Consider the following 60,948-nt stretch of genomic DNA (forward strand, 5'->3'; position numbering starts at 1 on the left):
ATTAAAATGTAAAAAAAAATATACTTAAATTTTATTTGTAGTACAGTTAAAAAAATCATTATAATATATAATTAAAATAACATAAAAAATATTTATAATAATGATAATTAAAATAATGAATTTTCCAGCAGTAGAATTACATAAGAAGTGTGTGGAACATGGAACACACAGAAGGAATGTGCAAAAAAAATCCAAACTAATTCATATCCGAACTGATTTACATTAAAAAACCTGATCTGTTTTGAAAAAACAAAATCAAATCGATCCACTTTGCAAAATCGGTTTGATTATTCAATTCATTTTCTCAAAGTGAATCGGTTCAATTCAGTTCAGTTTTGTTAAAATATTGATTCATATATGGATATAAAATATATAACCACATTGCACCGAATCAGTACAATTTTAAAATAAATCATTTCATATTTTTAAAAAATTGAATTAATATACTTTATAAAAAATAGATCGATTAATTGATCAACTTTTATGAAATGGATCAGTTTGATTTGATTTTAACTTTTCAAAAATCTGATTTATAAATACCACTAAAACATGCGGATATATGTGAAAACTGACAAGAATATTCATATTTATAGGCTTATAACTGGTGCATGAGTGTACATCAATATACATGACTACACATAAATTGTCCCTCCAATAAAAAATGATTCAATTTTTTTCTATATTTCTTTTAAAATTTATATTTTGATAATATTGAGTAAACTATATTTTAAAAATAATTTTTAATTTTTTAAAAAGTAAGTTTATTGGTCTAATTAACATTAGTAATTTAAAGATTAATAGGTCAGACCAAATTTTAAAAAGGCAAGGCCAACCCTATATGATAGATAATAGATAAGTTTAGACTTTAATTTTGCAGAACAAGTCCAACCTATATATTCAAAAATTGGTTTGCCCTAACCTATTTCTATTCCTAGTTATAATTAATAATTACAAAAATTGTAATGACTTGACAAGTCACTACACTTACTACATCACAACTATTAGACAATGAAAAACATAAACATCATGCAAACTGCACTAAGGCATTCATGTAACACACACACATATATATATAAGAGAGCAAAAAACTTAAAATAGTCCCTACTTAACATCTTAAAACATTAAGTCTCTAAATAGAATTACAACACAATCTTGTACATATATTTACAAGAGTACCAAAAACTTAAAAGTAATAAAAATCCTAAGTTATCAATCAAGTAAAAACTAGGTGTATCAGAACAGCCTCCACCAAACCACGCCATCTCTTGCATGGCCCAACATCAGTTTGCCCCAAACTTAAGTCTGACTTACTCCTATAATGATGTGATCAACGTAGTCCAACAACATGAAAAAGAATGGGTAACCTTTTTTTACAAAGAAAACAACATAATGTAGAAGTCATTAGCTAACTATATAAACAACTTCATCTCAAATACACAAAATAGTCATAAACTCAACTTAACAATACAAAATAACATAGATAATTAATCATATAAGATAAATCAGTTCACATCTCAACATACAACTTAACAAATTAAAAACGCAACATCTTTATGCATCGTCACATAGGAGAATAATTTAAGTGGTTTGACCTTATCGAATCAACAACAAAACAAGAACTTTCATCTCTAGGGCCAGACCTTTCATCTCTAGGTCATACATCACAACTTTTGCATATTAATCCATTTCAATACAATAATGATTTCTTGGATTTTACCACTTAAATTAGGAAAGTCTAGTACCCTTGTCGCGAATAGAATAACTTGGGTATGGGACTACCATGATGTTAGTATGTATCAACTATATGCCTATATGAAATTAACCTGTCGACATGAATGAAAATAGATTGAATCTTAAATATAGACTTATGGCCTGACTTGTTTAAAGTCTGGTCTGATTTGACCTATTTAATAAAAAGTTCAAGTTTAGACTTTTTAAAAAAAACATACTTATTTAAAAAGGTTAGATTTAAGCTTATAAAAAAGTTTGTTAGACATGATAAATCGATCTATTTATCTATATAATATAATGAAAAATAACACACAATAAATTATTAACAATATAAATAAATAAATAAATTTGTAATAAAAAAAATCAAATTATTAATATCTTTGACATTTTTACTAACTTAATTAAATGTTTTGCATTCCCTATTCATACAAATCAAGAAATAGAAAATAAAAAATCTAGTAGTTGCATCTTGGCCTGCTCTTTTCCTTCATCTTTTTGGTTATTTATTTAGAATATTTTTAATGTGATATATAAAATATTTAGAAAGTTTTTTTTATTTATAAATTTTTTTTTCATTACACATGTGCGTAGTATACGAACATGGATGAGTTATCCCTTGTATGTTAATTTTTTTTTAATTTTTATGTTAATATCTATATTTTAATAATAATTTAGTAAACTATTTTTATCACAAAAATTAAAAAAAGGACTTGCATGCATAATTAAAAATAGTTTTTTTTAACTTATTTTATATAAATTTTATTGGTCTATTTAATATTGTTAATGTAAAATAGACTTTTAAATATGTTAATAAGTCAAACTAGACTTTTAAAAAAGTCATGTCAGACCTAGAAAAAGATAAGTTTATGATAGATAATAGGTCAAACTTAAACTTTAATTAGAACATGCTCGACCTTTTATTCAAAACCTGGTCTATTTTAACCTCTACTCATCGACTATCCTTGAAATATTGTGCATCTTTTCAATAGTCAGTTAATGATTTTACTGATCGACTTCATATCTTACTTGATTTGGTCACTTCCAAACCAATATGACATAACCTTGTCGCCTTACGGTATGAACTAAAGACTTAGAAGAGACACAACACTTCACTTTAAGAGCTAGCTATAAAATCCTAAGTTTCTAAAATTATTAAAAGAATATTTTAATTAATTAAATATATTTTATAATTACATTAAAAGCTTCTTAAATAATTATGAGTATTTTATTAATTAAAGAAATAATTTTGAAATTATTTTTTATATTAATTATTAAAAGTATAAATATATTTATTTGTTTTATCGGATCTTGATTATATATTATAGTTTTGATTAATTGAGAGGTTTTAGAGATAAGAATGATTTTAGATAAGGAAAATAAATATTTTAAAATTATTTTATTTGAAGAGATATTATCTTATGTATTAATTTATAATATTTTTAAATAATTAATTAGGCTATTTTATAATTATGAGCATAGTTTTAAAAACTGGACCGGTCATCAAACCGGTTAGGGTACTGGATGAGTGGGTCAAAGGTTGAACCGGTAGGTCATTAATTAAACCGCATGACTCAGTTTTTATTAATTTTTCTAAACAAATATTCATGTTAAATATATTTTATACTTATAAATTTCAATAAATTCATATCCTATCTTAAAATTTAATTTTTTTCTTATTTAAAATTATCTTTATTTTTGTTTTGTATAAAGAAATACATAAAAAAAAATATTTTAAATTTTTTTAGTTGAACAAGTTTGACCCACTAGTTTGACCCACTGATTCACTGATTGAACCGAAAAATTGACCAGTTCACTCCGATTTGAAACGGGTCGAATGCATAACCGATCCAACTCAAGATTCGGACCGGCTGGACCATTGGTTCCTGGTTCAACCGGTCTAACCAGTCGGTCCGATTTGATTTTTAAAACATTGATTATGAGTGTTATTTGTAACATCCCAGTTTTTATTATTATTATATGGTATTTGGTCATAATTTTGTGATTATATTTTACTTCAATTGTAGCTAATTCACATTTCATTTATGCTTAATTGTAGGCTTTAGAAATATATGTATATTGTTGGGCTTAATTAGATAGTTGTAAACTTTCTTTTCAATAAAATCGTTTTCGCTGGGCTGACTGGCAAACCTCGGTGTTTAGGGCATAACTTGGGCTGTGATGGTCCAAATGATGCAAAATTGGTGTCAATGGAAATATAAGAGAAAAACGCACAACTTTTACAGAAATAGCCATTTGCAAAATCGGTCGTTTAGGAGGTCAAAATTGGAATTTGATTGATACAATTGGTTCTCGCTGGACTGATTGGCAAGCCTCGGTTTGTGGGGTATAACTTGGTCGGTGGTTGTTCAAATGATACAAACTTGGTGGCTATGGAAAGATAAGAGAAAATCCTACAACTTTCATGAAGGAAATATTTTCAGATTCGGCTGTCTATAAGGTCCAAATCAGTAGCTAAAGTCGATGAGGAAAAGAACATGGCACCAACTCCATTAATTCATCCCACCAACTTTAATAATTCATCTCACTAATTCATTCCACTTAGTTTTGTCTAAGATTTTTTCATTATTTTCCATTTTTTAATGTGTCTTGAAGGCTATAAATAGCCCTTCACTTCTCCATTGCAAACCATCCCTCAATTCTCATTCTCTCTTCTCTTATACTCTCTTCTTCTCCTCTTCTTCTCTTTGAAGACCTAGAGGAATCCATAGGAGGTGGTTCTATCCTAGTAGAAGGAGCCTAGAGGAGGAAGCTCTTCTTTAGTTTCAGCGCTTGTCATCCAGGTAAGGGGGGAGTGAGAAACCTCGCTCTGGGTGTGGGATTGTATGCTTGGTAGTGGGATTGGCCCCCAATCCTGTGTTTGTTGTATGTCATATTGTTTGTATGTTCTAATTGCTGGGTTAATATGTGTGTATGAATAGAAATTCTGTTGAGATTATGATTGTGAAAGTTATGAATATGATATGATAATGTGAATGTGATGTTTCTAATGATATGATGTGATGATAATGTGATGATAATGTGATATGATGTGATGATGAAATATGATGTGAAATGGCCATGAGATATGATTGACCATGAGATAGATAATGTGATAATGTGACAATGAGATATGAAATGTGATAAAGAGAAATGACCATGGAAAGTGATAAAGTGATATGAGAATGCATAGAGTCTTGTTTGACATGCATCATTTGCATAAAGTGATAAGGGTACGATATGGAATACGCCGCCAGAGAAGGCCCCCTAGTGTAAAAACTGTGGGGATCAGTCCTTGGGGATGGCTCGGTTTGGAAGTCCCAGTCTCGCCCATTGTGTGCATGGGATGTATCTTGCGCGGCTTAGCTATCCTGACGAGACTCTGGTAGTATGTCCTTCTAGTGAGAGTGCGCAGAGGTTGTGTCCCGGCATGTACTCCTAGACTACTCTTTGTGTATTGCTAGCGGCAATATACTACGTGATAAGTGACTGGCGCCACATGCATGATAAAATGTAGTCCGTGTCCATACATGTGTCTTTTGATGTTATATGACAAATGAATATGCCTTGAATGAGTAAGATGTGATATTGTTATTAATCTATGTTATACATGTTTTGTTTGTGCTTGGCTATCTGGTATATATTTCTACACTGTGAGCCGAGTGAGATGTTTTCTCACTCCCTTTTTCTTTGTGTTGTTTTTCTCTGACTGTTATACAGGTGATTATCAGTATGAGGCTGAGAATGTTGGTCGTGAAGCTTAGGCTTCTTTATGGGCTATGCTCTGATAGGACATGTGACATCGGGGCATAGATAAGATTAGATTAGGATGTTAATGTTATTATTTTGGAAACTTGAGATTTATTTCTTTGTAATTTCTGCTGATTGTGTTTGTTAAAAATGTGATACTCTTTAAACATGTTTGATTATTAAATGTTATATTTAAATTTATTGAGTTATGATATGCGGGGTAGAGGGTGTCACATTATTTGATAAGAAGAAATAAATTTTGGTTTAATTATTATATATAATTATTTGAATTTCAAGGGGGAAGTAATCGATAGTGGATTAATGGACTTTTACCAATTGGTTATGCATGAGTTAAGGTTTAGTATTCCTTCTATATATAGACTAGTAAGACTAGGAATGTCTCACAAAGTATATAAACTAGTAAGGTTAGAGTTGTCTAGCAGAGCGCTCTTGTGATCTAAAGAGGAGGGAGCACCAATTTTGTTTGTTTTTATTTGATACATGAGGTGAGTAATCCCAAAATTTGATTGACTATAAATTTATGCTTTTTATGTATTCTCTTATGTTCTGATTGTGATATTATATTATGATTGCATTATGATATGTGAGATTTTCTCTATGTGTGAATCTATAAGTGTCTATGGGTTCCCAAGGAACCCTAAGGATTAATACAACAAATTATAGAACGAAATGTGAATAAGAAGAATTAGAGATTCACTACAAGGAAAATGATAAATTGCGACGGACAAATTGCGACGGTTATCTAGAAATCGTCGTCGCTTTGATATTGTGACCCTTCATACGACAGTTTTTCAAAACCATCGCAAAATTGTTCAACATTGCGATGGTTTATCGTAAACTATCGCAAAATTTATTTAACATTACGACAGTTTATCATAAATCGTCGCAAAATTTGTTTAACATTGCGACGGTTTATCATAAACCGTCGCAAAATTGTTCGACATTACGACGGTTTATCGTAAACTGTCGCAAACTTTGTTTAACATTGCAACAGTTAATCATAAACCGTCGCAAATTTTTTTTAACATTGCGACAGTTAGTCATAAACCGTCGCAAAATTGTCAGCATTGCGACGATTTATAGTAAACCGTCGCAATCTACAAGACAATTTTTTTTATTAGAATTTAAAAGTTTTTTTTTAAGTATTATGTATATTATCTTAATGAACTTATATTTTATTAACAATTTTATATATACTTCCTTTAACATGAGGTACACGATTTTTTTTTCTTTATATAATTTCAAAATCGTGACTAGAATATAAATTTATCTTTCAACAAACTTATGAATTTATCTTGTATGTAAGATGTGTTAGAGTATATAAATAAATATAATTATCTTTATAACTTAATTTTTGAGTTATCAGATCACATATTATTGAATAATTTACAATGTTAAATTTTATTAATTTTATTTTAAATATCCATCTTTTTAACACTATTAAAAATATAAAAATAAAAATGTTAAATTTTATAAAAATCCAGTTTAATTTATTTATGATATAAATATGTTTTTAATATCTAATATATATTTTTAGATGATAATTTATTTTAAAATATATCTTATAATAAAAATTCTAAATGAAACATAAATCTTCTGATTTTTCTTATTTTAATTTTTTAATCAATATATACAATACTATTTTGATTTTTTCAATCAACGTATACAATAAATAAAAAATACAAAAGATAAACATGCATGGTACAAATTTTATTTTATCAAAAAATTATATATTTTAATATATTACATTATATATGTGAATATTAAGACATATATATATATATATATATATACATATATCTATTATAATTAAACTTTTTTAAAAAATTAATTCATTATTAAGAAATTTTTTTTTATCACATGAGAATTAATTTCTTTCAAAAATTTGACAGATATCAAATAAATAATATTTTTTCTGAATCTATATTTTTATTTTATTAGAATATAATTTTTATTTTTAAAATATATTATTTTTTTAGATAAAAAATTATGTATATGTCAAATAGTAGTGGGGGCAAGTGCCCCACTATTCCAAACGTGCATCCGTCCCTATATATATATAATATAGGGGGTTATAATTATACTGGTGTAATTTTTACTAAGTATTATGCCGCTCAATAACTTTATATTAAATGTGAATTTTGTAAATCCAACCGTTAAATTGAAAGTTCATATCACTTTATAAGTGTATATCAAATTTTGTTAAAATTGAACAATAACTGGAAGGTAATCAAAGTGTTTATATTTTAGTGTATTTTGAAATGAATATATTACATCAATTTTGTTTTATAAAAATGAAGTATCAAATCATCTTGGATTAATATATAGTTTTGTATATATAATCTATGAGAGATATGAACTTTTAATCTAACAGTTGGATTTACCAAATTCACATTTAATATAAAGTTATTGAGCGGTGTAATACTTAGTAAAAGTCACATTTAATATATATATATAAGGGGGGGGGTTATAATTACATCGGTGTAAATTTTACTAAGTGTTACACCGCTCAATAACTTTATATTAAATGTGAATTTTGTAAATTCAACCGTTAAATTGAAAATCTTTTACTCTTAAATCATATATACAAAATGTTATATTAATCGAAGATGATTTCTTATAAAAACAAAATTAAATCTGTCGGAAAGTTTATATTTTCGATGAGAAAATTTTTGTACGAAAAGGTATATTATTGATGGAATATTTCAGAAAAATTTATATTTGTCGAAAATGTAAGAACTGGTTTTAAATTTGATATGAAAATATTATGATATAATTAGATAAGATTTTAAGTTAGTATTTTATTAATGGTTGATAATTAAAAAATAAAACAAGGATAAATACATTTTTTGAATTTTATATGTTTGATATAAGATAACTTACAAAATAACTCTTGGTAAAGTTATTCCGCTCAATAACTCATCGTGTGTGTTGAATTTCATCAATCCAATTAATTGTTAATTTAAAAGTTATTAAATTTTACTAATAATTAATATAAAAAAATTAATTAGTTTTGGAATAAATTATTTGCTAATTAACAATATAATTGAAACATTAATTATTTTAAATTATTTAACTAAAATTTTATTGACAATTTACTATATGATCTTAATATTTTTGTATAACTAATATCTGGTTTTAAATTTGATATGAGAATATTATATATAATTAGATAAGATTTTAAATTAGTATTTTATTAATAGTTGATAATTAGAAAATAAAACAAGGATAAATACATTTTTTTTTAATTTTATATGTTTGATTTAAGGTAAATAAATATATTAAATTAATTAATAATTTATTTAAAATATTAAAATTTAATTTATAGGTATGTAATAAATAAATATTTATAATTTTATAAATTATATTATCATTATAAATTATAAAATTAAATAATTTAAATTATAATTTTAAATAGAAATAAGTAGATGTTAATTATAAAAGTAAGTACATATAAATAAAGAATAACTAAATATATTATTATTATTATTATTATTCGTAATATAAAATTATTATATATTATTATTATAGTACAAATATGAGATTGTATATTTGAGGATGACTTAAATGAATTAATTTATACAAGTTATACTGACAACATACATATACATTTCAGTAACTTACTCATCAGAACTTCATAGTTAAGCGTGCTTGACCTGGAGTAGTACAGGGATGGGTGACCTTCTGGGAAGTTTCTTAGAAATTGCACAAGTAAGGATAAAACACGCTAAACAGTGAAATATCGTGAAATAGAACCCTTGAGAGACCAAATATGAGGATTGTTATATTAATAAATTTATTAAAATTAAAAAAAATTATAATTTCTGACGGGTAAAAAAAGGGTCGTAATATTAATTTAGAGGCAGTTGGTGCGACAGTTGATGAAAGGGTCGCAATGTTAATTAATATAGAGGCAGTTGGTGCGATAGTTGATGAAAGGGTCGCAATGCGGCAGTTCTAACCGTTGCAATGTAGGCCATATACCCGTCGCAAAATTGTCATTTTCTTGTAGTGATTAGGACAAATTAATTATATCAATTGATAAGTAGACAAGTAGTCATATTCATAATTTGTATAAATGCCTATAATTCTAAATCTATAAGTGCATTTAGGGTTCCTATATGAACCCCAAGGATAGAGTAAATTGAATTAGTAACAATTAATCTTTGTATGAAATAGTATGTAATTGTTGGTTTAATTGTATATATTTAGGCTTTAATTGTAGATTAGTGCAAGAATAGAGTTTAGAGGTTAAATTCATTCTTTGAAAGAGTTTTGAATGGTTTCAAAACTCTATTCTAATACCATGATCATGCTTAGTGTGAAGCACGCCCATGCTTAAGTAAGTACACCCATGCATGCTGAATTTATGCATAGGCGTGCACCCTGTTAAAGTTCTAACTGGATTTTGTTGTATCCATGAAAGTTCTAGTCCTAGATGTTAACTTTCATATGTCATTGGAATCACTTAAATGAAGGTCTAGAATTCATGTTATGATCAAATTAGTGAGTAGAGGTCAAATTGTCAAATTTAGACTGAAATGTTACGATTTTGTAATTTTTATAAATAGTTGATGACAAAATTAACTCTTGAGTTCAAGATAGAAGTTTTAGATAATTGTCTTATTTTTTTTTTTAAAAAAATTAATGTCAACTTGATAACATGTATATAGCTTTAGATATTGTGTTTAGGCCACATAAAGTCATAGAAGATTAAATTATGAAAAAATAATTTGTGAATAGTGATAGAGAATTGTTTTACCCTTTATGTGTCTGATGTTATATATGAATGACTTTACCCTTTAAGTGTTTGATCCTAATTGAGGTATTTTAGTGGTGTGAGTTAGGATCATGATTTATAATGTAATAGTAATATGAGAATGATTAAATGATGAGTTGAGTGAGTAGGTTAAGATTTGATCTTGAATGTCATGACTTGCTAAATGAGGTATATGTGATGGTCATGTGATGTGCTTGTGTGTGTGATAATAATGTGGTGTGTTGTGTGTGGATCCATGTGATGTGAAATCTAAGACTGACCTAGAAATGTAAAAGTCTTGACGAAATTGCCTAGCCAAGATATGATTTTTGTGACTTGAAAATTATGAATAAGATTGATATGAATACACATCGCGTCTTGTGTGATATGTATCATGTGCATAATGTGTTTTTGTGATGGGTATGATACAAAATACGCGGTAGAGAAGGTCCCCTTTATGTAAAAGCTTGGGAATTCATGACCTTGTAGATAACTAGGTTTAGGAGCCACAATCATACCCTTTGTGTGCATGGGCTGAAACTTGAACAATATAGCTATCCTAATGTGCCATTAGTGTATATCCTCCTAGTGTTGAATGTTGTGATGGCAGTGACCCGATGTGACACCCTTTACCCTACATACCATAACACATAGATAACAAAATTTGAAGAACATAATCTTTCATAATTAAAATATCAAACATGTTAAGATAGAGAGTATCACATCCATGACTTAAACAAATAACATAATCAGTAGAAATTACTAAGAAATAATGCTAAGGTTTCCAAAAAATTTAATAAGAACAACATCCTAATCTAATCCTATTTACGCCCCGATGTCATATGTCCTATCACAGCAAAGCCCAACATTGAAGCCTAAGCTTCATCACCAACATCCTAATCTAATCCTATCTACGTCCCGATGTCATATATCCTATTAGAGCGAAGCCCAACATTGAAGCCTAAGCTTCATCACCAATATCCTAATCTAATCCTATCTACGCCCCAATGTCATATGTTCTATCAGAGAAAAACCCAACATTGAAGCCTAAGCTTCATCACCAACATCCTCAGCCTCATGTTGATGATCACCTGTATAACAATCAAAGGAATGCATAGATAGATTAACAACAATATCACATCCCACTCACCAAAGACATAAAAAAATCAAGTTAATATATAACATTAAAAATTCACATGTAATGGACACAAACTACATATTATCATGCATGTGACACCAGTAACACATCACATGGTGCATTGCCACTAGCAACACACGTAGAGAGTCTAGGAGTACATGTCGGGTCACACCCTCTACGCACACAATGAGCGAGACTGGGACTTATAAACCAAGCTATCCCCAAGGACTAATCCCCAAGCTTTTACACAAGGGGGCCTTCCTTGGCGGTGTATTCCATATCGTACCCTTAAAACATTTATGCAAATGATGCATGTAATTCAAGACTCTATGCATTCTCATCTCACATCATCATGTCTCATTATCACATATCATCATATCTCATGTCTCATATTCACTTTTCATATTATATCATCATATTCACATAGTCTCCACAGAGCACTTTAATTCATATAAAAACTTGTCTATTTTCGAAATTAAACACATATTTACACTCAGCAAACATCAAGGGACACAACAGAAAACTCAAAAGGTAAAACAGAAAACATTCAAAATTTGTCTGTTTCTCATAGGGTCCCACAAGAACCCATAGAGCACTCTAATTCATATCAAAACTTGTTTATTTTCAAAATTAAACACATATTTACACTCAACAAACATCAAGGAACACAACAGAAAACTCAGAAGGTAAAACAGAAAACATTAGAAATTTGTCTGTTTCTCATAGGATTTCTCGTAGGAACCCACAAAAATCTCAAATCATACAATTACAATTCTAAAACTGAAATTAATCATTCATTCAAGCAATTCATACAATTAGTTACATACAAGAAGAACAATAGATGAAACAGACACAATTGGGGAAAACCCCTCATACATGAGCATATAACAAACATAGGATTGGGGGCCAATCCCACTACCCAACATACATTTCCAAACCCAGAGCGAGGTTTCTCACTCCCCCCTTACTTGGATAAGCAGAAGATGAAGCTAGAGCAAAATCTGGTTGATCTCCTTCTCTTAGTTCTCCTTGGTCTTTAGAGAGCGTGTCCAGGAGCAGTGCCTGAGTATGCTATTTATAGACGTCAAAAGTGGCCAAAATGGCCCGTTTTGGATCCAGAACGGCCCGTTTCGAATCCAGAACGGTCCGTTTCGAATCTAGAACGGTCCGTTTCGAATCCAGAACGGCCCTTTCTGGATTCATGTTGTTAAGTCAGACAAAGAAACTCCCAACAATGTTTTGAGTGAGACAAATATAATACATGTTGTTATCTCTAACAAGTGTATTAGTGTTTTTCAGAAAAACATAAGAACAGGTAAGATGAAGAACAAGCATATGCATCAGATGATACAAGACGTCAGACGAAAGGCTAACACAAGCATCCAACAAGCACAACTAGAAAAATTAATATTTGTGACGAATTTTGTGACGGAAAAAACAGCATCGCTAATAGTGACGCATTTTGTGAGGGAATTTTAAGTTTTGTGACGGACAAGAATTTATTGACTTTTGTGACGGATTTTGTGACGGAATATATTCCGTCTCTAAAAATCCGTCACAAATTTCGTCACTGAATCAAAAAAAAAATATTTGTGACGGATTTTGTGACGGAAAAATTTTCGTCTCTAAACATCCGTCACAAATTTCATCACTAAATAAAAAAAAATGTTTGTGACGGATTTTGTGACGGAATGAACTTCGTCTCTAAAAAATCCGTCACAAATGTCGTCACTAAAATGAAAAAATTTAGTGACGGATTTTTCCCTCTCAAAATTCCGTCACAAATAAGTTAAAATATTTTGTGAATAAATTTGTGACAAATTGTTCCCTCTCAAAATATTAAATTTTATTTATGAAACTTTTATATTTAAGAATCATGCATAATTAAAGAAAATATGTTAATTTTTTTTAAAAAAAATAATAAAATTAAAAATATTTTATTTCATTAAAGGACTGAAAAAATTATGAAATTCATTTAATTAAATAAAAAATTGTCAATTTTGAACATAAGAAACTAAGACATTCATTAAAAATATTTAAAAAAAACTTGTGAAAATAAAAAAAAATATTAATTTAATTTTGGCTTAATTACATTTTTGATCCCTCAAGTATTGTAATTGTGCAATTTTGATCCCTAAGATTTTAATTGGATAATTTTAGTCCCTAAAGAATTGTAATTGTGCAATTTTAGTCCTTTAATTTTTAATTGAACAATTTTAGTCTCTCAAAAATCATAATTGTGCAATTTGAATCTCTCCCATTAAAAATTTAATAATTTTAAAATTTTAATATATATATATATATATATAATAATTTAAAATTATACCATTATTTGCTTATTTAAGTTAACATATACTATAATTTTTATTAATGTAACAAATGATATATATTTATTATTACTAAATAAATAAAATTTATATATTATTAATAATTTAATATTGCTAATAAATTAATATCAATAATAATTTTAGTATATTTATAGATAAATTGATAATTTGATAAATATGGCTTAGTATATATTAATATACTTATACAAAAATATAAATATATAGTAGATATATAAGATATGTATATTTATATTTTTGTAAAATTATATTAATATATAATAAGTTATATTTATCAAATTATTAGTTTATGTATAAATATACTAATAATATTATTGATATTAATTTATGAATAATATTATAAAAATATAATATATATATATATATATATTATGTATTTATTAATAATAAATATATATCATTTGTGTGACATCCTCTACCCCACATACCATAACACAAATAACAAAAATTGTATAACATAATCTTTTTCATAATTGAAATACCAAACATGTTTAATTCAAATCAAAACTCATGTATTTGTGGAATTTAATAGATATTCATACATCTCACGCAACAAGGAATACAACAGAACAATCAAAAAGCAAAATATAAACTTGCATAGTTTATTTGTTTCTCTCAGGGTTCTCTTAAGAACCCACAAAGTACTCTAATCCATACAATAAACATCTTACTCATATAATTGTCTCTTACAATTGCATTCCCTTATGGTGTGTTTGGATGAGTAATTTTACAAATTCAAGGAATTTGAAATTCTTGGTATTTGAATTACTTTGATTTCAATTTCTATCATTGTTAAAATATTTTGTTTGGATAAGTCAATTCAATTTTTTTTAAATTTTAAATTGTTAATTTGGATATGATAATTTGATTCTATCATGATAAAAATGCTTTTAAAAATATATTTATATGTTGAGATTTTTAAATAAAATTTTATAAAAAAAATGTTAACCAATTTTTAAATATTTAATAATTTTAAAAATTAATTTAGATAATATTTAATAATTTATAAAGTATTTTTGAATATTCAATAATTAAAAATATGAAGATATAAGATAAAATATATGAGTGAAATAAGGGGAAAAAAATATGAGGAATTTCAAAGTGTTACATTTTTGGGAGAATTTGAAATTCCACTATTTCAAAGAATTTCACAAATGCTCTGGTAATCGATTACAACACTTGGTAATCGATTACATCGATTTAGTTTAAAAATGGTTGAACGTTGTAAGGTTTAAATTCAAATTTTGAAATTTTATCTTATGGTAATCGATTACATGTAATGGTAATCGATTACCAGAACACGTTTTAAGAGTGAATTTGTACATATGAGATTCATCCTTTGGTAATCGATTACATGTAATGGTAATCGATTACCAGTCTCTCAAAAACAATAATTGCCTTATTAAAACTTAAAATATTGAAAACCTTTATTTTCAAAACCTTATTAATATAAATCATATTTGGGTTTTCTTTGAAATTCTTTATTTTAAATGGCCAAGAACTTTATGCAATATTTTTAAAGATTTCTTTTTACATATTAAGCTAGGTTGACAAGACTTATCTAAAATATTTTGAAATTTTTGTTTCTTGGTCACCTTGCTTTAACTTGACCTCTTGTTTTCTTTAACTTCTTTGGCATCATCAAAATCCTTTAGATACGTTCTTCCACATTCTCCCCCTTTTTGATGATGACAACATACTTTAGATGGAAAGAAACATAAAACAGTGTATATCGATCACTCCCCCTTAGTGTCCCCCTTAATAAATCATTGTTTGATGTTAATTTTTATATTGTAAAAAATTGACTTTAAATAGACAGTTGTAATGATCAGATTAAATTGTTCAATTCAAAATATCTAATATTTGATCAGGACCCTTCTTTCCTTTTCTCTCCCCCTTTGGCAACATCAAAAGGAATGAGACAATATATAAAAAAATTGAATAAGATAAACAAACACCATTCAGAAACAAAAGTAAAATATGTCCTATGAGCAAAATAGTCAGAGTCAAGCGGGCAGAATTAATCTAAAACATACTAATCAAAGATCCAGAAATTGACTAAAAAATAGTCCAAAACATAAGATAAACTAAAATAGCAAATAACAGAATCAGAGTCAACTAGCTACTCGGAAGGGCGTCTAAGAGATTTTACTTCGTCCTCAAGACGAGTCATGCGAGTGTCAAGAGAATCAAAACGTTCACCAACATAGAACCGGAGATCTCTAATTTCATTGAGAACATCCGAGAGAAGTGTTGATGAAGGATCTTGAGGAGGTGGTGACGGAGTTCGATCGTCAGTGTCTACTGCTTGAAAATCCCGCTTCCTGACCCAGGTGTTGTCCAGTGTTTTCTTGTACCCAAAGGAAGCAATTGCATTTGCTCCAATCTCAAAGAACCTCTTAACTGGAACCCAGGTTTCATCTTCCAAAGGAACTTTAAAATGTTCCAAAATAGTAGTTACAAAATGTGGGTGTGGAAGAGAAGCATTAACCCGCAAGGCCTTCTTCATTCGACTCCTAATCAGATGAGCCCAGCTAAATTCCCGGCCAGTGATTAGAGCCCATATCAAAATTAAGTCCTCTTCTGAAGCCTGTGAAAGGTTAGTCGTGCGTGGAAGCAGTACCCGAACAATTATGTAATGCATGATTCTATAATCAAATTTCATTGAGCCAGCCAATAATCTTCCAGTCATGTCAACATTATCCACACAAATCATACTTCGGGCATTGGGATGGGAATATTCTGGTTTCCATGTATCCGGAATCGTGCCCTCAAACAGAGTACCTTGATCTTTTAATTTTGATAAATCCCGGAACAGAGACTGATTTATCACTATTGGAATCTTTTTAACCTCGGTGTAAAGAACTCCATTCCTAATTTGTAAATTGCTGTAAAAGACCCTAACTAATTCTGGATAAACAGGGTTTTTCATAGCCATAAAATCTACTAACCCAGAATTCTTAAAAATCGTATAACACTCAAAAGATTCATCCTCAAAAAAATCAATACTGATATATTTGGGATCAACAATATTTCTCTCAGAAAATAACTGGTAGTACTTATCTCGTTGTTCGTCTGTGGAGAACAGAGCGAGAGCACGTCCAGCGTATGGAATGGGAGGGAGGCTGTTGGCGGCGCCTGGCGGTGGTTGAACGAGACGAAGAACCCTTATGACGTTTGGATGATTCTGCCATTTGAGTGTTTGTTTTGAAAAATGCAATCGGTAGAGTTGAAGAGACTTGAAAACGATGAAGAATGGAACAAACGGGGCTCAATTTGGTTAAGATTTGAGGAAGATATGGGGATTTGAAGATCTAAGGGGCGGAGGGTTTTGGGTTTTCTTTCGTGAGGAAGAAGACGAACTGCACTTTTTTAAGTGCAGAGGAGTCGTGTAATCGATTACATGACTATGGTAATCGATTACACCTTTTGAGATTCTTTGCATTTTGGCTCTGGTAATCGATTATATTACATGGTAATCGATTACACTATACCCAGATAAGTGTAATAGCACTGGTAATCGATGACATTACTATGTAATCGATTACATATATCAGAACAAGCAAACATGCATTGGTAATCGATTACATGACCAATAGCTAATACTTTAAAACATTCTATAAAAGTCATTAAAATAACTATAAGAAGATAATGTCCACAAATATAAAATAAATAATAATTAACTAATTTAGTTATTTATTGAAAAATATCTTTCTAATTTTATATACCTGAACAAGAGCTGTCAAAACGGGCCAGCCCGGCCCGTTTGGCCCTGCCCACCTCAACCCACTTTTTAAGTGGGCCAACCCGGCCCGGCCCACCAAGTTTATTATCTAAAATTTTCTAGCCCGGCCCGGTCCACGACGGGTTGGTGGGCTAAACGGGCAGCCCACCAACCCACCTTATTTATTTAAAAAAAATTATAATTTAAAATAAATTTCAATATAAAATAATATTTAATCTAAAGTAAAAATTTTTAAACTAAGTATCATGGGTACAACATTAAAATTAAATTAATAAGTGTGCAACTTTAAAAAATTAAAAAAATTAAAAATAAAAAATCTTTCATGAGAGTGATTATTCATCAATATTAAATTTTATTAGAGGTTTGGATAGATAAATTTATAGTAATGTCATATTATTTAACATTGATTTTATCTTTATCTATAAAAAAAATGATATCTTATTAAAATAATGCATATATAATAATAAATAGTTAAGTGAGTTGTTAGTGGGTTTAGGGGATAGGTTGGTAAGTGGGTGGCCCACCACGGGTTCAACCCGGGTGGGCCGGGTCGAAAGTGGGCCGGGTCACATTTTTTGACCTATCATAAATTTTTTCATTTTTTTGGCCCGGCCCGGCCCGTTTTCAAGGTGGGCCGGGTTGACCCACGGGCTGGAGCCCACTTTGACAGCTCTAACAAGCAGACACATACTGGTAATCGATTACATGACCATGGTAGGCCACTAGGCCAAAAGCTATAGCTGATAGTCAGGGCGCAACTCTTTTTACTTAAGGGCGTAGAAGCCCAAGTTTGAGAACGGCCCATTTTGGGCTACTTAAAAATCAAAATATTACAAAAATTAATTTTCATAAATATTCATTATTAAAATAGTAATAATTATTAAAAACCTTTAAAATATTCTATAAAAGTCATTAAAATAACTATAAGAAGATAATGTCCTCAAATATAAAATAAATAATAATTAACTAATTTAGTTATTTATTGAAAAATATCTTTCTAATTTCATAATTTTTAATTTTAAAATTTAAATTTTTAGTTAAAAATTAAAAATTTCTTATTTTTTGTTAATAAAATAATATCCTTTAATTTCTTAATTTTTATGCTTAAAAGCAAACTTATAAAATAATATAATTTAGATTTATGAAAGAAATAAGCACAACCTAAAAAATGGAAATATTTTATTTTACATGAAAGTTATTAATATGACAGGTATTACTCGATGTTGTGTTTTCAAGTATCCTAATATTGTGAATTTTATATTTAAGTAGTAAATCTGTAAAATATAGGTAATGAGTATAAATATATGAGTATTATATTTAAAAATTCAATGAATCTATATATAAAAATTAGAAATAAGTAGATTGTTAATTATAAAGGTAAGTATATAAATAAAAATTAATTAAATATATATATTATTATTCATAATATAATTAATTATCAAGCGGTGTGTAATATTTAATATATAAAAGTTACACCCGGTATCAGTGTTAGTATAACCTGTTTGTCTATATATATATAAAGAGAGAGACAGAGAGACTGAGATAATGAATGGAAGAAAAATAATTAAATATATAGTTGTTTGATTATCTATATAGGGAAAATATATTACGTCATCTTGTAACTAATTTTTGTCTCCAAAATAATGGATAATATTATAACCCTCAATTCTTAAGAAATAAATAAATAAATTTTAATTATTAATTTTACTTTTTATTAAAAGATTTAAAGACATGAAGTGTATATAATGGTATGTCATAACCTAATTTAATATATGAATAGGGATCCTTTTAATCCAACAGTAAGTTTACATAGACTTACTTCATTCAATAACTTATGTTCAACATTAAATTTTAACGATCAAACTGTTCAATTTAAAATTGTTAATGCATAGATCAAATAATGCATAGATCAAATAATATTATTAGTATATTTTTATAATATTATTGATAAATTAATATCAATAATATTATTAGTATATTTATAGATAAATTGATAATTTGATAAATATAACTTAGTATATATTAATATACTTTTACAAAAATAAAAATATAGTAGATAAGATATGTATATTTATAATTAATATATTTATATTTTTGTAAAAGTATATTAATATATAATAAGTTATATTTATCAAATTATTAGTTTATCTATAAATATACTAATAATATTATTGATATTAATTTATCAATAATATTATAAAAATAATAATATATATATTTTATTTATTTATTAAGAATAACTATATATCATTTGTGTGACACCCTCTCCCCCACATACCATAACACAAATAATAAAAATTGAATAACCTAATTTTTTTCATAATTGAAATATCAAACATGTTTAATTCAAATCAAAACTCATCTATTTGTGGAATTAAATAGATATTCATACATCTCATGCAACAAGAAATACAACAGAACAATCAAAAAGCAAAATATAAACTTGTATAGTTTGTTTGTTTCTCTCATGGTTCTCTTAAGAACCTACAGAGCACTCTAATCCATACAATAAATATCTGACTATTTTAGTAGTTTAGTTTAGAACGGCCCGTTCCACTATGGGAACGGGCCATTCTGTATTTGCGTATTGATCATAAATTTATGTGTTAGAACAGCCTGTTCCGCTTTAGTTTTAATAGGCTATTTTAGTAGTCTAGAACGGCCCGTTGCAGTTTGAGAACGACCCGTTCTGGCTACTTAAAAATCAAAATATTACAAAAATTAATTTTCATAAATATTCATTATTAAAATACTAATAATTATTAAAAAACTTTAAAACATTCTATGAAACTCATTAAAATAACTATAAGAAGATAATGTCCACAAATATAAAATAAATAATAATTAACTAATTTAGTTGTTTATTGAAAAATGTCTTTCTAATTTCATAGCATCAAATAATTCAAATAGTAAGAATTTAAAACTCTTTAAATTTGTAATTATTTTCATCCAAACACACATGATAAGGATTATTTTCCTTATCTTCTTATCTTGTCCAATATATATATATATATATATATATATATATATATATATATATATATATATATATATAAGCAAAACTCAATAAAATTATTGATTAAAAGATAAAGTATACAAATATGTAATTAATATTGGATTTTATTTATTATAAAACATAATAAATAAAATCTAAAATCTAGAGCAATTTCTTTGATACAAATATGTAATTAATTTTAATATATAATAAATTTAATATCAAAATATTTATTATAATTTTAGTTATGATTTATATAATATTTTGATTTAATATTAAATTTCTTTTGATTATAATATTTTAATATATTTTATTTAAAATATCAGTTAACATATTTTATTATATTTTTATTTTAATTTATTATAAAATAATTAGAATATTTAATTTAACATCATTAAAAAAATAATCATTATAAAATTTATTCTTTTTTAATTTAATTATTTATTATAATACTTTTTAGTTACCGTATTTACCAAAAAATTATTTTTAATTAAAATATATTTTAGAATTTTAGTTAATTCATTATCATTCACTCACTTGATTAAAACGTGATAAAATATAATTAAAATTATTTATTATAATACTTTTTAATCACCGTATTGACTAAAAAATTATTTTTTAAAAAAATATATTTCAAAATTTGTTAATTCATAAAAAATAAATTATTGTAAAAACTAAAATTAAATAACTTAGTTAAAAAATGACTATAGTTAATAAATTAATGTATAATTTGTTTAAAAAAGTGTTTTAAAAAAAATCTGAAAATAAATAGGAAAATAATTTCCCTCCCACGCCCCTGAAAAGTCTGAACCACTCTCCCTCCTCCTCTTAAGTTAGGTTTTCATCTCACTTCAATCCCACACTCTTTTTGTTAAGTCATCGTAGACGCACTCTCCCTTCTCCTCTTAAGTTAGGTTTTCATCTCTTTTTCTCCTCTTCGCTTTCAGCTGTTGGCTCCCAGGATAGGCGCGCTACTTGCCTCTGTTGATTTCGCTTTTGAAGCCTCACTTCAGCACCACGCTTCCCCCTGGAGTTACACCATTTGGTTTGAATACAAGGGCCTTCCTCTTAAGTGGTGCGTCTACGATGTTTTTTTCACTCTCGCATGCGTTGCACTCACCAATTTGTTCATGATTCGTGCAGGTATATACCCACTGGTGTTCTTTTTGATCTTCTATGCGTGGAGCCAGAGAGGCCGTGGAATTTGACGGTAAAGATTTTTGTTTTGTTTTCGTTTGCTGCTTACTCACCAATTTTTGTTTTGTTTTCGTTTCTATGAGCTATTTTTTGATTTTGGGAGGGGAAGGGGAGTAGGGCTTAAAATGAAATAGTAAGATTGCTTAAAGAAATTAGGAGGGATTTATTACAACATTTTTATGCTAGCTACAATCATTCTGTATCTTATGATTTGTAGGTACACTTTAGAGGATATCCAAGTAATTTGTTGCTTCCCTGTGAAGGTGAAGACAGCGTGAAGGTGAGTCCTTTACATGGTTTATTGGTGTGGCATATACGATATTAAGGAAACTACAATGTCAAGGGCTAGGTTTATGGTTTTAGATGGATATCAGTAGTGGAACTTGGTTGTTTCAAGGTTTATTGAGCATGTATCAAGGTAATGATGGTTTGCTGGGAAGAAAGGAATGATGCTAATGGAGTAATGGACCAAAATATCTGTGATAATTGGCTGCTATAAAATGTGTTTTAATTATAAAGGTTAATGGATATATGGGTTTTGTGGAAGGACACAACTTAGATGTAGTTCCATAGGTACTTTTGGTGCTGTTGTCTAATAAGAATTGGACTTTTACCTTGGTAATTTGCATGATAAAGGTTTCCATTACATGTCAACGTGGATTATTGAGGTGAAATTTCAATTCTTATTAGAGAACAAAATCAATTGGACCTATGGAATTGCATACAAGTTTTTTCCTTTGTGGACTACCCAAGGAAGAACCTATTACTGCTTTCAAATAAGGAGTTCTCTATGGAATCTATGATGATTTATAGTCTCCAGATCTTGGAATAATTCTGAATTCTGAAACCAGAAAACAAAATATTGAAGAAAACAAAATATTGAATAAAATGAGTTTTGTTGAATTGAAGAGAGCTTGAGCTATTATAGAACTGAAAGAAAGAAACCAGAGCTTAACCTCCCCAGAGAAAACCTCTCTGCCCAGCAAAAGACCTAACAAACTGTGATTTCCAATAACAGATCCCCTATTCTCCAATCAGCTTATTAAATAATCCTTTTCCCACATGATCTCTCTTCCCTCTAGTTTCCACCTAAGATAATTAACTCTCCACTAGGCCCTTATTCCATCTAGAATAAACCCTCCATATTGTAGGCCTTTTCTGACTCTGGCCCAGTATTGGGACCTCTACTTCCTTATCAGCCTTTGTATTGTAGGTTCTATAATAAGGAATGACATCTTTGAAAATCAGTAGTAGGTATACTACCTTCATAAGCTTCCCAAAATGTTTTCTTCCACTTTTCTATATACTTTTTGTACATCTCTCTCAAATAATGATATTACTTCGATGGTAATTAGTATGCCACTAGACCAAATGATTCTCCGAAAAAATTTCTTGCTTGTCTAAAATGATGACTCCCTGCCAAAGTCTGCATGTGTCTAACTACCTAATTCTTCGAAAATTTATAAAGAAGCATATCCTAATCCCTATTAATACAAATTGTTATTGGATTCTTTGACATCTAAACAATTTTGAATGTAACTCTGCTTCTCATAAATTAGTATAATACTCCCTCTAATCCTTTATTTAAGAAACAAATGACTAATTAATCAAGACCAATAAAAGTAGTTAAGGTATTACATGAATAATGTCATAAATTTAATTTTATTATAAAAAAATCCTTTGAATTGAATGGTTTAAATAGTGGTTACATTTAATGACACTACTAATTCAAGAGATAACTTTTTTCTACCAATGACTGTAAATGGTATTGTTAATAGATTAATAAACACATCTACTTGCATTGCATTAGAGGCAAAGAGACTTTGTTGGAATCAACACAGCGCCACTATGGCAGCTCCTGTAGTGGGCAGGGGCTGTTCTGCACCGATAGACTTTCTATAGTGCACTATTTAAAACCTTGATCTTAAGTTAACCATTCTTAAATGAATTTTGATTTTACTGCTGCAGGCTGCATATGTAATAAATGGTAATTGCAAGAATGTCATGAACATGTCGCATCCTGATCAGGTGGAGCTTTGGGGCTCTGTTTTAAATGGTACAGTTGCTAATTACTTGATATTAAATCTGATACTTTGTAATTCTTTTATTCTGTTTCTTTCTAGGATAGGCTACTTGCCTTTGTTGATTTCGCTTTTGAAGCCTCACTTCAGCACCGCGCTTCCCCCTGGAGTTGACACCATTTGATTTGAATACAAGGGCCTTCCTCTTAAGTGGTGCGTAAATGTATCATAATGCTTTTCCATCATTCAATATATATATGAGTTAGGATTTATTGATAATAGTCCACATTATGTATACTTTCTAATTAATTAAATAATTTTCGATACTCTCCCACTAATATATTATGTTTTTCTGAATTCAAGCTCCCAACAGAAGATCAACTAAAAACCGTTCTTGATAAGTGAAAGACTTTTTCGGAGACGCAAAGGAATCTTTTGGGAAGATAACATTACTGGCATTACTGCAACAGAGGATTCAGACGAAGATACAAAAGAAAAAACCAAGTGAGTTTATTATTTTAGTTTTAATTTATTTTAAAAATAGACAAACACTCAAACACATAGTGTCTCTTCTTTCCTGGCATAATTGAATGTAATTGCTACAATAAATTTTACAAAATATTTTTAATCTTTTTAATAATTAATTTAGATGTAACATCTTGCTAACTTACACTTATGCTTGAGTTGTACTAATTTGATGAATTTAAATTTTAAACTCGATGGCTTGTTAATTTTATAAAGTTTAAATTCAAAATTTGAAATTTTCATCTGCTGGTAATCGATTACAACAAATGGGTGATCGATTACCAGAGAACCTTTTAATAAGTAAATTGCGAACATATAATTTTCATTGTCTAGTAATCGATTACAATAAACGGGTAATCGATTACCAGAGAACCTTTTTATAAGTGATTCATTGTATGGTAATCGATTACAAGAATGGGTAATCGATTACCATAGAACCTTTTAATAAGTAATTCATTGTACGGTAATCGATTACAAGATCTGGTAATCGATTACCAGAGAACCTTTTAATAAGTGATTCATTGTATGGTAATCGATTACCATAGAACCTTTTAATAGTAATTCATTGTATGGTAATCGATTACAAGTATGTGTAATCGATTACCAGAAAACCTTTTAATAAGTACTTCATTGTATGGTAATCGATTACAAATAAACGGGTAATCGATTTCCATAGAACCTTTTAATAAGTAATTCATTGTATGGTAATCGATTACAATAAATGGGTAATCGATTACCAGAGAACCTTTTAATAAGTTATTCATTGTCTGGTAATCGATTACACGAAATGTGTAATCGATTACCAGACTCTTAAAACAATAGTTTCCTCATTAAAAATTAAGATACGCAAAACTTATATTTTCAAAACCTTATTTATATATATATATATATACTATGCCTCTATGTAAACGACTAATGTATGTGTTATTATTGAGTGGAGTAACTCCACTAAGTGTTATTGTTGAAGTGAACCCCTCATTGTCTCTATCTCTTTTCTCTCTCTCTGTCTCTCTCTCTCTCTCTCTATATATATATATATATATATATATATATATATATATATATATATACACAAAATTCATTTAATGCTCATAGGAGTGTCACAGGAGAAAATAGATTAAAATTGTTATAATAATTAATTTTGTCTTATTATATGCATCAGAAATGAATATTCCTGAAAATAGAAGGTGGATGGATAATAGAGTGGATTGTCATAGAAGTATCACAGAAGAATTTATTGTCGGAATTAATGAATTTGTGAATTTTGCTTTGGAACACGATGAACATGATATTGGACAAGGGAAGATTAGGTGCCTTTGTAAGAAATGTAAGTGTAGGAGATATGAAACACCTAACTTAGTAAGGGTGCATCTTTGCAAGAAAGGATTCATGGCTAACTATTATCATTGGACAAACCATGGTGAACCAATACCCCCAATTCCTCCTATGGTTGCAGATCAATCATACTATGCTAGTAATGGGCCTAGGGAAATGTTTGATAATTATCAACAATTGGTCATGGATGCTGCTGGACCAGAAATTGGCACCCACCTTGACCAACATGATGATGACAACAACAACATAATGATGGAAGATCCAAACGTAGAGGCACAAAAATTCTTTCAAATGTTAAAGGATGCACAATCTCCTTTATGGGATGGTTGTGATAAATATTCTGTTTTGTCTGCTTCTTTAAGAGCTTTAACTTTGAAAACAGACTATGGTTTATCCGAAGGATGTTTTAATGAATGGATGCAATTTATGGGGGATATAATGCCAGATGACAATCGTTTTCCTAAAAATATTTACCAAGCAAAGAAAATAGTTGCTGAATTGGGGTTAGGAAGTATGAAAATTGATTGTTGTCCAAGTGGATGTATGTTGTACTACAAGGAAAATGAGATGCTCCAAAATTGTAAAGTTTGTCAAAGGCAGCGATATAAACGTTTTACAAGACGAGGTAAGGACAAAGTAGTGCCACTTAAAAGTATGTGGTACTTCCCTCTTGTTCCTAGGTTGAAACGATTGTATTCTTCAATGCAAACAGCTCATGAAATGAAATGGCATCATACTCATCAAAGAGAACCTAGTTCTTTGTCTCATCCCTCAGATGCAGAAGCTTGGAGACACTTTGATGAAACATGGCCTGATTTTGCTCAAGAGCCTCGAAATGTTCGATTAGGGTTGTGTGCTGATGGCTTTGCTCCATTTGACAAAACTGGTAGGACTTATTCTTGTTGGCCTGTAATTGTTACTCCTTATAATTTGCCGCCGTGGTTGTGTATGAGAAGAGAGTTCATGTTCTTAACCATTATAATTCCTGGGCCATCCAACCCAAAGAATAAAGTTGATGTGTACTTGCGCCCCCTTATAGATGAATTAAAAATGCTATGGGATGATGGAGTTATGACTTATGATGTGTCCTTGAAGCAAATTTTTTTGATGAGAGCAGCTTTGATGTGGACGATCAATGATTTTCCAGCCTATGGGATGTTAAGTGGTTGGATGACAATGGGAAGACTTGCTTGCCCAATTTGTATGGAAAATAATAGAGGGTTTAGCCTTGCATGTAGTAAAAAGACATCATGGTTTGATTGCCATCGTCGATTCTTACCACAAGATCATCCATATAGAAGGAATAAGACTTCATTTACAAAAGGCAAAGTTGAGGTTCTAACTCCTCCACGAAGGTTGAGTGGTGAAGAAATATGGGAAAGGGTACAGCATCTACCAAGTATTGAAGAATCCCAAGAACAAAATCCATCAGGCTATGGGAAAGAGCACAATTGGACAAAACGAAGTATTTTTTGGGAATTACCATATTGGAAGACAAATCTTCTTCGACATAATCTTGATGTGATGCACATTGAGAGAAACGTATTTCTCAATATTTTGTTCACAGTCATGGATACCAAAGGAAAAACAAAGGATACTATCAAATCTAGAAAGGACTTGGAAGTTCATTGTAAGCGTAGAGGTTTAGAACTACATGTCGGCAAGAATGGGAACCTTGTAAAGCCAAAGGCACAATATACATTAACCAAACAACAAAGACTATTTTGTCAATGGGTTATAAGTCTCAAGCTTCCAGATGGTTATGCTTCCAATTTGAGTAGGTGTGTTGACTTGAGGGAAGCAAAGTTATTTGGCATGAAAAGTCATGATTGTCATGTGTTTATGCAACGTTTGCTTTCAGTCGCATTCAAAGTGTTGCCTAAGCCTATATGGAACACTCTTACTGAGTTTAGTCAATTCTTTAGAGAAATTACTTCGTCCTTGCTTTCAGAAGAGAAGTTGTGCGTGTTACAAGATAACATTCCAATCATAATGTGCAAACTAGAACAAATATTCCCTCCAAGTTTTTTTTGACTCAATGGAACATCTACCAATTCATTTAGCATATGAAGCAAGAGTTGGTGGCCCTGTTCAATATAGATGGATGTATCCATTTGAAAGGTTAGTTATTATTAATATTAAATCTATTACAACATCCTTATTTTTTTTTTGCTTGAATTTAAAGACTTACTTTTTTCATAGGTTTATAGGATCGTTAAAAAAGAAAGTTACAAACCAAGCTTATGTGGAAGGCTCAATTTGTAAAGCATATTTACTTGAGGAGATGTCCACATTTGCATCATATTATTATCCTTCCCATATTCCATCAAGGAGAACAAGAGTGTCACGAAATGATGACGGTGAACAATCTTCTTCATATCCTCCATTGTCAATTTTCAATTATCTATGTCGTCTTTTTGGGAAACGTATCAATTTTACCTTGGAAGAGAAGGAAATGGAAGTTGCACATTTGTATGTGCTTTTAAATTGTCCAGAGGTGGTTCCTTACTTAAAGTGAGTATATTTAATATAAACATTGTGTTATAAATTTAAATCAAACTTAAAAATGATTAAATCCTAATCTTGGATATGCAGTATGTACTCGCATTTGTTACGGGAATTGGACCCTGAGATAAATGAAGCCAACCTACACAAGGAAATTTCCATGAACTTTTCTACTTGGTTTAAAACACATGTACGTGAAATAATTATTTTATTTCAAACAAGGTACCTTATTTTAATAGCTTTGACTAACAAAGTATCAAATGTAGGTGCTTAACCCTGATAATGCAATTGATGATGTGCTTTTAAGGAGTTTGGCATGGGGCCCTATTAGAAAAGTCACAAAATGGCCTAATTGTGCTATCAATGGATACAAGTTTGTAACTAAATCCCAAAATGAGGGAATGAGTACAACAAACCATCATGTTTGTGTGCGAGGAGGCCAATATGAAGTAATGGAAAATGATTATTATGGACTGTTAATTGATATTTGTGAATTGGAGTACACTGGGTGGCCTAACAAGAAGTTGGTTTTATTTAAATGTGACTGGTTTGATTCCAGTTCTCAAGGGACAAAAATAGATATTTATGGCAATGTTGAAATTAAAAAATCTAGGAGATATCATACCTATGATCCTTTTATACTAGCTCAACAAGCAGAACAAGTGTATTTTACATCCTTTCCTGAGGGACAACAAGGTTGGTTTGGTGTCATAAAAACCAAGGCACGAAATATAATTCAATCATTAGAAAATGATAAATTTGAAACAAATGTTGCTTACCAAGATGATGATCTACAACAAGTGCCTTTAGTTGTTTCAAATGATGATTTTCAACAAAGTCTTGTTGATAGTATGGGCATGGTAGAGGAAGTTCCAAATGACATAGAAGAAGAAGAAGAAGAAGAAGAAGAAGAAGAAGAGGAAGAAGAAGAAGAAGAAGAAGAAGAAGAAGACATACAATTGACATCAAGTAATGAAGACGATTATGATGAAACTTATGAAGATATAGATTCAAATTAACTTAATCTCATGTTTCATATTGACTCTTTTATGTAATAGAAGAAGAAGAATTAACTTAATTTCATGTTTCATATTCACATCAAGTAATGTTGTAATTGTTGTTGATATGTGTGCATTAATAGACTTTGATGTCATAATCTTGTGGTTGTTGTGGATATGCATATATTACTATATAGTAGATATTATTTGTTAATCTTGAACTTATTATTGATGTCTTAATAAACATTATTTGTTAATGTTCTACATTGTGTGTATAGATTATGAGCAATAACATGACTGATAGAGGAAGAGGGAGAGACACTGGTAGAGGTATTAGTAGAGGTAGGGGAAGAGGGAGAGGTAGAGGTACCACCATTGTGCCACCACCTTCTACTTCTCAGCCAATACATTCTATTGGAGAACCCTCTCATTGTACTACCCAACCTATACATGGTTCCACCTCCCAAACACCTACAACTCCCCAAAGTAACCAAGCTACACCTACCCCTCATGTTACTTCCACTTCCCAACCACATTTAGTTTCTGAAACTAACCAGTCTATACCTACCCCTCATGTTCCTTTAACACAATTCCCAAATATGATTGAAAGACCACAAACAAATCCCTCCATTGATGCTACTGGTAGTCCAATTGTTGGATCATCATCCTCTATTGATCCATCTTTAGAAATTGGAAGCTTTGACTCTGATGGACGTATTTGGATTCGCCCAGGTCCACAAAACACGTAAGTATGAATAATTATTTTCTTTTAGATCAATATAAACATGTTTCGTGTTATAAGTTATTTTAGTTCTTCTATTTTATTTTTATAGATTCGACCCACCAATTCACCCTACCCGTGAAATTTCAAGAATAATCAAAGGGAAGTTTGAAGGGTCATGGGAATCATATGGAGAGGTTAAAAGCACTAATGAAGGTGTGGCAAACATGTGGTTTGAAGAGTTTCAGGTATAAAGAACTACAAATATTATAATAACCATTTTATATTTTTCATTGCATTAAATTGCACATTGTTTAAATAATATTTTATAAATTTTTGATGTAGAGAAAGTTCAAGTGGCTGCCTGATCATGATGCACAAATAAGAAAAGCATTTGACCATAAAGCATCTGAAGGGCTTTCAAATGCTATGTATAGGGTGCGACGAGGCATTGATCAAGGGAGTTGGATTCCAAAGCAAAAACTTGTAGAACTTCAACAAAAATGGAATGATGAGAATTGGAAACATAAGTCAATGACTAATGCTAATAATAGAAATTCTTCTGATGGTTCATTGCATACTGGAGGATCCATTCCTACTTCTGAGCATTTTAAGAGATTGGTAAGTAATATTTACTTATTCTTTTCAGGAGCAAAATTTAAAATTAAACTATATTACTCTTTGTTCCTTCAGAAAATATCTACAGATATGACTCCAACATGTTGGGACCTATTCCAAAAGACCCATAAGACAGCAAACGAGAATGCATGGGTGTCTTCCAAGGCAGAAAGGATAGCGGTAAGTTATAATTTTATATATATTGAATTATGAAGAACTTGATTGATTCTGTTAGAGAGATAATAATGATTATGTTTGCAAGACTTGACATATAATGGTTATATTAGAGACAGAACAATGGTTATGTTTCAACAATGGTTATGGTACTGTCAAAGTTGTCATGTTCTGTCCTTCACTGTCGACTTGACATATTAAGATAGGTTACAGTTAATGGTCTCAAAATTGCAAGCTATACCATTTATAGTATGTAATTTTTTTATATGATTTGAAATTTTTACTGAATTATGTGAACATAGAATCATTTCACCTTATTGGTTGTGCTCAATTTTAGTTTCATGTAATGTGAAGTGCTATCATCTCTACATCTTACTTTACTAATTGCTAAATTCAATGAGATTCATGTGTATGTGGTGTTGCATCTAGGTTTACAAGTTACTAATTTCATTGCAATTCATACTTATCTAGTGATGTGTTGCTCATAAGTTACATCTTAAACTTTTTACTAAGTATTTTTATGTGTTCTTCTTGCATGATTCTTTGCATCATTCATGACATTCATGAGATCTTCTATTGTCATTATTAATGTTTATATACTTTTGTTTCTTACTTTTCTTTTTATAGAATGAGTATGAAAGACGGTTATCTGAAAGAGAGTCACAACAGTTATCGGGAGATCATGCTGCCTCTAGTGTGCAATCTGAAAATAGTATTTTCTATGATGTTGTTGGTGGTGTGAACGATAAAGGAAGAATATTTGGTTTAGGTTCAGAGGCTGGGAAGTATAAACCTTCTTCTTCTACATTCTTAGAGGGTATCTCAACTCCTGAGTATCAACAAATGAAAAATCTTGTTTCAAATTTGTCTGAAGAAAACAAATCATTAAAAGAACAATTGCAAAGCCATGCAGATTTGATTCGTGCTTCACAGGAAGAGTCTCGGTTGGTTCGTGAGCAGCTGAAGCAATTTATGGAGATGTTTTCTCAATCTTCTCGTCCTCTCCAACCTCCTCCTACACATGATGCTGACACAGTACAATCTGATGATAATGAGTTAGATGATGATCATGATATAGATGTTTAGGGATGCATTATCTTTTACTATTATGTTTACTATGCTTTAAACTTATAATTTGTTATGTTTAAGTTTTACTATAGTACTTATCATACATTAGGGATACTTTGTTATATTTGGTGTTATTTGTATCTATAGTATGCTTGACTTTCTTGTATTATTTGTATTTAGTTACATGTTTTTATAGAATTGAGAAATTTTTCTTAATTATTTATTTTGTTAATTTTTTAAACAATTACACAATAAATTCAACTTCTTTGATTAATTAATAAATTATTTGTTAATCACAATTATAGGAGAAAAATATATTCTACAAATTTACGAAAAAATAATTTGCAATTTGTGATGGATTTTATTTATCACCGATGGATTTCATTCAGTAGACAGATTTCGTAATTATTCATCACAAATTTAGTCATCAAAGATGCCCAGTTTGAGAGGGATTCACAACCCAGTTAGTGACGGATTTTATCTGTTGCAAATTGTGACGGATTTTGTGATACCTATCAATCCCTCTCAAATAGCGAGGGATTTAATCCCTCTCAAACAGCGAGGGATTCAATCCCTCTCAAACAGCGAGGGATTCAATCCCTCTCAAATAGCGAGGGATTCCTTCATCTCTCAATCCCTCTCAAATAGCGAGGGATTCATTCATCTCTCAATCCCTCTCAAATAGCGAGGGATTTAATCCCTCTCAAATAGCGAGGGATTCATCACAATTTGTGAGGGATTCATACCTCTCAATCCCTCACAAATTGCGAGGGATTTTAATCCCTCACAAATTGCGAGGGATTTAATCCCTCACAAATTGCGACGGATTATAATCCCTCACAAATTGCGACGGATTTTTATTAATTTCTAAACATCTATTGTTACAAATTAGTGACGGAAATTATATTGTTTGTGATGCCTTTATTCCGTCACTAATTGTGACGGAGTAAATAATCCGTCACTAAATATTTTGTGACGGAATCATTTCCGTCACAAATTCCGTCACTAACTTATTTGTGACGGATTTTATGTAAATTAGTGACGGATTTTTTCCCTCTCTAATTTTAATTTTTCTAGTAGTGAAGGCCAAATCAAGAACAAGGCAAAATTGTGTCAAGCACAACCTAAAACGCAACATAAAGACGTAGACGAAGGTTGGTCAAAGTTCAGAAGAAAGTCAACAACACATCAAATGAAGGACAATACAAACAGATAAGCATTCTAGAAGGAATTGAAAGTCTGGCCATATACTAGATGACAAGATGAAAGAAAAATTCAATGAGTTAATAACAAATGCTCAGACAGTGGTCAAGTATTGAGCTACACATAGACTACCAGACGCAGAAGAAAATTGTCACGCAATCACCTGAGGAATCAAGTTTCAAAGAACAATTTGAATATCATCCACACTCACAGGAGAACACATAAAGTCATCGAAATTGTGAGAAGAAAAGAAGAAAGAAGGAAAGTAAGCACAAAACGTCAAATCCCGAGTGTGTCAGAAAAAGGACACCTACTTTTCTGATAAAGATAACGTCTTTGCAGCTAATCCCTAGGATTCTGTGAAAGTTAGAATCTACAGATTCAGAACAGTATACGCATTGTTCATAAACAGGAAGCAACATTTAATGCAAGATTGAGTGCATTAAATGAAAGGATCAAACTATTCATGAACGACTATATCAGCTTCAACGAACATATTCAACGGGCAAATTTTACATGCCTACAAGTATGCAATAACCTCAAACCGAAGAAGGTTGGCTTTTTTGGCTGGCCGTTGGCCATGTATACTCAACAAAGGAACAAAACCTTAGTGAGTGTACCAACTTATGTATCCTCTCCATGAGAGTAAACCAAACACTCAATCGTTGTAAAGACTAAGGTTGCATACCTTAGTGAGTGTAGAAACCTATGTATCCTCTCTATGAGAGTAACTCATACACTCAAACCAAACTTGTCTAACTAATATTGTAAAGCCTGAAGAGGTTAGGAAAAGAATACTTGTAAATCCCGGAGGGGCTTGTTAAAGAATACTCACTACGAGCCTTAAGAGGCTGATTAAAGAATACTAGTACTGGTGAGTGAAGCTGGCGGCGGGCCAGAAGTGGTCGAGAATACTTGGACCAGGAGTGGTTTTGACTTGGGTGGTCCATAATACTCACTGCTAGCCAGAAGTGATTGATAAAAATATACTAGCACTAGTGAGTGAAGCTGGCGGGCCATGAGTGGTCGAGAATACTTGGGGAACCAGAAGTGGTTTAATAATACTAGAGCTGGTTAGTGAAGCTAGCTAGCCAACCAAGAGTGGTTGAGAATACTCATGACCAGGAGTGGCCGTGACCAGGATGGTCTAGAATACTCAAGGCCTAAAGAGGTCGAAAATACTTGGACCAAGAGTGGTTCTAACCTGGGTGGTCCATAATACTCAATGTTATCCTGAAGAAGCTGATAAGAAAATACTAGCGTTGATGAGTGAAGTCAACGGGCCATAAGTGGTCGACAATACTTTTGTACTTAATTGCATATTTAGTGAAACCCTTCAGTTAAAGGAGACTGGACGTAGCTCAGTTGAGCGAACCAGTATAAAAATGATTGAAGTGTTTTATTTATATTTCAGACGCAAACCCTTCTTAATTGACAAATTAAGTTGAAAACTTCGTCTAGTGTCTATTCTTCATTAAAACCACTTTTCAGACGAAGACGCAAATTTTGTTTAACAAATATATTCACTAAAAAGTTTTATCTACTGCCTATCCTTAACTGAAACTATCTTGAAAAGGAAAATGCAAGAAAACCTTAATCATTATTGGTATACGAAACATTTTTCTTCAGCAGTCGATAAATCGTTCAGACGCAGTGACCTTGTGTTAAGCAAATTCTGCATAACCGTCTGGTATTTAAAAGTGCATTGGACGAAAAACATTACTCTTGCAAAAATAGTTTTAAAATTCCTTCGTACTCACACACACATATTCAACCTCCCTTCTATGTGTTTCATGTCTAACTTCACATTCGTCATGTGTAAAATTCATATCTATAACGGCCCGTTCTTAAACTAGAACGGCCCATTGTGGAGTTGAGTTTTAACTCATAATGGCCTTGTTTGGAACGACTCGTTCCCAAAGTGGAATGGGCCATTTTAGGTTTGAATTTTACTCATAACAACCTGTGTTGGAACGACCCATTCCAATCTAGGGTTTATAGGCCTTTTTAGTAGTTTGGAATGGCACGTTCCAGTTTGGGAACAACCCGTTCTAGGCTACTAAATCACCGTTATTGGGCTTTGAGTCTTCATATAATTTGTGAAAATCGAGGTGTTACACACGACATATTCTCCTAGGCTATTCATGCCTTCGGGTTGAGATATGTGATTTTATTGGCGACACATGCATATATTTTAAGAGAATCTTATCCATTACATGAACATAACATTCATTAATCGATTATGAATTATAAATTGATGACTAATGATATGAATAGTATAGACTTTGTTGCATCTTGTGGATTAATTTTGAACGTACATATGTTGTTTAACTATATCTTGATTAATTGTTACACTACAAGAAAAATACTCATTACCCATAGATTTTTTCCCACATATAAATATCTGTGGGAAAAACGACATTACCGATGGATATTACCCACATATTTTTTCCATCTAAAATTTCAAATGATCTTACTCACGGATTTTTCCGTGGGAAAATTATGATGTTTCAGACAGATATTTCTCACGGATGTTTTCCATATGAAATTTCAGATTGTCTTACCCACGAATTTTTTTCGTGGGAAAATTATGATGTTTTTGGCAAATATTTTCCACAGATTATCTGTCTAAAATGTCATTCGTCGAAAATTAAAAGATGTTCGTGAGTAAATTTAAAAAAATATGATGATAAAAGATTAATAAATTAAATGATTAAATATTTAATAAATTTTATCATGCTAATTAATTTTCCATACCAACTATTATATATATATAATTTATAATTAAATGATAGTATAAAATAATAATTTACTATCAATATATATATATATATATATATATATATATTAATATTATATAGTTAATTTTATTTAAATTGTGAGATTACATACTTTATTATTGAAATTAAATCATTTAAAATATCTAACAAGAAAAAAAATTGAATTAATTGTACAAAAATTTGTAATTAATTAGATAAATTATTTAATCAAACAAGACTTCTCTTCTAAATAATTTATGTCAATTATATTTATTAATGTAAGAAATTATGTTCTTTAAATAATTTCTTTTATAAATATAATATATTTTTATTTTAAAGTTGATGTTTTACAATACGATCATGATATTTTAAGTGTTTAAGTCAATTGTAACTTTTCTTTAAAAATTTAATGTTAAAATTCAATTAGTAGATTGAAATGTAATATTAATATTATAATAAAATATATCATTCATAATATATTAGAAATTAAAATAAATTAAATTTTTTTTGTATATCTATACTAATATATAAAGGGGATACCCTTTTCAGTAACTACCTTGGTCTCCACTTTTTTTTACCATTATACCCTTTTATTTTAAAAATATATACTAATATATAAAGGGGATACCCTTTTTAGTAACTACCTTGATCTCCACTTTTTTTGACTATTATTTCCTTTTATTTTAAAAAAATTATAAAAAATATTTTTTAATCAAATTTAAGAACTTGAAACTAATAGATTAATCATAATACCAATTAAATCAATATACTTTTATTATTTAATTTTTATTTTTATTTTATTTTTAATAGAGGCACGAAGTGCCTCGATTCCACTAAATGGCTGGAATTATTTGTACTAGATTGACTGAAATTATCATCCTCAAAATATTTTTATACACAAATTTTAGGTAGAACCATGCCAGCCTCTAACACCCTGCCCTAAAATATATATAAAAATTACTGAATTTCATAATAAATCAGTAAAAAATCATATAACAATAATTTTTTATTGAATGACAATTACTTTACATTATTTGTACATGATCATTAAATTCTCAAAGAGTTCTAATTAAAAAATATATAGTATATTTCATTAAATATTTTAATTATTTAGATATTTAAATATTTTGTAATTTTTAACATGATATAATATTCTTCGAAAGAAGTTTCATGATATTCTTTTCTAACCAATTTTTAATTTCTAATTCCAGTCAACAAATAATCTTCGAATCCTCCCTTTTTAGACCACACGCACAGAAAGACCCGTCAATTAACTTAAGATTAGCTAATGGACCCATCAAGTTAATTGCTTGCCTCAATTATTTATATAAAAGTAAATATTAAATAATAAATTAAATAGAAACTTCCCTGAATGAATAATGTGAGGGCCACAAACCGCGAATGAATTGAATAAATTAGGGTTTCTCTCCCGCTCTTCTCATTTCTCGTCACTCTTTCTCCTGCTCGTCCCCGACCCATCGCTCGAAACTGCGCAATTAGAGAGACTCTCGACCCATCGCTCGACACCGCGCAATTAGAGAGACTCTCTGTAAGAATCCAATCCGACCTGCCTTTCCTTTTTTTTTTTTTTCTATTTGCAGTCCTCCATTTATCTTTTAATCTATTTACAGTATGAAGTTATCAATGATATGAAGTTAACTCTTTATGAGAAATTGCAAACAAATGCACCGATGCAACTTTAATTGTGATCCCAGAAAATCCAAAAACCTTGATGTTGCATCAAAAATCGCATTTGTGGACCAGTTTTTAAAACCTTGGTTGCAAGCACACCAGTAGAGAACATATATCAAGTTTTGGTAACTAACTCACTTTTGTGTGGTTTTTGGTCATTGTGCAATTTTTTCTGCTGTGTCAAGTTTGGAGCTTTCCATGTCTAAAGAGCAGCACAGATGTAAGTTTGTTTCTAAACACAAACAATTAGTTTTGTTCTCAAATTCATTTCTCTTGTTTTTTCTTCCCCATAAACATTTAAGAGAGTTGTTATGGTGTACCCACATAAATCTAACACTTTTGATACAATTATTTTTGGGGCCAAATGAGAAATTAACATTAATATATATGATTATGTTCTCGTACCCCTTTTTATTATTCAGTTATTAAATACTATTAATAAAATGGTGTATTTTTTTGAGCAGGGTAAAGTGCCTTTGATATCTCAGTCAGGGGTGCATCACTTACATATATTTATATTCGTGCTAGTTGTTTTTCACATTTTCTACAACGTCATGACTATGGTGCTAGCCCGAGCAAAAGTAAGTTTATTTTTCCAAATAACCCACGTCAAAACCACTTATAAACTAAAGGATGAAATCATATTACAAATTATTAATATCACTTGTGTTTGTTTCTTGATATGCATGAATATGAATTAATATATATACGAATTAATACGATTCATGGGTGATGCTAAACGATCTATAAAGAATAATGATGCTAAACGATCTATAAAGAATAATGCTAGGGTTGAAGGCTCAATTTGTTATTCTTACTTGCACCGTGAAATAACTCATTTTTGCTCTCATTATTTCAACAACTTCATGTTGTCACCACGAAATTCTAGAAATGAAATGGAAGTCGAAAGTCAAGGGTGCTCGTATATGTTATCAGTCTTTAACCAACCTGGTCTTCATTCTGGGAAATAGTTGACTCATTGGTTAATCGATGCAGAGCTAAACTTAGTTCATGTTCACGTGTTGATCAATTGTATTGAAGTTAAACCATACCTTGAGTAAGTAATTTACAAAATTTTCAATATTTATTATATAAGGACTTGAATATCCGTATCATTTACAATTTGAGTGATATAATTGGATAGTTCATTCATACAATCCCAACAAATAAGTGAATCAAATGCTTATACTCGTATACATGCAGAATTTCCTACATGGTTCAAGAATCAAGTATGTATATATCTAAACACTTATTTTAGTTTTTCTTTACCAAAATTCATAACCCTAAACCTTTCATGAACCTTACCTTTGTAGGTTAACAATGAGCCTTTATATGTGAGAAATCAACACTTACAAGATTTATCATATGGTCCTCTGACTTGTGTTAAAGAATGGCACACGTTCTTTGTCAATAGGTATAAATTTCACACCCATGCATGGAGTGAGGGTAACAAAACAATAAATTGTGGTGTTTATGTTAAAGGGATTATAGAAGGAGAAGAAGATGATTTCTATGGAGTTATTAAACACATGTATGAGATAGAGCACAACACCTCAATATATCCTAAAAAAGTTGTGGTATTTTACTGTGATTGGTTTGATCCATCGAGTAGAGATACAAGAATTGATCCCAAATATAATATTGTCGATATTAAAATGGATAGAAGATATCAACTATTTGATCTGTTTATCATTGCACACAATGTAAGACAAGTGTATTGTGCCCTGTATCCACTACTAGAAAGTTACTGTTCTACATCGCCAATTCTACATCGGTTTAGGTAGAACCAATGTAAAAATTGGATACGATGGCATATTCGTAAATATGAGTTGAATGTAAAGCAAATTTACATCGGTTATGAACAAAACCGATGTAGATCTAAATGTGCGGTGGCAATTTTGTAAATATTTACAAATAGATCTACATCGGTTTTCAAAATAACCGATGTAGTATTACCTCGCGTGGAAGCCCTTTAGCTTCTTCACACATTCTCTATCTCTGTGTGCTAGGGTTTCCTCCTCGCCAAATCCCCCCAAGATCTCTTCCGATTCTCCGACCTCTCCAACCCCATCGGGCCCCTCTCCACCCTCCCCCTCGCCCACGGCTCCATCCTCTTCCTCGTCTACGATGGCAAGCGCCGCATCCCTGGCCCCGCCTTCAACCCCGCCGGCTTCTTCGGCCATGGAAGACCTCATCGCCAAGCAGATGTGCGTCACGCACCAGGAGAATCCCCACTGCCAACTCGTCTCCTTCGACCGCGACTGCGCCAACGCCTTCCAGCACTACGTCAACGACACCCTCGCCTTCGCCATCAAGCGCGACGGCTTCATGTGCGGCACCGTCTCCGACGACGGCAAGGTCGAGGTCGACTTCATCTATGAGCCTCCCCAGCAGGGCTCCGAGGACATCCGACGAGGAGAAGCTCGTCGATGCTATTGTCGTCGGCTTAGGGATGCGAAAAGTTGGCTTCATTTTCACGCAGACCATTAGCTTCAGGTTGCCGAGTATCATGTTGAGAGTGGCTTGAAGGAGTGGGTTACTGCAGTGGTCAAGCTTGAGGTCAATGAGGACATGGCCGCCGATGTGCATTTTGAACCGTTTCAGATGAGTGATGTGTGTGTTAAGTTGTTCAAGGAAGGCTGGTTCGAGACGGAGATAAAGGCTCCTTTAGTTAAGTTATAGTGTTATATTTTTGCATTCAAATCAACAACGGGCTCATAACAACTACTGGAGAGGGAAACTTTGTTGTGGGATGGTGACAGATATTGGTTATGCTCCCATCTTATTGTGTATTATAATCTTTCTCACAATCCTCTTTGTCAATTGTGTTGTTGCAGGTATTTTAAAAATTGTATGCTAGTTTGCTATCCTTTTCTGTGATGAACCTTGACTGAATATTTTCACTAATTCCAGCTCCTAACCTTAAAAAGATTATTGCCATTGTTGGACTTTGGTCGTGGACAACACTTTCTCTGGTATTTGGTGCCCTTATTGTTCTATAGGTGTAGTAGGTAATCTCCTTTGTCATGTATTCTTTCTATTTTTCTGTGTGATATGGTAATATACATATATGTACTTTCCTTGTATTTGTGTGATATTATATGCTTTGAATGAATACCTTCTACTGATGCATGCCTGTTGTTATGATGTGAATGCTCAAATAAAATTCTTTAGGAACTCAAGTTGGATCCAAGAGTTAGGACTTATAATTAGGACTAAAACTTGACAATCTGTCCTGAAATATCAAAAAAATCTTCGAGTTTAATTCTAAACTTTCAATCTATGCTACTTTATTGATGCTATTTCAATCCGATGCAGTAAAGATCCAGGTTATATAAAACGGCCAGGAGACTTGGGTACTCAAAGTGATACCGAGGTATGTGGTTATTTCATGGCTTTTGTGTAAAACAATGTTGCTTTTGAGTGAACTATCATTTTGGACGGCTCCTCTCTTTCTTTTTTATTTATTTATTTATTAATTTTATGGTAGTATGTTGGGGTATAAACATATGAACATTGCAATTACACTGCAATCACACATGTTGCAAATTAGATATCATATAGTTAGAAATGACTTGGTTTTATTTCAGCTGACGATGGATGTGATGGATGTGATATCAATACTTGATACAACTCCTTAAGATGGCAACATAATGTGTGTTACGTTACATCACTCATAATGTGTGTTAGGTTGTCCAATAAAGTAATTGTTCTTTTCATAATGGCTCCTGTAGATGGCTTTTGAATTGTATGGTATGCTTACTGGTAATGTCGGTCCTATGACTGGAGAGAATGTATTTACATCGGTTATGCAATAAACTGATGTAGAATTGCATATAGATTTACATCGGTTATAATAAGAACCGATGTAGATTTATGATTATTCTACATCGGTTTTAAAATTGATATAAAATTGTATATATTTACTACGTCACTTTCTTCTACATCGGTTTTAGAACCGATGTAGATGATGTTAAAGAACCGATGTAAATAGCATGTCTTGTAGTAGTGATCCTACATCGCGAAGGGACAAATGTGGTTGGTGTGTTGCAATCAAAACAAAGCCAAGGGGTAGAATAGAATATAATGATATAGAAGATGATGTACCTTATCTAGTAGATGAAATGTTACATGCCAATGAAGTCATTGAAGTTGAAGGAATTACGGGATTACAAGATTTAGAAGTTGATCTTGAAGAAGTCAATGAGCAAATCAATGAAGAAAATGATTTGGCAAAAAATAATGAATAAAATGAACTTGATGATGATTTTGAAGATGAGTTTGAAGACTTTCGGAATAGGATTAGAAAAATTGGATTTGAAGTGTATGATTTTGATATCAAAGTGTATAATCATAATTATGCAACTAGTATTATAAATTTGATTTGTTGTCTATTTTTATATTATAGTTTCATTTTGGGTATTATTTTGTAACTTTATTTTCAATGAATAGATATGTCATTAGGAGGTTGTGACCCTCCCCTTCCACCGTCGCCTAGCGAGAATAAGGGGAAGTAGGTAATGAAGGGGAAGAAGCAATATGAGATTAAAGTATTATCACATAGACAACTTAACATCATCTATCCCATCCCCAGTTGTAGCATCCACGCAATCCCCATCCCCAGTTGTGGCATCCAGACCATCTCCATCCCTAGTTATTGGTTCTATGTCATCCTCATCCATAGCTATTCGTTCTACACCATCTCCATCCCCAGATGCTATAGGAACACCTAATGTTAATCCACCACCTGATAATGAAGACTTAAATGAGGAGGACCCGCCACTTGATGATCATCCTTTAATTAAACCTACTCATAATGGGTAAGAATAAATTAGCATTTACATAATTTTTTAATTATAAGTAAATTTAAGTTTATTAAGGTTTAAAATATTATGTCTTTATTTTGTTTAGGTTTCTCCCATCAAAGACTGCATCAAGTGCTATCACACAGACCATGCATTAAGCAGCAATATCATTCACCCTGGGTCACATGGGGAGAAATTCCCCAGGCTGATAAAGATATTTTCTTTCAACATTTTAAGGTAAATTAAAGATTTATGAAATATACACTTATATATCTATTTAAATCTAGGGTATTATTAACCCCAAGCGTGTAGTTCAACGGTAGGGGTTGATCCACGCTTAAGCAAGGTCAGGGATTTGAATCCTGCCTTGTGTATGCAACCGCGTTAAATCTTGGGGCCAGTTATCCCACCTTTTGAGGTGCCTCCAACGTAGCGAGGAGATTAGTCACTGCTATCGGTGGTGGATAGTATATGTATTACTATTACATATAAAAAAAAAGAAGTTATATACATTGTTAGTTTATTAATAGATAATTTAATAAAGATAAATATTATCATAAGAAATTTAATTTAAAATAGATGATAATTACTAAAAATATAATTTTACATATTTTAGTCACTAAAATTTACATTTATATCATATATTTCTAATTATATATTTTTGTTTTTCTAATATATTTATATCATATCTAATATGTTTATATTTCTGTAAATATATATAGTAATAAAGTGTTATTATATGACTAACATAGCTATTCTGATTTATTTCCTTTGTATATTAATAAATTTGTATAGTAAATACTTCTTCATTCTCAATTTTATTCCAGTTTAGTTTTGTGTAATTAATAGTGTTAATCAATAAAAATGCTTCATCAATATTTTTTGAGAACCTGTTAACTATGGGGAGTATGTTAGAAAAGAAAACAAGAGTTTACATGTGAAGGAAATATAGTGGGCCTAGTATGATAAATGATAAAAACCATGATTTAAAGTGGTGTTGGGTGTTAGTAGTTACATGATTTACATGTTGTCTTCTAGTTTTTTTTTTACAAAAGTAAGCTGTTATAAATTCTATAGGAGTTCGTTGATTAATTGTATTGGATTGTTGCAATGACTGATTGATTTGTATTGAATTATATGGTATTGAATTGTATTAAACCCATATAAGCGTATTTTTCATAGATTGATTTGGTCATTAAATATATATATTATTGTTAAATACTTGCTTGTTCTCATAGACTTTTTGAGATGTTTCTTTGGTTATTAATTAATATATATGGTTGTTAATAGAGGATGGTGAAATGAAGTCCTGAGCATGAAAGTAATATCAAAAAAATTTCAATGCAAAAGCTTCTCATAGACTTTCTGAGATGTTTATGGATGCCCGGAAGAAAAATGAGAAACCAGATTGGATTGGAGATCGTGTGTGGAAATCTTTATTAGAATATTGGAATGAACCTACATGTCGTACAAAGTGTACACAAGCATACAAAAATAGAGCATCTGAAAAGGGTGGAAGTATGCACACATGTGGCTCCATTAGTATGAATGGACATGCCATTCGCATGGTATGTTTATATTTTAGTCTTCATTTTTTTAATGCTTAATTTTATATGTTAAATTTTGATTTATATAATGTTTTTATTTGTAGGAAAAGGAGCTTGGTTGACCTGTACACCATGATGAACTCTTTCAGCAAACTCATATACGAAAAGACACTGGTTAGTTTGTTGATTATAAATCTAGGCGGACACATGTGAGTCTATTATGTTACTTATTTTATTTTTCTTTAATTTTATTAATGTTTACACTATTTTTACGTACTGTTTATGATGATAATAGGAAGATTTTGAAGCTAGATTTTCTCAAGTTATATTTGAGGTTGGATCCACTATTGGCACCTCAGAACGCACCCCTTTAGACCCTATTGAGGAGGATAGACTTAGGAGTCAATGTTGGAATGCAGCTATTGGTGAAAAATACAAGGGACGTCGTTATGGTACAGGAGATCTTTATGAGATTGAGGATAGCAGCTTTGTGGGGACATCTTTAAGTCAGTCTTAGAATACACAAGAGATTTCTCAGTTGACACAACGAGTTTTAGCTAATGAGGAAGAGATGCGTTAGATGCGCTCCTAGTATCAGACTGAGATTCAATCCTTGACCTCCTAGTATCAGACTCAGTTCAACACATTTCTCAATGTTGTACTCCCATTCTTACCACCTACTATGCAAACTACTCTTCAACAGCAACAACATCAACATCAACAACCAAACAGACACCAACAAGACCACCAACAAGACCAACAACAAGATAATCGGCAACCAACAGAGGACGAACAAGCTAATGACCAACATCAAAAACATTCACCTGGATATTCAGCTTATTAGACATTATGTTATAATTCTACTGATTGTACTATATTTTGTTTTTTAAATTTGAACCCTAAACTTTATTTGTTATGTATGACACTTTATTTTGTATGAATGATTAAATTTGTTTTAATTTACATAATTATGATTGATTAAACTTATATGAATGATTAAACTTGTTTTAATTTACAGGATTACTATTTAATACAATTTTGAATTTTTTTTAAAAATATTATCAACAATACCCACAGAATTACCCATGGATTTATCCGTGAGAAATTACCCACGGATAAATCCGTGGGAAATTACCCATAGATAAATTCGTGGGTAATTTACATAAATCCGTGGGTAATTATGTCAGAAAGTTACCCATGGATTATAATCCGTTGGTAAATATTTTAGACGAACAATTTACCGACGGATTTTTGTCCATCTATAATCCGTCAGAAATGAAGTGTTACCTACAGATTTTTTGGATAACCCACGGATTTTGGCCGTTTGTAATCTCGAAATTTCTTGTAGTGTTAACTACAAATGTGAGTAATGTTGAATGTATGGGATAATTCTTATCATCACTATGTATGATTATTGTTGTTTATTTGTGCATGATTTCCCGATCATAGCTTACACCAGTAATTGGAGTGAGATGATTCTTACTCCCCTATTTTTTTTATTGTTATATTGGTGTTGATTTGCAGGTGATGAGCTTAATTATGACAATGATGTGCTTGGAGGCAATGTTTAGACCTTGTGCTGGGAGTTCCTGATAAGATGTGAAGTTGGGGTACGTAGTAGTTAAGAATTCATATTTTCAGTTAATTCTTTTAAATTTCATTGGTTGAATTAGTATTCATTTTACTTCTTATTTCACTGTAATTACTTTCTCAAACAACTTTTCTTTCTGGTTTGAATGTGATGCTTCTATCCACGAGGTTTTAGTAGAATAATTTGCAAAATTCTTTTGATAAATTTGAATTAGTATGCTATGCTAGTATATGGGACAGAGGGTGTCATATTTAGTGGTGTTAGAGCTTGATTGATTCAAACTGGATTGTGTGTTATGTATCTTGACCACATGTTTTGCATGTACTCTAATTTGTGATTTATTGTGTGTTGTACTATGGTTACTTGCCTTGATTCTTTTATTTGCTTGTTTGTTTGGATACTTTCTTAGGTAAGAAGTAATGGTTGTGGGTGGTATTACTTGTGTTGCTAGCTAGCATTGGTGCAAGTGGAACTGGACAATGTATGCATGCTATACTTTTAGAGACTGTTGAAAAATTATTATTGTGTGATATTGTATCTTTCAATTGTCACTTTTTATTATTTACCCTTTAACTAATTTATTCATATTTATTTCAAATATATTTAGTTTTATCCTTATTTACTATTTGTACGCTATCTCTTTTAAATAAAATACCATAAATATGTAAAAATAAATAAATTAAATTGATCAAAATCTCTTTCTATTGTAACTCCTATAATATATACATATATAACTCAGTAATATTTTTTTTTTCCTCTTAATTTTTATAATTTAATTTTTAATTAAATACAACACATAGATGCATGGAAGTTGCTCGAACAACATGTATATATAATTATAATAACTCCATCCATAATATATTTGAACTAGCCAGAATAATGGAGTATTGAGATTTTGATTTTATGTGGTAATATGTTAAATCACTATAATCACATCATTAAATATTTTTTTTATTACACCATAAATTAAAAATAAATTTATCATATTTAATGGTAATTAGATTCACCTACAACACCATGTGTGCAACTTCTATATATTGATAAGGATGACAAAAATACCTGTACCTGCAGGTATTTGCAGGTAAAACTCGCTATGGATAATAAATAGATAGGCTAATTGAATACCTGCGGATAATGGGGACGGATAATTTTTTACCCGTTTATAAACAGGGTGGGGGCAGGTATGATAATATCCATACTCGCGGATACCCGTTTAATAATATTTCTTAAATATCCTAATTATATCCTTGTACTACATAACTCTAAAACTACACTCTCTCATCTTATTTTCTTACAAAAGTCAAGTTAATGAAGTTACCAATATGTGTTAAGCATGTTATAGAATTATGTTGGATGTAATTTGATTAATTTTCTGTCTTTGATTGGACCAATAAGATTTATGTATTTTTAGTTGCTTACTTTCGTTTTGAATTATGAGATTGAATAATTGTAGCTATATAACATGAGACTTTCACTTACTTATGAGATTGATGTATTTTAAGTTATTGATTATCTTACATTATTATTATTATTTTAACAAAATTAACGTTAAATACAAGTTCAAAATTAACATTGAATTTTTTTTAATATTTCAATGACATTAAATATAAACTTAAAATTATTTATAATAATTTTTTTAATTTCTTAAAAAATTTATAAATATCCATGGATATCCATGGATATATGTGGGTATTCAAGAAATTCATGAATACCCGCTTAATGGATCCCGCGCAAATATGAAGTAGGTATGGAGCTAATTTTCATCTAGCGAGACAGGAGCAGGTTTACTATTACCCGCTCCATGAGGCCCATTGCCATCTCTGACCGTGATGGATTTACATTATTGAGAATTTGGCTTCATTGTATTTTTTATAGAAGCTTTCTCTCGTGATTTTCTATTGAATTATTATTTGGTTCATCTCCTTGTGAATTGAATAATTTGTTTTATGTCACAGTGCATTTGAGTACATGCATTCTGTCTTCATATATACTTGTTGATCGTTGGTGCATGGAACATGCATTGGTTAGCTTTGACGGTAACATTCAGTCTTCATATACAAGTATTTTTGTCATTATAATTTCTACGCATAAAAATAGATATAATAATTTATATATTGTTTTCTTTTATCTATATATCTATATTATATTTTTTATAAGAAAAACTCTATATATTAATTATACAACTTATTGTAAAATTCGTTATACAAGTATTTTTTTTTTTTTTTTTACTTTCTTTCATCTCTATCCTTTTCATATTAAATAATGAATTAGGATAATATGTTATAAGTATAACATTATTTTTTTTCATATTTAATGTTTTTTTGATATAAAATTAGAAATATTTTTGAAAGTTTTGTATTAAGAAAATATATCTTTTTTTAATTTTTGTAAAAAAAGGCTTTGAAAAGAATATTTAATTTTGGTATCAAACACACTCTTATACAAAATTCTCTTTACAACACTATGACAAAATGGACTTTTAGTAGCATTTAATATGATTTTTAGTGACAATAAAAATTGTGGGACAATTATTTTACATGCTGGTAAAGACCCTTATAATGAACAAGAAAAATGTACAAGTTTGATGAGAATTGTCCTTTACTTATATATTTTTTAATTTTCTTATTTTTTTAATTGTCTTATTTTTTAATTAATTATTTTATCTATAGTTGATGTGAGACTTGCATTTTTTTTCATTTTTTTTAATTGTCTTATCTTATCTCATAAGAGATTTGGGACTTGTAAAGTGAGAGTTACTCTCTACTTATATACCTTTTAGTTATTTTATCTATAGTCAATGTGAGACTTGAATTATTTATTTATTTTTTTAATTGTCTTATTTCCTAATAGATGTAAGACTTGTAAGGTTAGAATTATTTTCTACCTATATATTATTTAATTATTTTATCTATAGTCGATGTGAAACTTAAGTTTTATTCAATAAATAATTATTTTTAATAATAAATTTTATTGTGATATAAATATTTTTTAGTAACTATTATATATTAGTCATTAATAAATAATTATTGTTAATAATAAATTTTAGTATAACGTAAATACATTTTTAATAATTATTATATATTAGTTATTAATATTATTAGATAATAAAATAAAAATAATTAATTTTTTTATCATTAAATAATTGTCGATAATAATAAATTTTATTATAATGTATCCAACATGTCTATAAATGATATATAAATGGTATAGCTGGATTCCTTCAAAGTTGCATTACATTACCACCTAAGAAATGAAGGGCATTACAACATTATTATTCTCTCTCTTTCTTCTTTTTGGCTTCACCTCGTACCTTCCTTCAGCCACTGCCTTTGATGTGTTGGACACAGATGGCAAACTTCTTCGAAACGGTGGCTCATACTACGTGGTGCCAGTCAAAAGAGGAAGTGGCGGGGGAATAGAACTAGCCGCCACGGGAAACGAAACTTGCCCTCTCACCGTTGTGCAATCTCCCAACAAAGCCTCTAAGGGGAAGCCACTTAGCTTGGCTTTCCCAATCTTGTTTCCTTACATAACCCCAAACTTTCCGTTTCAAATCATGTTCGCTTCTGTTCCCACGTGCACGCCCACACGTTTGTGGATCGTCGTGGATGGGCTACCGGAAGGACCCGCTGTGAAAATTGGTGGTTACCGTGATGCACGAAGTGGTGCGTTTCAAGTTCAGAAAGCTTCCCAGAGGGGCTGTAACCATTACAAGCTTTTGTTCTGTTTAGATGACACGTGTGAGGATATTGGGGTTTATGTCGATAGTGAAGGAAATAGGCGTTTGGTGCTCACTAAGAATGATCCTTTTTTGGTTCAGTTTCAGAGAGTTACATCGTCAACTGCGTGAACTAGTATCGGAAAAGTGTAAGACTGAGTAAATAAATGTTTTGGTTGTAATGATAAATGTTGAGTAAACTAAATAAATTATCAAAGCTCATGCCTTTTGGGTTTATATATTATAAATGTTTTGGTTTAATAACTCGTGACCTAATTGATAGGTTAGTTGGGGAGGCAATCTATACAAGAACATCTTTATCTTATATGAAAGACAAGAACATTTTCTACAACTTTTATAAAAAATTTAGGTCTTAATTTCATCATTTATCATGTTAAAAATTGTAAAAACTGCAACAATTTGTCTAAAGGTTGATAGTTTTAATACCAAATTCAACCATCTACCCTCAATGCTACAGCGCTCAACTCAACACTTCAGTGTTGGATTTATGTCAACTCAGTTTCTTTCCAGGACTATAGTACTCAACTCAGTGCTTCAACTCTAGATCTCTACAACTCAATTTCTTCCCAAGGCTGCAACACTCAATTCAGTGTTGCAGCACTAGATCTTTGCCAACTCAAGTTTTCCTATAGTTGTAGTGCTCAACCACAGTTGCAATAATGAGTGTAGAAATTTTTTACATTTTCATTGTTTCCTCTTTGTTCCTCACCTTCACTTCACCAATATTCCTCCTAAACATTATTTACCACTCATTATCTCTACTAAATTTGTTCATGCAACCCATAAATTATAAGAATTTCAACATGCATGCATCAAAGCTTCAAAGGAATCATTAAGAACATCAAAATTCCAGTAACATGCAACCAAAACTTCAAATTCATCCGAAAAGCTACAATTTTCATAAATTCTACTTATTTTAAGTTCTCAATTCATTGAATAACCCAACATTTCAACAAAATCCAAGGTTTTCAACTTCCTTTACCTTGATTGCGAGCTCTCCAAGGAAGAAGAAGAAGAAAAGAATGGAGAACTCTGAGCTACTTTGAAGTAAAAGAAGAGGAGAAGACAACCCCGCACCCCACTGGCTTGAAGTTCCTAACCCCGAAGGTTAGACTTCCTCACCCATTCTAGTGATCAACAACGAAAATGGTAAAGAAGAAATGACTTAAGTGAAAAATAAAAAGAAAAAGATAAAGGAAAAGAAAAAGAAGAAGCGTTTAGATTCTCTCCCTTCCGAGTCATACTTTACAAAATTAGATAATTAACCAAACCTATAAAGAATTTATTTTATTTAATTTCAAAAAATTTCAAAAATTACACTCGTGATGTGATGTAGACTTAAATTGGTGAATGATAATGCTAGTGAATGTTTCTATGTCAGTTTTAAATTCCTCAATTATGTCGTTAAATAATTATGAGTAACATTTTATTATGAATTAAACTTTATAAGTTGTACTATCCGTACCGCTATGTCGAGCTCTAGCTCGGCATCACAGTGCGGAGTGACCTCGGACACGCTCTAGGCGACATCGGCTCACTATCCAATTAGGTCATAAACTGATCTCGGGCCCAAGGCCCAACAAAACCCTAATACACACAAAGGTACGTGCATTACTTATACGAGACTCATATTCACCCAAACCCTAACTTTGGCATCAGAGTCTCTTTTGCAGGTACCACCCCCATCTTGGAGCATCAACGTACCCGTGAAGGAGGCTCACCGATCTTACCCAGCGGATCATCCCTACCTCGAATTCCCGGTAAGAACATTTGGCACCCACCGTGGGGCCGATCAAGACAGCTCTTATCGGCCATACTTATGGTTTTCACCAGAAGCCATAGCAGACGCGCAACAGACGACCTAGATCACACCACTAACATGGATAACGAAGCAGCATTGAGACGATTGATCGAGCAGGTCGAGCAGATGCGGCAGCAACACGCCGCAGATCTACAAAGTATGCGTGCCAAGCACGAAACTGACCTAGCCGCGATGCGTATCGCTAATGAGGCTGACCTAGCAGCGCTACGCGCCGAGAACAAGCGTATTCGCGCCCAACTCCCTCGGCGTCCCTCTGATCAACCCCCTCAACAAAGCAACCTGCATGAGGAGGAAGGGCACTCAGTTTCTCAACCGCCAACAGCGGCTAGGGCACCAACCCCCAGGCCTGCCACACATCGGTCTCACATACCGACCAACAGGTCGACACATGACATAAGCAACGCTCCTGCCCACGTCACGGGAAATCAGGCGACCTTTCGCCGTCATCCTTTTGTGGACGGCATCATGGAAACACCTCTCCCTTTCGGGTGGAAGCCTCTCCACATCGACCGTTAGGACGACACCACGGATCTGGACGAGCACATCGATCTGTACACCACACAGGTAAATCTTTACACTAATGAGGATGCTATCCTGTGTAGGGTTTTCTGACCTCGCTCAAAGGGGTCGCGCTCAACTGGTACACCCAGCTACCTGCCAAGTCAATTGACAGCTTCGGCACCCTGGTCAGACGGTTCACAACACAGTATGCGACGAGCCGACCTCATCACATAACATCAGCTGCCCTGGCCAATCTCAGACAGAGTGACGACGAGCCACTCCGAATGTTCATGGAACGATTCGCCGCCATCTCGGTAAAGATCCGAAATCTGAATCCCGAGGTCGCACTGCACTCCATGCTCATGGCGTTGAAGCCAGGACCTTTCGTCGATAGCCTTTGCCGACGACCTCCTCCCGACATGGACGATCTCCGAGCTCGCGTTGCTGGGTACATCCAGATGGAGGAGCATGCCGAGTTCCGCAAGGCAATTTGCGACAAACCACAAGGAAAGCAAGACCAAGGTCAGGCCACGAACATTTAAAGTTGGCGACCTTGTTTGGCGATTACGGGGAGAAGCAGGAACAGACCCCTCCAAAGGAAAATTTGGAACTTGGAATTCCACCCACCTCAAATTTTATTTCTCTTAACTTATAAATTCAGGTGATGTACTCTTTTTTCCTCCTCAGCCTTTTTTCCCACTAAAGAAAAGGGTTTTTGGCCAAGGAAGGTTTTAACGAGGCACACCTTAGAAATAAATCAACAAAGCAACTCCATTCCCATACATTTTCGGTATTGGCACATTAACCATGACGACTTGCCAAGGTCGAGTTCGAACCTTGATGTTAAAGTCAGGTTCGAACCTTCAAATACAAATTACGTTGCCAAGGTCGAATCCGAACCTTGATGCCAAGGTCGAGTCCGAACCTTGAGATCACATTTTCTTAACCAAGGTCGAGTTCGAACCTTAATATGCCAAGGTCGAGTCCGAACCTTGAGATCACATTTTCTTAACCAAGGTCGAGTTCGAACCTTGATATGCCAAGGTCGAGTCCGAACCGTGAGATCACATTTTCTTAACCAAGGTCGAGTTCGAACCTTGATATGCCAAGGTCGAGTCCGAACCTTGAGATCACATTTTCTTAACCAAGGTCGAGTTCGAACCTTGATATGCCAAGGTCGAGTCCGAACCTTGAGATCACATCTACTTAACAAGGTCGAATTTGAACCTTCAAACAACAAATTTGGGAACTCCTCAGAAGCCTCTTTGCTCTTACATCACTCGGTGCTTGGGGGGCAAGTGTACTGGCCAGTCGAGTTGCCGACTTGTCCCTCACCAATCTGCTGACTCGGTCAAAGGTTTACCAGCCTAACCAAGTAGTAAGCTCATTATTGCCGAGCTCCTCAGCCCGACCATGAAACATGGACATCGGAACACCACATGGGCCCAAAGAGGCCACGTCATCAAACAAATAAAAATATAATCTTGTCACCCCGCCACCCACGTGTTATGGGAACGAGGTGACAGTTATGACACATGGCGTCATGACAAATAGGCGTACGCGAAAAGTCACGACTCCTTGTCGAGCTCGGTCTTAACTCCGAAACCTACGGTCTTCGGAGCTCGGGGGGCTAGTGTACTATCCGTACCGCTATGCCGAGCTCTAGCTCGGCATCATAGCGCGGAGTGACCTCGGACACGCGCTAGGCGACATCGGCTCGCTATCCAATTAGGTCATAAACTGATCTCGGGCCCAAGGCCCAACAAAACTCTAATACACACAAAGGTACGTGCATTACTTATATGAGACTCATATTCACACAAACCCTAACTTTAGCATCGGAGTCTCTTTTGCAGGTACCACCCCCATCTTGGAGCATCAACGTACCCGTGAAGGAGGCTCACCGATCTTACCCAGCAGATCATCCCTATCTCGGATTCCCGGTAAGAACATAAGTTAAATGTTAAAATTAAATTAGTGTTTATAATAATAAAGAAATTATTACTCTTGTTTTCAACTAATATTTCAATTAATTTTATAATAAGAAAATGAAGTTAAAATAAAATTAAATAAATTCTGGGATATGTATCGATATGATTGGATGACATATAGTAATTAACACCGCAATGTTTATACAATTTGTTGAATTTCACCTGGAAGAAAAAAAACTCACGGATTTGGATCTGTTTCACCAATTATTCTCTCCCTCCTCTCTACCTGTGCCTTTCCATTTTTCTTTTTCTTTCTATCATTTATCTTTCATTTTTTTAATATTATTTATATCCTTATCCTTTTGCATTTTATTGGCAGGAGGGCTGGAGACAAACTCAACCCCCAAATTATATAGTAGATAAGTAAAAGGAAGAGACTAAGAAAATAATAATAAAAAATTTAACTAATCAATCCTTATATATAAATAAAAGTATTTTCAATATGTATATTTTTTAATAAGAATATTTTTATGATATTTTTAACTTCATATTTAATTAGATTTTTGTTTATCATACTTATTTATGAATTAAATTTTAATATTTTAAAATAAATTATTAATAAATAAAAATATTATTATGCTATAATATAAATTATTTATTATAAATTTAAAATATAATATATATATATATATATTTAAAAAATATGTTAATTCAAATTTTAAATATAATTTATATATTTAAACATAATATTTATTTATACACATAATTGATTTTAATTTTAGTAATATAATTAACACTTAACTTGTATATTGTACATAATAAAATAAAAATAAAGCATATTTTTTAATAAAAAATTATTTATAACAACAGATAAAGAAAATACTATTTTTAGCTTTGACTTTTCTTAAGGCATATTTACCCTTTAACCAATTTATTTATATTTGTTTCATATATTTCTAATTTTATGCTTATGTTTATATATTCTCTTCTTAAAAAAAACTATCATTAATGTGTAAAATTAGATCGAACAAAATCTCTTTCCATTATAACTTGTGTACTGGGAAATACACCCCCCCACCGAACCCTGTGCCGACTACACCCCTCGGCCTGGGAAGAGGCCGAAAGAAGCACCTCAACTAACGAGTCTTTATCTAAACCGGACACCCCTTCAGCTAGGTCAACAGTCGAGGGGTAACTACTCCCTTCGACCTTATGGGTAGCCGAGTACTCCTTCCGCAACGAAATGTGAAGGAGTATTCCAACCCGGGCAAAAGGGCACCAAGTTGAAGCATTCAAACCAAACACTCCTTCAGGCTTGAGGATGACCGAATACCCCTTCAGCCACAGTGATAACCGAGTACCCCCTTTGGTCATGTAAACGACCGAACACCTCTTCGGCTAAAAGCTTGGCCGAAGAGCAAGAGTGCGCAAATCCACATTGAACAAAGGCAAGTTAAGATATCTATTACACAATACTTGTCACACTTAATTAATTGAGATCAAGGTTAACCAAAAGCAGTAAATCCCTAATTACCCATCTCCCAAGACAGAAGGCCCACCAAGCCCAAATACATCACTATAAATACACAGGTGATGGGACAGAAAAGGTAGGTATGATTGTCTAGTATAAAAGCCTTTATTGCTCTGTACCAAATACTTACTTGAGCGTCGGAGTGCCTTTGCAGGTACCCTCCCCACTCTGAGGATAGTACTCGGTCGGCACCGAAGACTTAGAAGATCATGAAGAAGGGATAGCAAAGGAAGTGTTTCTAAGCAGGAACATGGAGATTGGAGAGATACCATGTATGGATCCATCTCCTAGGCCCAATTTGAGTAGTATAGAATTTTATTGCTTTATTCCAATTTTACCCTTGTACTTTTGGGGTATTTTAGTCATAGACTTTATTTTACTTGTATTTCCAATTTTACCCTTGTATTTTGGGGTATCTTAGTCATAGGAATTATTTTCTTTTGTATTTCCCGTTTTACCCTTGTATTATGGGGTGCTCTAGATCATAGGATTTTATTTTTGGGCTAAGGTATTTGATTAGGGTGGGAACAAAAACCTAGACATATTTTTGTGGCTATTGGACCTATTTTTGGTGTTAGAAAGGCTTAGGCCCAAGTGGATGGCAAAGGTTGCATGGTCTTATCATGCACCTAGATATAGTCAATCTAAACCCAAAGATTCCATCCTTGGCCACCAAGTTGCATCTAGGGTTAATTTTCATTTCATTTGGAGTGCATTTGCCTTGTGAATTTTGGCCATGCATACTCCAAATGCAACCCTAGATCCCTTCCCTCCTATAAATACCCAATGCACCACACCTTGTAAATACTTTGGATTATATGATATTGAGTGAGCATTTTATGCCTCAAAATCCCATCCTTAGTCACTAGGTTACCTTTGGCTAACCTTCTCCTATCTCCACCATTGGAGAGTGAGAAACCTAGAGTGGCCTCCATCTACCTTTGGAGTGAGCCAACCTACTTGAGCAACCACACACCTTCCGCCTAACCCACCAACATCTACACGTCCAAAACCTATTCCACCTTAAACACCCCATTTTCCTAACCTTTGGTGAGCCTAGATCTTTGGACAAGGAGTCCCTCTTCAAGGAGTCGAAATCATCCATGGAAGGGAGGATCCCATCACCGAGGAACACCTTGATGCCTTCGTCACTCAAGTCGGTTTATATACCGACGAAGACGCTGTCATGTGCAAAGTTTTTCCCACGTCACTGAAAGGACCTGCATTGAGTTGGCTTACAAGACTTCCCCCAGGATCGGTGGACTCGTTCCCAACCTTGTCCTCTCGATTTGTAATACAATTTGCCACGAGTCAACCCCATCAGCTCACCTCCATTGCGTTGGTTAATATTCGCCAGGAAAAAAAGGAACCTCTAAGAACCTTCATGGAGCGATTCAGGAAGATTACCCTATCAATCCGAAACTTAGACCTAGCAATGGCAATGCACCATCTCACCACGGCACTGCGGCCAGGGCCCTTTGTAAACAACCTATGTAAGAAGCCGCCCCAAGACTTAGATGAATTAAGGCAAAGGGCTACAAAGTACATGCAAATGGAAGAATTGGCCGAATATTCAGGAACTAGAACCGACCCGAGCTGTTTCAAGAAAAGAAGGAAAAAGAATTTTTCCCTAGATCCCGTCCGCGTGACACTTTTAACTGGGAAAAGAATACTCGAGGACCCCGATACGCACAATACACACCCCTTAACTCTAGCCGAACCAAGGTACTAGAGCAGGCCCTCGCCACTAAGGTCCTGACGGCACTAGTGGAAAAAAGGCTTTTAAAATCGGTTATTTTAGACTTTTAAAATCGGTTATGGAACCGATCTTAAAAGAGCCAATTTTGAAAAGGTAGACTTTTAAGATCGGTTATAAACCGATTTTAAAAGTAGACTTTTAAGATCGGTTGATTTATAACCGATCTTAAAAGTCTTGACTTTTAAAATCGGTTATAACAACAACCGATCTTAAAAGTATACTTTTAAAATCGATTGTTTTATAACCGATTTTAAAAGTCAAGACTTTTAAGATCGGTTATGATTTTAACCGATCTTAAAAGTCAAGACTTTTAAAATCGGTTATGGCATAACCGATCTTAAAAGTAGTGATTTTTTTTTGTATGTTTACTTGTTTTGGGAGCACCTCAGAACAAAAAACCTGCAGAAAAACCAGACAGTTCAAAATATTTTCTCAATGAAGCACAAATCGCATACAAATGACAAGATGATAAATGTTAATCATATATATATATATAATTGAATAGTTTTAAATACTTCTAATACATAAATGGACTACATTGCTCAATGAAATGTAAGTTCTAACTAGTTAAAGCAATACTATAAAACATAAGCCCAAACTAGTTAAAGTAATGGTCAATAAAAAATGTGGCCCATTGCTCCCTAATGATGTTTATGTCTTCTAGCGGCAATGGTGATCGATCTATAAATATCTGTTAAGAAAAATTAAAATAATTAGTAATAATTCATAAAATATATAGAATGAGAACTTAAAACAAAAACTTTCAAAATTGTAAAACTTATTTCAGTCCACCCAGATACTATTTGTGAATCGACAATAGTATGCATTGTCTTCATTACATAGTATTCGCACTCATAATTTCCTTTTTGTTTATGAGACTACAAAAAGAATATAAAATCAATTTCAATAGAATAGTAATTAAAAAAAATTACTAAATTACTTAAAAAAATTATCATTGCTAGAATTAAAATCTTACTTTAGGAGAGACCCAACTCATTTTTTTCTTCATCTTTAAACCCTTAAGTATATGATATCCTTCCATGGCCCTAATGATAAAATGACATTATGATTAGTGTAAAGTCAAATGTAATGATAATCAATAAAAGAAATTAGATATTTTTAAACAATTTACCTATCTAATAATTGTCTAAAATCCATAGGAGGAGGTTTATGCAACGAGCAAATGCATACAGCTATGTTGTCCATAGGACAAATAACTAAAAGTTGCCAATGAGCACTGCATTAAGAAATTATGAGTAATAGAAAAAATAGTTTTTATAAAAAATTATATTTAATTATATAAAATTAAACTTACTCAGAAAAATAAGGGGCCAAGTAAACTTTTTTATTTGAGTCGAACATCCAATTTTGAATGAGCTTGTATTTCTTCGACTTTGTTCCCACTTTTTTGGATTGACTCAGGCTCCAAAAATCCATATATGTGATCATTTCCCTTATCCACGCTCAATTTATGGACAAATCTACAACGTTAGAAACAATGTTAGAAAAAATCAACAAAATATAATTAAAAAATAATTTAAATACTTACAACAACCATAACTGCAAAATTGATATGTTTAGCATACAATGACCATTTGTAATCTCTGATATATCACTCTGACTTATATATAGAGGTACTTTACTAGACATGTTAAACACTTCAGGAGGCCAAGGGAGTTGTTTGGGTTGCTCGTCATCTTCCATATCTGCAACTAATCTCCATAGCCTTTTTATTGGAGGAAGATTTCTAGAAGGGGTAACAATAACTGTCCCTTTACCCTTTGGTGAGGTAACAATATCCTACTCCACAAAGTACAAAGCTAATATTATACAATATTATAATAAAATTACACCAACTTAAAATTAAATATTATTTAAATAACATACCTTCGTAGATATCACCTTTACTAACTTATAAGGCCACTGAAGGAAGGTGTTCAAGGCTTGTCCCATTGTCTGAACCTCCTCTGTGGGCATAGGAACTCTAGCCTCTGGTTGTCTCACATCCAACACTGAAACCCTAACCATATCATCTCCCATGACTTGATGGTGTACAGTGGATCCTAATATGTGTCACCATAAATACACAGGTGATGGGACAAAAAAGGTAGGTATGATTGTCTAGTATAAAAGCCTTTATTGCTCTGCACTGAATACTTACTTGAGCGTCGGAGTGCCTTTGCAGGTACCCTCCCCACTCTGAGGATAGTACTTGGTCGGCACCGAAGACTTAGAAGATCACGAAGAAGGTATAGCAAAGGAAGTGTTTCTAAGCAGGAACAACTTGTTATATATAATACGTATAAAACTCATTACCTTTCTTATTTTAATTTTTTCTCTTAATTTTTATATATTAATTTTTAATATAATGAAATACATAGATGCTAGATGTGTTTCGAACCACACGTATATAAAAATATAATAACTCCACTCGGAATATATTTGAACTAACCAGAATGATGGAGTATTGAGACTGATTTTGTGGTAATATGTTAAACCTGGAATCACATATCCATTAAATATTTTTTTTATTTATTACACCATAAATTAAAATTAAATTTATCATACTTAATGGTAAGATTCGCGTACAACGTGTCCATAGAATGTGTGCAGCTTCTATTGACACCATGATAGATTTACATCATTGAGAATTTTGTTTCATATATTGTATCCTTTATAGAAGCTTTCTTTGTTGTTAGCTTTCTATTGAATTAGTTTTTGGTTCATCTCCTTGTGAATTGAATCATTTGTTTTATGTCACAGTGCATTTATGTACATACGTTCTGTCTTCATATATAAATGTTTGTTATAGGTGCATTCTAACATGCATTGGTTAGCTTTGACGGTTAATTTTGTTGCTAATTAATGACGGAAATTTATTCATTCTATTCAACAAACTATAAATACATTTATAATATAAAAGAGACAATGGTCTGTCTATAACTTGGTGCAATGGTTAATTTGTTGGTTCGAGACATCACATTCCTCATCCAAACAAAAAAAAAAAAAAAAAAACAAAAACAATCAATATGTAACTTTTACCGGCATTATTTTAATTATTGTTGATTTTTTTCTTTGATGAAATTTTAATTTCTTAAATTTAGAACATGTTTTCATATAAAATAAAATATTAAAGAAGTATTACATAAATTATAAATAATAAAATTAATATTTATATATGTTAAATGACATTAGAAATGTATTATTATTGTGAAAAGTCATGAAAAAGAATTATATAATAAAATATTATAAAGACTAAATAAAAATTATCATGTAATAATATTAAAATAGTATTTGGGAAAAAGGCCAATGCAACTGCACATAAAATTAATATACAAAATTATAATAACTTAGTAGGTCATTACACTAATTGCAACACAACTACTAAATAACCAAAAATATAAACATCATTTAACTTAGGATTCTCGTGCATACAACACTTGGACATTCATACAATAATATATGTACAAGAGTAGAAAATTTAAAACAATCCCTGCATTCTTAATATCTTAAAAGATAAAGTCCTTCGTTGAATGGGATTACAACACAATCCTATACATGTATTTACAAGATCTAAAACTAGAAAGCAATAAAAAATCCTAAGTTGTTAATCAAGCAATAACTAGTTGTATTAGAACAACCTCCACCAAAACACATCATCTCCTGCATGGCCTAACATCTACTTGCACTCCAGCCTAATCCTGACCTACTCTCATAATAATATGATCATCCTAGTTCAATAACATGAAAAAGTAAGGGTAAACTTGTATACAAGAAAAATAACATATAATATAGAAGTCATCAACTAATTAACTATATAAACAACTTCATCTCAAATACACACCAAGCATAAGCTCAACTTAACAACACAAGATCAACACAAATAATTAATAAATCATGTAAGATCAATCATTTCATATCCCAACATACAAATTAATAACACAACATATTTACAACACATCATCTTCACGACACAACATATATTTATGCGTTGTAGCATATTTTCCACTAAGATATCTCTTATAATAGTGGTGAACAATTTAAGTAACTTAACATAATCAAATCAACAACACAACAAGGCCTTTCATTTTTAGGTCATACAACATAACTTTTGGATATCAATCCATTTTCAAAGAAAAAATGATTTCTTGAATTGTCACTTAAACTACAAAAGTCTAGTGCTATTGTCAAAAATAGAACAACTTGGGTGTGTGTCCACTATGACATTAATATGCATCAACTAAGCCTATATAAAATTAACGTATCGGTTACCTTCCAAATACTTTGCACCTTTCTAGTAACCAAATAAGAATTTTACCTCTCAACTTCATACCTCACTCAATTTGGTCACTTCTAAACCAGTATGTCTCGACCTTGTCCTGCACATTATTAACTAAGGACTTAGAAGAGACACAACACTTCACT

General features: G+C 31.7%; 4 protein-coding genes, 1 long non-coding RNA gene, 1 other non-coding gene and 1 pseudogene across 7 annotated transcripts; 6 read left to right on the forward strand and 1 right to left on the reverse strand.

The window, feature by feature from the left end:
* The first annotated feature begins 3,686 nt into the window (after positions 1–3,686).
* LOC145956817 (uncharacterized) lies at positions 3,687–5,690 on the forward strand. The gene is made up of 2 exons (XR_014433079.1): positions 3,687–4,532; positions 5,449–5,690. It is a non-coding gene; the product is annotated as an uncharacterized LOC145956817 (long non-coding RNA).
* An 11,454-nt stretch (positions 5,691–17,144) lies between these two features.
* Positions 17,145–25,156, forward strand: LOC145957336 (autophagy protein 5-like; annotated as a pseudogene). The gene is made up of 5 exons (XR_014433553.1): positions 17,145–17,153; positions 21,448–21,556; positions 21,625–21,691; positions 21,896–21,958; positions 23,647–25,156. The product of XR_014433553.1 is annotated as an autophagy protein 5-like (transcript).
* Positions 25,157–25,322: 166 nt separating this feature from the next.
* On the forward strand, positions 25,323–29,216 carry LOC145956818 (uncharacterized). The gene is made up of 2 exons (XM_083072530.1): positions 25,323–27,680; positions 27,762–29,216. The coding sequence occupies exon 1, from the start codon at positions 25,389–25,391 to the stop codon at positions 27,591–27,593; it is 2,205 nt and encodes a 734-aa protein (XP_082928656.1). The 5' UTR covers positions 25,323–25,388; the 3' UTR covers positions 27,594–27,680; positions 27,762–29,216.
* A 124-nt stretch (positions 29,217–29,340) lies between these two features.
* On the forward strand, positions 29,341–31,805 carry LOC145956819 (uncharacterized). Its single transcript, XM_083072531.1, has 5 exons — positions 29,341–29,807; positions 29,896–30,031; positions 30,129–30,404; positions 30,477–30,581; positions 31,203–31,805. The coding sequence occupies exons 1-5, from the start codon at positions 29,344–29,346 to the stop codon at positions 31,659–31,661; spliced, it is 1,440 nt and encodes a 479-aa protein (XP_082928657.1). The 5' UTR covers positions 29,341–29,343; the 3' UTR covers positions 31,662–31,805.
* Positions 31,806–36,961: 5,156 nt separating this feature from the next.
* LOC109791828 (NPL4-like protein A) lies at positions 36,962–44,617 on the forward strand. The gene is made up of 10 exons (XR_014433080.1): positions 36,962–37,154; positions 37,483–37,517; positions 37,762–37,878; positions 39,307–40,308; positions 40,616–40,673; positions 41,750–42,117; positions 42,209–42,339; positions 43,393–43,670; positions 43,754–43,858; positions 43,945–44,617. It is a non-coding gene; the product is annotated as an NPL4-like protein A (transcript).
* Positions 44,618–48,453: 3,836 nt separating this feature from the next.
* LOC109806506 (kunitz-type trypsin inhibitor KTI1) lies at positions 48,454–49,195 on the forward strand. The gene has a single exon (XM_020368933.3). It carries the CDS (start codon positions 48,491–48,493, stop codon positions 49,088–49,090), a length of 600 nt encoding a protein of 199 aa, XP_020224522.1. The 5' UTR covers positions 48,454–48,490; the 3' UTR covers positions 49,091–49,195.
* Positions 49,196–56,827: 7,632 nt separating this feature from the next.
* On the reverse strand, positions 56,828–59,050 carry LOC109806316 (uncharacterized). Its single transcript, XM_083073288.1, has 3 exons — positions 58,411–59,050; positions 57,500–58,323; positions 56,828–57,401 (listed from the first exon to the last, which is right to left on the reverse strand). Exons 1-2 carry the CDS (start codon positions 58,561–58,563, stop codon positions 58,069–58,071), a joined length of 408 nt encoding a protein of 135 aa, XP_082929414.1. The 5' UTR covers positions 58,564–59,050; the 3' UTR covers positions 56,828–57,401; positions 57,500–58,068.
* Positions 59,051–60,948: the final 1,898 nt, after the last annotated feature.

The sequence above is a fragment of the Cajanus cajan genome, chromosome 4 (assembly GCF_000230855.2).
Source record: "Cajanus cajan strain Asha chromosome 4, NIPB_CcT2T_4, whole genome shotgun sequence".
In the NCBI taxonomy this organism is placed as follows: domain Eukaryota; kingdom Viridiplantae; phylum Streptophyta; class Magnoliopsida; order Fabales; family Fabaceae; genus Cajanus; species Cajanus cajan.

Coding starts and splice junctions, on each gene's coding strand:
- LOC145956818 (XM_083072530.1), top strand. CDS start 25,389: ATGAATATTCCTGAAAATAGAAGGTGGATGGATAATAGAGTGGATTGT.
- LOC145956819 (XM_083072531.1), top strand. CDS start 29,344: ATGAGCAATAACATGACTGATAGAGGAAGAGGGAGAGACACTGGTAGA. Junction 29,808..29,895: donor CGCCCAGGTCCACAAAACAC/GTAAGTATGAAT, acceptor TTATTTTTATAG/ATTCGACCCACCAATTCACC. Junction 30,405..30,476: donor CTGAGCATTTTAAGAGATTG/GTAAGTAATATT, acceptor TTGTTCCTTCAG/AAAATATCTACAGATATGAC.
- LOC109806506 (XM_020368933.3), top strand. CDS start 48,491: ATGAAGGGCATTACAACATTATTATTCTCTCTCTTTCTTCTTTTTGGC.
- LOC109806316 (XM_083073288.1), bottom strand. CDS start 58,563: ATGGGAGATGATATGGTTAGGGTTTCAGTGTTGGATGTGAGACAACCA. Junction 58,324..58,410: donor TAAAGGTGATATCTACGAAG/GTATGTTATTTA, acceptor TTTGTGGAGTAG/GATATTGTTACCTCACCAAA.